General features: G+C 47.6%; 1 protein-coding gene across 1 annotated transcript; it reads left to right on the top strand.

The window, feature by feature from the left end:
• Positions 1–38,791: 38,791 nt before the first annotated feature.
• LOC142574151 (uncharacterized) lies at positions 38,792–49,222 on the top strand. The gene is made up of 2 exons (XM_075683305.1): positions 38,792–39,268; positions 48,566–49,222. The coding sequence occupies exons 1-2, from the start codon at positions 38,812–38,814 to the stop codon at positions 49,060–49,062; spliced, it is 954 nt and encodes a 317-aa protein (XP_075539420.1). The 5' UTR covers positions 38,792–38,811; the 3' UTR covers positions 49,063–49,222.
• Positions 49,223–72,089: the final 22,867 nt, after the last annotated feature.

The following is a 72,089-nucleotide window of genomic DNA, read 5'->3' as shown; positions in this document are numbered from 1 at the left end:
CTAAGTTACACAATTTCGCAAGAAAAATTATTGATTGGTTTATATATATGAACTTGGCTGTTTGCTGATATCCCAAAGCAACATTGGGATGTAAGGAACGGCGCATGCAGTGAAGGGGTCGGGAATACGTTTCACCAGCTGTGACAATATAATATAAGTGTATATGCTTGTGATCTACGGGCACACACACACTCTGGGTGGGTAGGTGCCTAAACGTCTACCTGAATCTACCTATATGGAATGACCCACCACACAGGGCATTAAACCTATGTTCTCGCGTTCAAAAGCTCAATAGCATATAAACTGATCGAATGTAATTAAATCTATACGCACGGTTTCGGGCTTTAAAAAAAATGTACCTGCGTGCATTCCGCAGAGCTGCCGGCTGGCTAAAAAGGTGTGGAAAGAACGCAAGCGCTCGGTAATCCCGGCGTTTGCGGGAAGGCAACGTTGTAAAAAAGAGGCTGCCGATGCGTAGATCACCACAAGTTGTGCATCATTGTTCATTGCTTTCTTTTGTACTCAGAAGAAAATAATGCGGCGTGTTCTTGAGTAGCGTATATATGACTGGTCACGTATAGTCCTGGGCCGACGAACGAAATGGGCGGCGACTTTTTTCCTCTTCTTTGTAAATTTCCGCCAGAAAAGCGCCAAACGTGCGACGTTCTCAATTTTTTTTTTGAATTTCAGCTACGAACTAACCATCACTTACTTGGCAGCAGAATAATCAACACACCCGCCGTGATTGCTTAGCGGGTATAGCGTTGCTCGCCGAAGCCCGAGTGCGCTGGATCAGATCCCGGCCGCCGCTGCAGCATGTCGGTAAGGCAATGATGTAGAAACGCGCAAGAACCGCGCATTACGATGCACGTTAAAGAACCCCAGGCGGTCAAAATTAATCAGAGGTTCTCCACTACGGCATGCCTCGTAATCGTACCGTGGTTTTGGCGCATAAGACCCCAAATTTTAATTGAAAAAGAACTAATGATCGCAACCACACGGCTCCTTTTTGTAGGAAATTCTGGGAAACGAGAGGGGACCGCATGGTCAACTGCAAAGAAATCGCCGATTACTATCAGCTGGGATGGGCCCGGTAACCACCAGCTCATTCCGAGCTAACCAAGAAACAGGCAGTGGCCTGGCGCCTCGTACAAACAAACATGTATCCTAACCCGGTGGCCTCAATCATACTATATACAGGGCAATGCAATGATCAATGTAAATTATGTAAATGTAGGGTGGATCTGCCACATACACTACGGGCATTCTCGAAAGCGGCTCCTTTCGAGGACCGTAGTATTCAAAACCCGCAGCAGTGGCAGACGCTGCTGCTCAGCTCAGATCAGTGAGATCAGGTATGGGCCGTCCAGCTATCCCAAGCAGCCGCTGAGACCCAGGGGACCTCGGCCGTGTGCTAGGCGGAGGGAGGCTACGTCCTCCCCCCCCCCTCCCCTTGTTTGCTGGCGTCAAAATTCTCTCTCAATATGTGGACGAAGGGGCAAGCCTATCCTCTGATTGTTCTCTGTCGCTCTCCTGACCTCCAGCCTTCTTCAACACGCCTGAGCTGCTCCTCGCCGTTCACGGTATGCTCGCGTGAATACGTAGAATTCAGCTCGAGCGCGCTGGCACGCGCACGTGAAGCCTTGCTGAACGCGCTCTTTTCGCTAGCATTGGAGATTTTCTCATTTTTTCTCAATTTTGGGGGGCCTTTCCTGGAGCACGCGGATTAGTCGCGAAGCGTTTCAGAAAGGACGCGCGCGCTTCCTGAAATCGGGGAAAGTTCCCCCTCGCTTCGAACAAAAAAAAAGGAAGAAAAAAAAACGACAAAAAGAAAAAAGAAGAAGCGCCCGGATCTACACTGCAGCAAACACTATAGTGCGGTGTACCGCGTTGAAACTCCACTCGTAGCTCAATCTACGACGGTGCGCTGCTAAAGAACGTGCGTAGCGTACGACTGCAACGCCAGTTTGAAACAGAAAGTGGCCGGGGACAGCACCATGAACCAAGTAGTTACCGCCTTGCATTGATGGCAAACAAATTTATCGGAAAACCCTTGCGTTACACTCGAGCTGCAATTCAAAAACATTTCGTTGCTGACGAAGTCTTCCTGCAGCATCGGCCCTCTCTTGCTGGCGGTGGCAGCGCGTGTCTGACCTAACGAACAGCCCGGTAACACTGGGGCGATGCGAGACCCACAAGACGCTGACGCCAACGACTGACCGACTATTCAGCGAAATTAATGTGTCGCTGAGACCCTTTTATCATAACGGGCCCACAACGACTCAAGCAATGGGCACGGGTTGCCGTAGTGCGACGGGCTTTCGTGTCGACGTAACTAACAAAATCAGCTTGCCGACCACGATCGTTCGACGGAACCCCATGCGATCGGCCGTCGAATAGATTACACGATGGCCGCTGTCCCTTCGCTCGTATATACAATTATTTGCGCTGAAAAACCGGGAACATGGATTCGAAGTTGAAATGCAGTAGCTTCAGTCCTTTCAAGCTGTGAAGAGGGACGTATGAGCCAATGTTGATCCTATTTAGTGAAAGTTGGGTTTAGACCTGTTTGCGTCAAGTTCGTGCACCCGCTACCAGTGGACCCGAAGTTAAATATAAGCAGTTAAGACAAAGTGAACTGCTCTTATAGCTCAGTTGTGTGCCTATAACGATTTCATATCAACTACTATCAACTTCGCACGGCGCGTACGCAACAAGCGGCAAGCGGCGACACAGCGCTGTTCCAGTATAGGTACGTCTCTATTCCCAATAGCTGCCAGTGGAATTAGCTACGTATATAGGTGGGTCTGTACGCGTTCTTATGCCGACACATTTCCTAATTCCAGAGATGTACTATTTACCATCGCGTCACAAGCGAAACAAGAGACAGTTTGTTCGGTACAGCAGCATAGTCAACGGCCTCGCTCAGCTACACCAGCGGTTTCATCGATGGTATCAGCGTTTTCGCGACAGAACTATACCGCCTATGAATGAGTGTTTATTCCGAGCACCAGTTTTCTCTAATAATACTTCATGAAACACGCAAGCTATAAGTATGATGAAAATAGTAATGGCAGCCTGTAATATATGTGTCATGATGACACTCGCCGTCGTTTAAGTGGCTAAGCAGGCTAAGCATTAAGCAGGTGCAAAGCTGATTTTGTAATTTGTGAAGCTATGCTTTGGTGAAGTGGCAAACTAAATGCTATAAAGCTGTTCTACTTCTATAACGTGCTATACGGCATAGCGATGTGCCTGCTCAGCAATTCAGCTTGGCATTCAAACCTCCGCCACGCAACCTACGTTACGTTCGCTACTGCAGACCGCAACGTCTCCGGGACCAACGCACTTCACTATTGCACTATATCTAGAATTGGCCGACTGTACGAGGCGAGAAGCTGACAGGGCAGACGCGCGAAACCTGGGGAAACGAGGCATAGAATGGCTTGAATAAAATAATTATGCGTTTGAAGGCTTCTGTTTGTTGCGCTCGAGTTATTTTGGTTATGGTCGGTTGTTTCACGGCGTAATTCCCCAGAGTACGTAGCGAAAGCCAGCGGCTAATTTGTGGGGGTGGTACAGATGGGACTACATTTCTACGAGTGTGGTCCTGTGTCTTAGTTATTCAGCAAGACAGCACCAGCCGCGGTCAGCAAATCCAGTGAACATTAGCATTGCTTTGCTTAACAAAAATTACGCACTTATCTGCTCAATTATAAATTACAGCGAAGCATTTCACAATTCGAGCTGAGCCAGAAGGATCAAGGGAAAAGAGGATCTGGATTTTCTATGTAACGATCAGGGTAAGGAAAGCGTAGCCGAAATAATAACTGTGGGGCATGTTTTGTTTTTTTTTTTCTCGTTAGAATGCATACATTGGGCTTCCACCTCTGACTAGTGCTCTTTTCTTAGGTGCGCATTTCCCTCTATCTTTTAATTCAATCATTACAATTAAAAACAAAACACTATTAAGTTCCCATTACGTTTTCACTGAATTCATTGTCTATTAACTTCGTGCGGTTTTTACTCATCATTTGCAGACACTTTCGCATGTTATTCATCCGATGCATAGCTAAAGAACTACTTGTCTTGCTGCCGAATCATTCGTAACCTCTTTTGCTCCTATTTTTCAGTGTTCACCGTCATATAATAGGTGAAGCTCGCTGATTTGAATGTTATTTTTATCCCTACATTTTTCGTCAAAACCGCTACGACTTTGCGCCACGAGCGTATCGGCTGCGTCTTCATCTGATACCGCAGGGAAACCATTGAAGCTGATAAATCACCTAAGATTTCGCTATGGGGTTGCCGATCAAGGCAGTAATTAGGGCATGTCGGCATCTCGTCAACATGTCCAGTGAAACAGTGCAATGCATCTCGTCACTGTCCAGTGCTGTGCAATTCGTGCACCAACAGAGGGGACATCCACGGCACAGCGCTATCTAGCAACAGCGTCTCATTTGCGGCAAATCGCCAAACTTAGCCGTTCGACACGTTACGCCGAACACCACGTGTCGAGCCGAAGGCGCAACCCACTCTAATATCAAGAGATCCTACTCAACGGCCATCATTATCTCTTTGGCTGGACACGTGTTGTGTGACGTAACGCGCAGCACGTATGTGTCTTCTTTACACACACGCGCACATGCACGCAGACGGGCAAGCAGGGACACGCACACACGGTGTAACTTTCAGTGTCGAACTTTCAGAGTCACTGAACACGTGTTCAGATCGTAACGACCGCGAGAGAAATCATGAAGGACCGGAGAACCATCGTTCGTTCGTATTGCTATAAACAATAATTTCATGCGCGAATATTTTAACTGTCTCTTTTAAATATTTACCCGTTAATAAAGAAGGGGGTGGCTTTCATATTCATGCGTAATCACGCATCGATATATGTGTTGCGCTCCAGTGATTAAACTATTCAGAACCAACCCTGCTCTGCCTTGAGCAAGAGCGCGGAAGAATGACGAGCGATTGTGATTGTAAGAAGGGGACAAGACGCTATATTCTGCAGCCCATTAGGGAGCCCGGCGAAGCGTCGTGGGGGAGGGGAGAGGGGGGAGAAAAATGGCCAGACAGCGGCGATCACAGCTTGCTTGCGCGTTGTACGCCACAAGAAGTGGTGTGTGCCTCCTCTCCTTTAGACGTCCTTTTCCCTCTCAGTCTCTCTTTTCAGTCCGCCTACAGGGCTACTCTCGTCTTGCAGTCGGCGCAGTGGTCCTCCTCAGAGGCCGTCGTGATAGGTGTCTCTAGAAGATTAATAATTATATCCAATTTATAACAAGCATCGCAATGACGAGAAGTTCGCGGTTTCTTAAAGTGACTAGCGAGAAATTTCGGGAAACCTTGAATGCGCCACAAGACCTGCGTCGGTTGATTCAACTCAAGTCGGTGCTCAAGTCGGCAATCGCCATGTGTCCTGACGTGGAGGAAACCCCGCGGGATACCGGTACCAAGTTGTCGTCTCCCTTTAGCGACGTGTGCACTTCTGGCGGCAAGGCGACACTCAGAGTGCGGAAAAAGAGAAAAAATTTTCGGTTCATCGTGCCGGGCAGAGCTGACGAGTAAGTATAATGATCACCAACTTATGAACCGTGTTACCGCAGGAGCTCCGATCTAAATAGACGGGAACGAAGAGATCGTATTTCTTTCTCCCCTTTTTTCTTTTTTTGTCGTCATCAACTGTACCAATCTTGATGCGTCTTGTTGCATTTAAAAGTAAATATTAAGCTTCTGGGATTGTAAGGAGCATTTCTTTATCGAACAGTCCAGCTTAGAATCCTAACTCTGCAGTAAAATTGGTATTACATTTCTGTAACGAGCACTTGCTGAGGGGTCCAAAGCTGGCAAAACTAATCTATTATGTGTGCCATTATGAGATATGCCGCTGATTAGAGATGAAGGCATTTGTAAAATCCTTGCATGTTTCCTAACAGCTTTACGTAAGCTGTGCAATCATGTTCATCCACTTTATAATCTCTAAGATGTGTTTTTGGTGCAGAGTTAAGGATTTGTAAATATCGCCTTTGTTTTTCCTTTTTTTTTTGTCACCGATATTCAGTGAAATCTGTAAACCTCTCGAGGTCGTAAATAAAAAAAAATTATTCTTGCACTCGGAAAAATTCAGCTTACTTTTTCAAATGTGCAATTTTTTTTTCAAATCAGCTGAGCGGTTGTCTAGTAAGAGCATTTCTGCCCGCTACATGTATTTGTGTAAAGAAAGCAGAATTGGCACCCAGGTAAAGCTTTTTCGTACGTGTCACTGTTAAAGGAGTGCAGCCACCGTGGTTGTTTAGTGGCTATAGACAGCTTTTTTTTTCCGTAGGCGCCGCCATATCGTGAACGCAGTGGCGCCGCCTATCAGCAGCGCCATACTGGCTTGGGTGAAAGCGGTCTTTTGCATGGCAGGTATACGCTCGGCGCTAGGTTCTGGCGTTTGTTTTCGCGGTCGTGCGGTCTGTTTAGTATGACGTGCGTCTTCTACGTGGTAAACGGTTCTGTGAGATGTGCTGAAGTGGTTTAAGGCGTCATGGCCGGAATTTCTGCTGGCGTTGAGGTGGACGGAACACGCAGCGCGGTGTGCGCGTGCATATTATCCTACAATCAGCGTCGGAGATCAATTGCGTATTTATGAATGTTCCAATCACTGATGTGACCTTATTGCACTAGTATCCTCTATTTCTAAGCTGCGGTTTAGGAGCTATGAAACATACGCGACGATCGTAACAGCATGGGTACCGTTCTGCTACGATAGATAGGAGCTGTGATGTTATACTTTGACAAGCGTTCAAACTGTTCGCTGCAGGTTACGTTGCGTAACTACTTGGTTCGATGGATGAGGTTTCCGCGCCAGAATAAAATAGTTTTTGCAAGTAATAGCAGCATACCTCACAGTCTGAATTAAGCTTGTCCAGCAAAGGGACTGTTTACGAACTGCGCGAGCGTCCTAAGCAGTGGTAGGTGCTGGACAACAGATATCATCGTTCTATATACCGCGTGGTCCAAGCATACGGCATCAGCGGTTATATATTCATAAACGTTGTGCGGCGTGACTATGCGACGTCGTATTGCGGCGTTTTCTCTTGCTTTTTCGAGAAAGAGGACGATAATCGAATTTCTTTTTTCGGTTGTGTTCGTTCTGTTCTCTACGACGCACTCAAACGTATAACGGAAATTTTGTGCTGAAAAATAGGCATCGCATTCTTTTTAAGCGATCCCTCTCATATATTATGGCTGTATACAGGCCAAAAAGCCAATGCCGAAGTGCACAGCTTACATATGTATCTAGCTGGTTCACCAACCGCAGTGATCGCTGTGTTGAGCAGCGCCATCGGCCTCATGCAGGAAGGCTAGCGTAGGCATATGGTAATTTGAAGCCTACTAGACTTGAAATGGGCGAGAACGATGCCGGTGCATCACAAATATTTGATAGCGCCTGTCCCTTAGATGTTTCATGGTTGCCTTAGGTTGGCCGTGCGCGAGCATGCGCTCTTATGCTTTATGTTTTACTCCCTACGCCAAGCGATCAGATAGTGATCGATAGATTTTTGCGCCCCCAAGAGATATTTCCGCCTACTGTACTTATCGATGCACCGAAAGGCTGCCCAGACGACCTTATATGAACGGACATGACGTAAATTTCACAAAGTACGATCTAAAACATCTCAATCGTTCCGCAGCATGCGACAGCAATACTTTGAAGCAGCGCCACGCCGGATCGCCCAAGCCAGAGAGGAGGAAAGGCTCTCCGCGCGCCCTATCCTCCTCGCCCGATGAAGAGGTCTATAGTGTTGGGCTGCTAAGCACGGAGGTCGTGGGATCGAATCCCGGCCACGGCGGTCGCATTTCGATGGGGGCGGAAAACCCCTGTACTTAGATTTAGATGCACGTTAAAGAACCCCAGGTCGTTCAAATTATTCAGGAGCCTCCCACTACGGCGCGCCTATAATCGAATCGTGATTTCGGCACGTAAAATCCAATAATTTTTTAAAAGAGTACTGACACGAAAATTTTGAGCCCAACAATTTTATGTTTCTTTAAGTAGCTGTCGACTTCATAATATTACGGCACGAATCCACAATTACTTGAGAAGAACAACGAAAAAGAAAAAAAATGCAGATCCCACGCACTGTGGGAATCGATGTAAGCGAAGCTTTCTGCGCTGCTTGTGTTGATAGACGATAACTAGCGGCGACGTTGACAGCGAATGTTTAATTTCTTCAACGTTTGGTCTAACACGATAGTGGTGAGTTGATGCAAAACGTTACCTTGCGCACACCACTGTTGTTTGTCTGCGTATGGCACAGAACACACAGGGAGAGGTGTCTGTTTGAGGCGTTGTTGTGCGCCATATTTTATAACCTCCGGGATAGTTGCGTGTTGTCATTTCATCACATGGTACATAGCATCGTGGCAGAAGTATTAAACTTGAATTGCGTTATGGCGTCGTACGTGCCAGAACCCCAATCGGATTATGAGGCACGCCGCAAAGGCGGACTCCGGATTAATTTTGACACCGTGATGTTCTTTAACGTGCCTGAAAGTATAAGTGCACGCGCGTTTTCTATTTCGCCCTCGTCGAAATAGCGCTGCCGCGATTGGGATAAAATTTACGACCTCTAGCAATGTCATAGCCGCAAAGCTACCGCGGCGGGCAAGGAAGTGTTGACATTACGGTCGACCGCTGCCGTCTTGTCACCTGGACCGTGCGGTGCGCTTCAATTAATGCGGCTCTGCTTCTGCGCGCCCGGCGTAACTTGTCCTCGTCACATATTTGGGTGATGTATATTTTCCAGAAATAGCAGCAACGTACTGTACAGTATCTTGAACTTAAGCTTATCCAGAATCCCCGCAGCTGCTGTGGCATATTGGTAGGGTTTCCCTGTCTTCTCACGTCACCTCCCCCCCCCTTCACCCTTGTATGGGAACAGCCTCTTCTCCTCCCTCCTCTCTATAGTTCTGTCTACGTCCCCTCTGGACTGGCACGTCAGTAGAAAGGGAAGTGCTGCAGTTCCTGTAATGCTTCTTAGAGGAGTCACGGATAACTACAGCTGTCAAGAGGCTAATGCGGTGACGCCCAGGGAGCTCCAGAGGTCTTGTCCACATTCGACGCGGCGGGGTGAAAACGAGTTCATCGCGCCGTCGTTTCTCTCTGACTCACTCCTGTCATGTATGCACACGCTGTGACACCCCCCCCCCCCACCCCCAACCCCGACGCGGCGTGCTTGACAGCAGCAGCCATAGCAGAGCAGCAGCAGCAGACAGAAAGTAGAAGGCATAGGCAAAGAAAGCTTCGCTTTAGGAAAAATACTGTACCTTATAGTACGACCCGTTATAAACGCGGCATCGGACATGAGCAGAGGAGAATTATCACGTTTGCTAAAGCGTATGTGGCGGTGTGTGGCGGTTGAAGGGCATACAATGACCACGTCGCCGAAAGATGCCAATGTGGCCCTTCCTTCGAAACGCAGGGCGATACGCTCTCCCTCCTGTCGTCAATCCAGTGCCGAATGGACTCGGCTAAAGCGCCGTCATACTACTACTACTACTACAAAAGCACCAACTGTTGAAGCGGCTTTACACTCTGCTTCTGGGAGCATGGCAGCAGTCCCTGGAACATTGCATGGTCATAGTGAAAAAATTGTTCCACGATATCTTTTATGGTCGAGACACTGCCCTCCACTATGGGTAAAACATAGTAGAGCTTGGTGGTTAGGAAGGAAGCATGTTGCACAAATTAAATATGAAAGCGCCGAACAAACAGGCTGTCGTGCGGAAGCCTTGTTAACGAAAACTAAATTGCACCGTCATAGTGTGTGTGTGTGTGTGTGTGCGCGTGCGTCAGTGGTGTCGTACCACGAGACCGCCACAACAAATTTCGGTGACGTGACAGGTAGGCCTTTTCTCACGCACGAAGCCCTGCGGCTCTTCGCGCGCGTCTTGAACGTGTCACATTAAAAGATAACGAAATTAATTAATTGATGCGTTATCAACCTCTACCAATCTCTATTACAACGTTGTCATTCACTAACTGTCACTATGAATCATTTTTCATTCTTGAATCTGTGTTTAATCTGTCTTCATATGGCGGGATGACGCTTCGGCGGAGACTCCAGCTGTAAGGACTAGTGACAAAAACATGAGCTTAGAAAGGCTTTAGCCTTAAAAACACAAGTGTAACCACCAGTTTTGCCGTAGCAACACCGTCCGGAGTAGCCGCGTTGCCTCGCAGTGTTTTCCATCCAAGTCTAGTTATGATAACCACCGCAAGGGTGACTCGCGCCGAGCCGGCTTGGCGCGTGTGTAGAAAGATTTTTGGAATCGCTCAGTTGCCCACGTCACGCAAAGGCGCCGCGATGGTTTCAAGCATTCGGGTTACGCGTCATTTCAGGGGAACGGCAATGGCGGTTCTTTTTTCCAGTCCGCAATAAAAAACAAAAATTTCGTTTTTAAGAACATGCCGTGGCGCGTCTTCTCGTATCTAAAATGCGAAATTTTCTACAGAGACTACTCCATCGCTACAGCATGTGAAACTAAGCTTTTTGCGTGGTCCAAAGTTTCGTTGTAGTTGGCCTGGAAGAGGAAGATTTAGCTCAAGAGCTCCCCAGAAGGGGAAATTGTTTAATTTGGCATTCCCTGTACAGAAATTCAGTGCGTTAGCAGCGTTTTAAAGGAAATGCGGAAATGCACCGACTGCACGACCGAATTTTTTTACTTAGGACACCAATATGCTTTGCATCAAAAATGTTCGAAATCCGAAAAAAAAAAACAAAAGGTCCACAAGTTTACAACTCTGTGACGCCGTCAGAAAAAGTATATCGCAATTCCCTAAGCTGACCTATTGAGACATCAAGAGCGGAGGAAGATTGTGTAATACAATATAAAGCGCCTTGAAATATGCCGCTAAGTAAGTAGAACTCTGTAAAACCATCACTATATTACGCAATTTTACGTGAGTCATAAGCTCGTAAACCAATTTGCCTGCATCGAATGTTCGGACTGATGCAGTTTACATATATGCTACGTGTTCCTGACCCCGTAGCTTAGGGCCTATCGTGTTGACGTTGCGTTATTGAGTTTACGGTCGTGGGTTCGACTCGGGCCTCGACGGCAGTATTTCGATGGGGGCTTAACGCGGGAATACTGGAGTACTTTGATTTATGTGCGCGTCGTATCATGCATGGTAAATTGTAGCGGACTCCGAGACTGCCGCGCGTCATAATGATATATAACACGCAAAATCCCAGAATTGAAAATTTGAAATTTAGAGCTGCAATGAGTATTTTAGGAGCAGAGAAACCGATGTGCGAACTTGGTACTAAATAAAAAACTATCAAGGTTTTGCGATTTTTGTAAAATGCACGACGCCCCGAATGACAGTTTTCTTGAGCAGAACCTGTAGGGCTTGCAATTCTTTCTGAAAACCAACACATTTTATTCATATACGTGAAGCCGTTATCTATCTAGTGACACAATTTTTCCGTCTCGCACGTGTTGGACAAAAGAAAACAAAAACGAAGTTGGCCACGAGTTAAAGCGTCCTCTTAATACGGTAAATCTGCATATCTTTTTCTGCCCTCCAGGTGCGATTCCTCCAAGTATCCTGCTCGGACCTACTGCTGCAGAAAAGTCCATCATATGCCAAACTTTACTGAGCGCATCCACAATATCCAGCAGTTTGACTGTTTAGAGTTAATCAAATTAGGTACCAAGAAGTTGGAACACATTTTAGATGCTCCGGTTGGCAGCGACATGCGTCGTGAGATTCACTTAAGGTTGATGCTGCACAAAGCCATCGCCATGAATCCTGGAGTGGAGGCAACAGTGCGTGGGCCCCGTCCCCAACGGCCATCCTACATCATCCACGACGGCGATTCTAGGCGGAGTGCGTTCACGAAAGTGACAAGGAAAAGGACAAAGAAGTTGCTATCTGACCTGCCGGACAGGGCGAGATAGCGAGCACGTGCACATATCCCCAAAGGTATGGGCGGCGGAGGGTGCCTGTGTGCCCATGGTTATCAACTGATTTTGTTCTGCAGAAGTAAAAACTAAATAAAGATTTTATCCAAATGAAAAGTACTTCTAATTTATGGCACAATGACACTTCTCAAGTATATCTACATGCGGAAACAGCTGGCTGGCTCCGCGTCCATGCAGAAATGGTCACTTTCAAGCTCTAGCTAAACTGACTCCGGACTGTAATAAGGGAATACAAGCTTTTAGACGAAAGTCAATGCCAGCATAGATGACGCTATTCTACTGAAGATGACAATGTGAACGTGCAATCGTGAGCAATATGAATAGAATACTGAATTCGTTCGCAAGCAATGACTACTCATGGTGTATGGATTTGAACTTGATATGTTAATATGTTGCAATAGAGCGACAAGTTCGGCGAACTGATAAAACTGCAGACCGCAACAACAATGTAAACAGAGACAACAAAAGGTGAGGGCAGGACTTGTTCTATGGCCTCCTTTGTCTTTGTGTGTTGTCTCTTTGCGTGGTTGTTAGCATATGTTAATATATAACAGCAATGTTCGCCTTGAACAGGAACTTTCATTGAGCATTTTATTGTGAGGCATGTATGATTAGCCACTCATACCTCTTGAAAGAAATGTTGAGCATCATCATCACAATTATTAATTTGCTATAGCTAGGGAGGGTTAAGGGAATGAAGGCTGTGCAACACCGGACACAACGACAAAGGCAAAAAAAAAAAGGACATGAGCAGGATAGCTAAACGAGCACGGACGATAGCATAAGAAGAATCACAAAGATGGTGAAATCAAGGATGCTCTCACAAAGAGCCATCGACATAATGAAACGGGCAAATAAAAAAGAAAATACAGTAGGTTTTGTTATTTCTTGTGTTGGTCTACACTTTATTTCGAGTCCAATAGCACTGCAATAAGCAAATACAAAAGATGTTGTAGAATAGAAAACGAGGTGCTTTATTTTCATAACGCCTTGACCCGAAAGTACAAAACACAGAAAGGCGCAAAAGACACGTCTATCTCTGCTACTCGTGTTGGGCTATCCAGTTCAACTTTAAAAGAGCTTTCCCTTGTAAAATTAATGCTTACCAACTGGCCTCATTTATTCTTTCGCAAACAACACGCAGGATGCTACACAACAGCTATAGAATAAAATAGGCCATAATCATGACTTTGAATTTTTCGCCAATGACGTCATTGAATATTCAAAATAGTTTCCGTGTTGCTCGAAGGAACACTCCTCTTACGCGTTCCTTCGAACTTTTGAAAACTGAAGAACTTTAATGACTTTATATACTTGTTGAAATATATTTTATATCGGTTTCACAGGCGGGGCCGAAATATCACGGAATCTGCGAGCGCATGCCAAACCGTATTCTTGCGCCATCTGCACGAACCTGATGTCGAGACATGACATAGCGCATGCTCGTCCTCGCATAGTTGTGTGCCCACCATTACGCCCGTCGCTACCAATCTTGCTGTGGAAATCGCGACGATTGCAAGATGTTACTATAGGCGACCAGTGTCCGTTTTAGGCGGTTGTGACGTCCCGCAGCGCACCGCGCGCTGCGGTAACTGACGCATTGCGTGGAGCAATAGAGTGTTTTATTTTGGTGTTTTTACGCTCAGCTCAGCAGCTGAGCGGAAGCGCGAATGCGCATGTGCCCTCCACTTAGCCGCAAACGGACTAGCGGAGCGACAAACACGGTCCGCTTACAAGCTGCCTGAGTAGAGCGGTAAGCGTCGCTGCCGTCTTTCGCTAGCGAGGGTGGTCGATGCGCGCGCCCTCTGTCGCGCATGCATCGAGGCACCTCGCTTGCATCGCAAATTCAATATGGCTGCCTCCGGTGAGATGTTCTATACACCGTTTTTTTCGTAGGCGCCGCCATATTGTGAACGCAGAGGCGCCGCCAATGAGCAGCGCCTTAATTGCTTGGGTATGGTATGAAGAACTTTATTTAGGTCCTGAGGGATCAGTCTGGGACTGATGCGGGCCGCTCCCACGTCGGTACAGAGAGGCCGAGCCCCTCTGCCATCACACGGGCCCTCTGGACAGCCCTGAGTTGGTCCGCCAGCACTTCACTGTGCAGCATTCGCTGCCACCACTGTTCACCTCGAGAACCATCACCGGCCAACGCCAAGCAGCGCCACAGCATGTGTTGTAAATCGAGCAAACCCCCACACTTACTACAATAGACGGAAACCCCGCAGTCTGGATTAATTTTATTCATGATGACCGGGTTAGGGTACGTCCGTGTCTGCAGAAGCGGTGTTTTTCACGGCAGGTATACGCTCGTCGGTAGGTTCTAGCGTTTGTTTTCGCGGTCGTGTGGTCTGTTTAGTATGACGTGCGTCTTCTACGTGGCAAACGGTTCTGTGAGACGTGCTGAAGTGGTTTAAGGCGTCATGGCCGGAGTTTCTGCTGGCGTTGAGGTGGACGGAACACGCAGCGCGATGTGTGCGCGCATATTTGAGACTAAAATCAGCCTCGGAGATCAACTGTGTATTTCTGAATGTTCCAGTCACTAATGTGACCTTATTGCAGTATTATCCTCTATTTCTAAGCTGCGATTTAGGAGCCATGAAACATACGCGACGATCGTAACAGCGTGGGTACCGTTCTGCGACGATAGGAGCTCTGATGTTACAATTTGACAGGCGTTCAAACTGTTCGCTGCGTGACTACTTGGTTCGATGGATGAGGTTTCCGCGCCAGAATAAAATAGTTTTGGCAAGCAATAGCAGCATACCTTACAATGTGAATTAAGCTTGTCCAGCAAAGGGACTGCTTACGAATTGCGCGAGCGTCCTAAGCAACGGTAGGTGCTGGATTACAGATATCTTTGTTCTATATACCGCATGGTCCAAGCATACGGCATCAGCGGTTATATATCTATAAACGTTGTGCGGTGTTGCGTTTCGCCTGCGACACGTGGTTTTGCCGGCGCGACTGCGGCGGGGCGGCAGACATTTTGGCCCGATCGTCGTCGCCGCAACACTCATCGCCAGGTGTTTCCAGGCGCGACTGCGGCGATGCGACCGCAAAGGATCACCCTCGCATTCCAGTCATTGTGCCCGAAACAGGCGATGCCAAAGCAGGGATCGTCCCCTCATTACAGCCATTGTGCCCGACCGGCAGCGCTACGACAGGGTGCTACGATATTGTGCTCGACATGGTGCTACGGCAGCGCTACGACAGTGTGCGTCACCATTAGCCCATTGTACATTCACGTGCTCGTCTTTTGAGGGGTTCCTTCTTGCCCTCAACTGCGAGAGTATAAAAACAGCTGCCCCCGGACGCCAAAAAGGAGGGCTCCGATTTCTTCTGTTGAGTGAAGTGCTCTCCCGTCTCTCTACTTCGGTCAAACCTGACCGCCAACTCTTTGCGATGTTAAAATAAACAAGTTGTTTCGTTGTTACCAGTCGACTCATGCTTTGCCGGGACCTTCGGATGCTTCCAGTTGTACCCCAGGCCGCCAGGCCAACGCTACCCTTGGGGCTTGCGACCCAGGTACAACCACGGGCGTCAGCGCCGAGTTCCCAACAGATCGTACCAGCGGTGCGATCCAAACATCTGGTGGCAGCGGTGGGATCGCGACAACGGAGGCCAGCAGCGAAGAGATGCAGTTGACTGTATGCTGAGCAGCTCAACGACGATCCGGGAGCAGTGCAACGAGCCCTGTGTGACGACTGGTTGCCTGCAGCGGAACGACTGCGCGGAATTCCTGCCTGCGAGGTTTGGTGAGTGCGGGACTTTCTTCTTCTGAGCTTTGCCAGGCTTTTGTTAGTGTCAGAAACAGAGCTGGTAATTGTGGTTGTCGTTGCTGCCGGGTTAGTTTGCGGCAAGACAATAGTAAGCAGTAGAGAAAGCAGCATTCAGAGCAGCCATGGATTTGAAGTCGTTGCGCAAACCGAAATTGTTGGAGCTTGCAAGAGAGTTGGGTCTGGATGTCTCAGACAAACTCAGAAAACCAGAACTGCTAAAGGCTATTCTTGAGTTAGAGGCTGAGGATGACGAGCTGTCGGAATGCCTTGAGACTATTGAAGAGAGGGAGACTGCAAAAGAAAAAGAAGAGCGTGAACGTAAAGAACAGAAAGAGCGAGAGCAACAAGAGCGTGACCGTCAACACGCTTTGGAAATGAAGCGTCTTGAGGTAGAGATGGAACGCGCTCGTAATGGAAGTCAGGCACACGGTGCAGGAGAACGAGTATTGTTCAAAATGACTGACCTGATGCGGCCGTTTAAGCTTGGAGAGGACATTGGTTTGTTCCTGGTTAACTTTGAGCGAACGTGCGAGAAGCAGGGGTTCTCTCGGGAAACGTGGCCACAGCGCTTGCTCACTTTGTTACCCGGCGAGGCGGCCGACGTAGTCGCTCGCTTGGATAGAGAGGAAGCAGAGGATTTCGACAAAGTAAAATCGAGTCTGCTAAAAAAGTACCGGCTGTCTGCGGAGGCGTTCCGTCGGAAGTTTCGGGAAAATGAGAAAGGCAAAAGTGAGTCATATACAGAGTTTGCGTATAGGCTTATGTCGAACATGCAGGAGTGGCTCAAAGAAGAGAAAGCGTTTGGTGACCACGATAAAGTTCTGCAGTGTTTCGGGCTAGAACAGTTTTATAGTCGGTTACCGGAGAACGTGCGATACTGGGTCTTGGATAGGCCAGACGTTTGTACGGTGGCTAAAGCCGCTGAGCTAGCCGAGGAGTTTGTGACGCGTCGGGCTCGCGGAGCTAAGGACGGTCAAAAGGGTGAATTTGGCTCGAAGTTTGAGAGGCCGAAGTTCACACCCATGAGAGCAAAGGGGAACACGCGTAGTGCGGATGCGAGTGGAAGCAGTGCGACCGAACCTAAGGAGACGGCGGCAGCCGAAGCCGAACGCAGAAAGCGGTTCGAGATGAGGCAAGCGCGCGTTTGTTATACGTGCCAGAAGCCGGGTCACTTTTCGGCGCAGTGTCCGGAAACAACACCAAAAGTTGTGTTTTTTTCAATAGGCAGCACTGACGAGAACATGAAGCTTCTCGAGCCTTACATGCGAGACCTCTTCGTGAACGGGAAAGAGTGCCGAGTGCTTCGCGATTCCGCAGCTACGATGGATGTAGTTCACCCGTCTTACGTAGAACCCCATATGTTCACGGGCGAGTGCGCATGGATCAAGCAAGCCGTGGAAGCTCATAGCGTGTGTCTGCCGGTAGCAAAAGTGCTTATTGAAGGACCTTTCGGAGCGCTTGAGACGGAGGCCGCAGTGTCATCTATGCTGCCACCCCAGTACCCGTACCTATTTTCAAACAGGTCCGATCACCTCCTGCGCGAGAAGGGGCTTTTGTTTGGTGAAGCTAGTGTTCAGGCCTTAACCAGATCGAAGGTTCGGGAGCTCGCTGCAAAGGCGGTAGTTGCGGGGCCGACGTTATCAAACAACGAAAAAGGGTCAGAGGCGCAGCAAGCTGATATTCAGAGCACGCCCGAACTGAATAAAATTGAGTCTGTAGCGTTGAAGGCGCCAGATACTGGAGAGGAAAATCCCGATTCGGGAAAGTTAGAAGAGCTATCTACTGATTTGCTCATCGCGCCTACGTCAGACGGACTTGATAGGTTGCTAAAAGTCAGCCGGTCGGCTTTGATAGCCGAGCAAAAAAAAGATGGCAGCCTGGAAAACGTGCGCTGCAATGTCAAAGAAGGTATCGCCAGGAAAAGTGCGCGTTTTGTGGAAAGAGGTGGAGTCCTGTACCGGAAGTATCTAGACCGAAGAGGAGTGGAGTTCGATCAGCTGATCGTGCCTCAATGCTATCGTCAGGATCTGTTGCGCTTGTCGCATGGGGGTTCGTGGTCCGGACACCTAGGAGTTAAGAAAACTAAGGACCGTCTCTTGCAAGAGTACTATTGGCCAGGGTGTTTTCGGGACGCAGACCATTTCGTGAGGACATGTGACACTTGTCAGCGGGTGGGCAAACCAGGGGACAAATCGAGGGCGCCGTTGAAATTGGTACCTATCATTACGGAGCCTTTTAGACGGCTCGTTATTGATACTGTGGGACCTCTGCCGGTAACAGCCACGGGGTACAGACACATTTTGACTGTGATCTGCCCAGCGACAAAGTTCCCTGAAGCAGTGCCGCTTAAAGAACTCAGCTCAGTTGAGATAGTTAATGCACTACTGTCCATATTTGCGCGAGTTGGTTTTCCTGCGGAAATCCAATCAGATCAGGGCACAGTGTTTACTAGCGCTTTGACGACAACTTTTCTCGAAAGGTGTGGGGTAAAGCTGTTACACAGCTCAGTGTACCACCCACAGTCGAATTCCGTTGAGAAGCTCCACTCCGTCATGAAGCGCGTGTTGAGAGCCTTGTGTTTTGAACATCAAACTGACTGGGAGCTGTGTCTGCCTGGGGTGATGTTTGCTTTAAGGACCGCGCCGCATGCGGCTACGGGGTTTTCGCCAGCTGAACTGGTGTACGGTCGCTCGCTTCGATCTCCGCTTCGCATGCTTCGAGAATCGTGGGAAGGTAGGGGCGACGACCCAGTCGTGGTGGAGTACGTGCTTAAGCTCCTCGAACGCTTAAGAAGGGCACAGGAGTTGTCAGGTGAAGCAATGACAAAGGCCCAGCAGAGGGCCAAGGTTTATTATGATCGGACAGCCAGGGCCCGTCGTTTTGAGGTTTGCGATGAGGTCATGATATTGCGCACATCGCTAAACAACAAACTAGACGTGCAGTGGGAGGGCCCAGCACGAATTGTTCAGAAACTGTCGGACGTTAACTACGTGGTAAGTCTGCCAGGAAAGCGGAAAGCACAGCAAGTTTACCACTGTAATCTGCTCAAACCTTATAGACAAAGGGAAGCAGTGGTGTGCATGATGGTAAACGTTCCTGAAGAGCTTCCGGTCGAGCTTCCGGGACTAGGCTCAGTGACGAACAGGGAAGACACCGGTCAAGTCATTAGTGACCTTATCAGTAAAGCACCGCTGTCGCCTGAGCAGAAAACCGAACTACACCAGCTATTACAAGAGTTTCAAGGTCTGTTCTCTGAGAGGCCTGGTAGGACTTCTGTACTTACTCATGATATAGAACTTACCTCCACAGAGCCAGTACGATCCAAGGCGTATCGGGTGTCACCCCGCCAGAGCGATATTATGGAGGCTGAGGTAAAGAAAATGCTACAGCTCGGTGTTATTGAGGCAGGTGAGAGTGATTATACCTCCCCTTTGATTTTAGTTGAGGTACCGGGCAAGGAACCTCGTCCTTGCGTCGACTACCGCAGGCTTAATTCCATCACTAAGGATCAAATTTATCCGATCCCTAACATCGAGGAGCGCCTTGAGAAAGTTAGTAGCGCTCAGTTTATTTCCACCCTAGATCTTGTCAGGGGTTATTGGCAGGTTCCACTTACAGAAGAGGCTAGTAGGTATGCGGCGTTCATTTCACCAATGGGAACATTCCGTCCTAAAGTGTTGAGTTCTGGTTTGAAGAACGCGCCATACTGTTTTTCAAGCCTCATGGATAAAGTGTTGCGGGGACAGCAAGAATTCGCTTTACCGTATCTAGACGACGTAGCGATATTCTCCGCATCCTGGTCTGAGCATATGGCACACTTGCGGGCAGTGCTAACCCGCCTGCGCGAAGCGGGCTTGACAGTCAAGGCTCCTAAGTGCCAGTTAGCACAGGCCGAGGTTGTCTACCTCAGTCACGTGATTGGTCAGGGTCGTCGCCGCCCCTCTGAAATAAAAGTGGCCGCTGTGCGAGACTTTCCGCAACCGCGCACCAAGACCGATATTCGGTCGTTCTTGGGTGTCGCCGGCTACTATCAGAGGTACATCCCTAGGTACTCTGATATCGCGGCTCCCCTGACGGATGCTCTAAGAAAAACAGAGCCTCAAACAGTCGTCTGGGACGAGACAAAGGAAAGAGCTTTTAGCGCCCTAAAGAGTGCCCTAACAAACCAGCCTGTGCTACGATCGCCAGACTATACAAAAGGGTTCATTGTTCAGTGCGATGCTAGTGAGCGAGGCATGGGCGTTGTACTGTGCCAACGGGAAAATGGAGAAGTAGAACACCCCGTCCTGTATGCTAGTCGTAAGCTGACCAGTCGTGAGCAGGCGTATAGCGCCACCGAGAAAGAGTGTGCGTGTCTCGTGTGGGCCGTTCAGAAATTGTCATGCTATCTAGCCGGCTCAAGGTTTATCATTGAGACGGATCACTGCCCTCTCCAATGGCTGCAGACCATCTCTCCCAAAAATGGCCGCCTCCTGCGCTGGAGCCTCGCTTTACAACAATATTCCTTTGAGGTGCGTTACAAAAAGGGGAGTCTCAACGGTAACGCCGATGGCTTAAGTCGAAGCCCCTAACGTAGGAATCAGCCTCAAAATTGTTTGTTACTGATGTTTTTCTTCCTGAGGCAGGATTTTTTTTAACATATTGCTTTTGTTTAGTGTTTCAAAGTGATGATATGCTTTCTAGTGCAATTTTTCAATTTGTGGACGCGTTCTGAGTGATGCTAGACTACTGTGAGGAACTAGGCAGTGGTATAAAAAGGGGAAAGAGCCTGGCAGGGCTTAGTGAGGGTTGTGCCGTGCTTGCTGACTGAGCGGTTGAGTTTCAGCGTAGTTCTAACGCTTGCCGGGAACGAGAACAAAAATGTGAACTCTCCCGAAGTCACTTTGCAGTGTCCCGTGCGAACCTGAACAAGAGAACGAGGCCTTCTCTGTGCGCTGCGCTCAAGAAACGTCGAGGGACGCCCGACTTCGGTTATGAGCATCATCGAGCGACATCCCTCCGGACAGCGGATGCAGTCCCCTGTCCATCGGGATCTCCTTCCCCCGGCGGGGCGGTCTGTTGCGTTTCGCCTGCGACACGTGGTTTTGCCGGCGCGACTGCGGCGGGGCGGCAGACATTTTGGCCCGATCGTCGTCGCCGCAACACTCATCGCCAGGTGTTTCCAGGCGCGACTGCGGCGATGCGACCGCAAAGGATCACCCTCGCATTCCAGTCATTGTGCCCGAAACAGGCGATGCCAAAGCAGGGATCGTCCCCTCATTACAGCCATTGTGCCCGACCGGCAGCGCTACGACAGGGTGCTACGATATTGTGCTCGACATGGTGCTACGGCAGCGCTACGACAGTGTGCGTCACCATTAGCCCATTGTACATTCACGTGCTCGTCTTTTGAGGGGTTCCTTCTTGCCCTCAACTGCGAGAGTATAAAAACAGCTGCCCCCGGACGCCAAAAAGGAGGGCTCCGATTTCTTCTGTTGAGTGAAGTGCTCTCCCGTCTCTCTACTTCGGTCAAACCTGACCGCCAACTCTTTGCGATGTTAAAATAAACAAGTTGTTTCGTTGTTACCAGTCGACTCATGCTTTGCCGGGACCTTCGGATGCTTCCAGTTGTACCCCAGGCCGCCAGGCCAACGCTACCCTTGGGGCTTGCGACCCAGGTACAACCACGGGCGTCAGCGCCGAGTTCCCAACAGATCGTACCAGCGGTGCGATCCAAACAGCGGCGTGACTATGCGAGGCCGCATTGCGGAGTTAGCCCATTTTCTCTAGCTTTTTCGAGAAAGAGGATGATAACCGATTTTTTTTTTTTTTTGGTGGGGGGGGGGGGGGGGTCGGTGTTCGTTGATTTCTTTACGACGCATTCACACGTATTACGGAAATTTTGTCCCCAGAATAGCCATCGCATTCTTTTGATGCGACCCCTCTTCATATATTATGGCTGTATACAGGCCAAAAAGGCAATGCCCAAGCGCACATCTTACATATATGTATCGTGCTGGTTCACCAACCGCAGTGATCGCTGTGTCGAGCAGCGCGATCGGCCTCATGCAGGAAAGCTAGCGTAGACATATAGTAACTTCAAGCCTACTAGACTTGAAGTGCGCGAGAACGATACATAGCGCCTGCCGCTTAGATGTTTCGTGGTTGCCTTAGGTTGGCCGTGCACGACCATGCGCTCTTATGTTTTACTCCCTACGCCAAGCGATCACAGTGAGCTGATTTATCATTTAATGCTGGTAATACAGAGACACCTGGTTTCTTTGTTGAATTAAAACTGATATAAGCAATATAGTTCACAACATATACAAACACCGCGACTAATAATGTGCGTACACCGCGTCTCATAAAGCGCGTCACATTTTTGCGCCCCCGAGACATATTTCCGCCTACTGTAGTTACCTATACACTAAAAGGCTTCCCTGACGACCTTATATGAAAGGACATGGCGTAAATTTCACGAAGTACGATCTAAAACATCTCGAAATCGTTCCGCAGCACGCGACAGCAATACTTTCAAGCAGCGCCGCGCCGGGTCGCCCAAGCCAGAGAGGAGGAAAGGTTACAAAAACGGGGGTGTTAACTTCTCCGAGGCGGATGCACACGATCATTCATCAATGGGCGCGCACTCTGGACTGACCTCATGAGCCGGACGGCCGATGGCGCCGCCGACGAAGCAGATGACCACCCGCGCTTCGAGCTGGGCTAAGTCGCGTCAGCTGTGTGCGTCAGCCCCTCGTCAGAGTGAATTCCCGAGCTGTTTGTGATAGTCCATCATGCCGAAGATATTATTGCGCGCTTACGATGCACCATCTGTGCCGCGTGCGTTTATTTTGAGCCGTGATCGGGCGAAGAAACATTGCAGCGCTCATCGCTGACGCTTCGCCTGAAGACAGGATCCCGCGGCGACACACCGCTACAAACACGCATCCTGCGTGTTTGCTCAACGTTGTTTTATATTGTTCTCGAGTGAAGTTACGACGACGAAAGTTTGCCAATGTCTGGTGCCTACTGTTAGCGGCGGGTGTGTTCGTGTACTGTGTCGCTGCGTTTTTCGTCGGACGGGGTGAAGTGATGGAGCAAAACCATTCTCAGAGGAAATGAGAAAAGCGCACGCGTATGAAACAAACCTACGGGTGTCTCAACAGAAAATATTTGCAAAAGAAGCCTCCAACGCAGAGGTTTGTTCCCGTCAACTTAGCGTGAACGATCGTTGTCAGCAGTGACATAGTCTAGCGTCTAGCGGCGCTGTTCGAGCGTTGTGTAGCACCGTCGATTGATTGCTGTCCACCAGTGCTCACTGCACGCGCGAGCTGTAGAATGCGTGCTGTGGCACAGTCACGCCTAAGGTGTGCTGCCAGCGCTCGATATCGTTTCCACAAACCAGCTCCGCGCTGCTTTTCGATTCTCGTGATATGTTGCCATTAAAAATTCCTAAGACAGTGTTACGAGAAGAGTAAAAAGAAAAGAAAAAGAAAAAAGCATGCGAGAAGGTAGACACAGCAGCTTGTGAACCCTCTCCAAATACCTCTACCCATGTCTGTTTGTAAATGTGCGTGTTTATGTTTTTCTTGCATTTGTCCAATTTTTTATTCCCCACATTTCTTTATATTTGAGATTTTCTTAGTTTTCACGTTTGTGTGTGAATATGTGCCTGCTTCCACTCGTGTTTGCGCTTACTCGTATTCCTGTCCTTTTATTTTATATTAGCATTTGTTTTTGCTAGTTTTCTTTCAGCAAAGTCTTTTTACACATTTTCATTAACCCATCTCATTCAAAGCACCAACTCCTGTAAACTGCAGGGCTGGCCTCTTCCATCTAATTAAAACCTTTCTCACTGGTTTACCTAGTCTTCTCTATCTGCCTACTCTCTGTGTTTTCTGTCCTTGCTTCTTGCGTTGTTGCCGCAGAGTGATTAGTCAACTTGAACAAAACAAATTTTGATCACCTATAAAACAGAAAGGTTTACAGATACATTTTCTTAAAAGCGTCATGTGGGTTGCAGAGAAACGTTGCCTCTTACCTCTGTTCAATTTTATGCATCAGTGCATGCGGCCGCTTGCCAGAAGTGCACATGAAAGGGTGCCATATTGCGAAACAGCACCTTGCTATGATGTTGCATTTTTCAGACTTCCAGTCTTAGTAACCACACGGTTTCTCTGCCCATCGCATATGCTGGAACAGATTTTCAACACGAATAGCACTGTGCAGTGGAGTGTCATTTTCTGTCTGATGATTTCATGGTTAGACATTTTTCAGTGAATGGAGCCCAGTAAAGCATTGCACTGTGAGTTTTTGCAACTTTCACCATTTATTAATTCACCAATGTCATTGTCTGAATCTGGCCGTCGCTATGCCGACGGCTTGTGAATTCAAAAATTGCCTCTATAACACACATTCAACTTTACTGAGCATTTTTAGTACACAGAATGCTAGCAGAGCTATTCAAGGTGAACAATTGTGCTTACATTCGTGTTACTTGCACAGTCAAATAAACAATTAAAACAATGGCTACGACATAACTGCGATTTGAAGTGCAGACTGCAAACCGCCTTTCAAGCGTGCCATCGACTACTGTTATTTCATCACAGGGCCCGTCATGCTCGATGGTGGCTGCCCAATAGAGTATTTTGGCCCTTCTGATCACATTGGCATTATTCATATCAACAGGCTGGAAAGATCAGTAAGTGCAGCGCAACCACATGGAAGCAGGCCACCTGACAGGGGCATGTAACTCTTCATTGAACTTAGTTGTTGAAGTGTCTTGATGAAATTAACAATGACTGTGCGGTGGAGCAAACCGAGCCAACGGTGTGTTTTTGATATTGCTTGGCTGCGTGTATTGTCCTTTAGGGGCATGTAAACCTTGACGATGGCTCCAACGCGGCCGCTATTGTTTTCCTTTCGGCATGCAGGCTGCCAAGACTGGCGGTCAATTTTGCCTTGGCTCCTGCTACTTCACCATAGGGCCCGTTAACTCGAGAATGGCTGCCCTAGTGAGCACTTTGGACCTCACTAAGCGAATGATGTTCATAATCGTTCTCTTATTCGCATTACTTGCCTTAGCCAGAAAACCAAAATAAGCAATGCAACCACATGAATGCGCTTCGGCGTGCTGGCTGCTAAGAGTGGCTGTCAATTTCGCATTGGCTACGGCTTTTTCGTGTCAAGCTGACAGTGGCTGCCCGAATGAGCCATTATGGGTCCTGCGTAATTATTCAGGGCTAATAACATCATTTGAATTCAGATTTTCCAACATCTAAACACATTTCCATGCCAGTACATAAATTGAGCATCATCTGTGCAGGACGTTGCTTTTTCAGAATTGAGCTTCCATTAAAAGGAATATGTCACCACATGAACTGCTTATTTATCTGAGATGTCACGAGAGAATGGTTGGCTGCTGCGAACCCACCAGCAAAATTTTGGTAGCCCTAATAAGGGCTGTTCTTTCGTTAATAAGAAGCTGTTATGCTTCGTCGAGTAGCTCAATGCCAGACAGCTCGCAGTCAAAGTAGCTTTCTCCAGTGTCATCTTCACCCAGTTGGATGATGATAGGTTGGATGTGGTCCCTCCCAGTCGTGTCGAGCCTGAACTTTGCCTCCCGGTCCATCACGTAGTGAATGTTCTTTCTCGTCTTCCGCCGTTACGTGCTTAATTTTTTCCTCAAGACATCTTCGCCCATGGACAACTTGAAGTCTCTGTTGTGCGGGGCACCGCGGCGCTACGCGCACATACGATCGCGCACGCAGTCGGTCCTACTGGCCAGGTATGTCCCACTCGGCGCATCGTTACGTGACCTCTTGTTACCTTTGTCAGCGCCGGAAAGAGCCGCTACTCCCGCCTGCTGGCCATCTTCAGCCTCTAGACGTACCATATAAGCCGTTTGCTCTGTCTGTCCCAGGAAACAGATGTGTCGCCTTCGCTACAGACTATGCGACGCGATTCGCGATCACCTGCGCACTTCCGAGCAGCTGCGCGACTGACTTTGCGGACTTCTTACTCCATGACGTCATTCTGCAGCATGGTGCACCTTGGCAACCCCTAATCGACCGAAGCAGACAGTTTCACTTCAAGGTTATCGAGCACATTCTACAGTCGCGCTCGACGCAACACAATTTTACCACGGCCTACCACATACAGATGAATGGCTTGACGGATTGACTGAACCGAACAATGACCGACGTGCTGTTAGCGCATGTGTCCGCTAACCACAAGGATTGAGTTACTGCATTGCCGTTTGTGACATACGCGTATAACACGTCAAGAAATGAGGCCGCGGGTTATTAGCCCTCCTTTCTCTTATTCGGCCGAAGTCCTACGTTCCCATAGACACGGTAGTGCTTTTGTCCGCGCGCCCCCCTACCGAGTATGCTCGAGAGGCTGTTGCCCACGCTGATCATGCACGTCAAGTTGCACGCGCTCGATTCAGCGAGTCGCAAATCAACTAGCAAACGCGATACAAAAGGCATCACAGGACTACCCACGTTGTCCCTGGGTCCCTAGGTCCGCCGTGTCGGGCTTTCTGAAACGGTGCTGTTCCCGTACACCGGCCTATATCGAGTGTGCCAGCAAGTGACCCACGTAGCGTACGCAATCGCTCCGTCGTCTTCGTCCCAATCGGTTGCATCGCGGACTCACATCGCGCGTGGCCCGTCTGAAGCCATATCTTGTCCCAGAAACTGAATAACCTTGTGTGTGCTGTGAGCCTTTTCCGTGCAGTTGCATTTTGACTGCACCGAGTCGGTGCTTTCGCCGCCGCAGGGTAATGTTATGAGCCAAATGTCCTGCGGACGAGGAAGACGTTACACAGAAGACTAGAAAGAGGACGAGTTGTGCACCGTTTGTCAGCTTTGTTTCTGCGGTGCCATTCGCAACAAATGTGTAAATAATGTACATAAAGCCTTTTTGACATCTCCCCTTAACAATATTCTTGAAAAAATAGCTGAAGTATGATTTGTATGCGATGTATGGTGTACTCGAAGGGTCATGTAAGTGTTTTATATGGTAAATGCTGTAAATATCTGGTATTGTAGTATACATTCGGATTTTTTTTTTCGTTTCTGCTGTTCAATGTTACAGTAGACGAGACGTAGTGCATACGATACACGAGTGCTCGGACTGCAGGGTGCTCACGATAAATACGGTTTTGCCATTCGTGCCCTGTGCGCGTCTGTGGCATTTCGAGAGCTGATAGTATAGGTGGCCCAGGATTTTGTGATAGACAATATGGGCTCATGCACCCAAAGGATGAAGACGTTAGCTTGTTCCCGCACTCTGCGGAGAGTGTGCAAATTCAGCGTGGCCGAGCGTCGCACAGACACCATGATGCCTGGATACCTGTCGTGCCTGACTTCTTGTTGACTGTTAAAGGTTTTGAGCGCATCTAGCCTGCGTTGCGGGGAAGCAAATTTTGTTTTTACAGCGAAGCTGTTAAAACAAAAGAAAAGTTTTGGTGGTCGGCACTTTTTGTGTCCGTCCGCGAACAGAAATTATATCAGCAATGGCTCATACCACCTAAGCAAGCAAAAATGCAATGGCTAATCTCCCTCGTAGGGCAGCGGCTTCAAGGATTCAGAAAAGTGAAACGAACAGTGCATAAATTCATGGGTAGCACGCATACAACGTGGAGAGCACCATACATTTCAATAAAGAACAAGCTCAAAACAAGTATCTGTCTTCATCAGAAATTGCGCATACCCCTCTTAGCAAGCAAAAAGTACAATATGGCTCTTACCGCATGGAGGCAGAGGCTACAAGCAGCCAGCAAAGCGAAGCGAACAGCGCGTACATTCATTGGAATCAGCCATACAACGCACAGAACACCGTACGTTTCAATAAAGAACAAGTTCAAAACAAGCATCGGAACCATCAATGAAGCATTGGGTACCCCCATCAAGAGTTGTAGTAGTAGTTTTGCAACAGCTTCTCTCTCAGTGCTAAAAGATGACAGTGAAGTGTATGGTAGCCTTATCTGCCTTTTGAACGTCGCTATAGGAAATAAATTAAAACTTCAGCGTACTAGAAGTCACAGCTGAAGCGATGTGAACAAACATTAGGAAGAAGTCGGAAGGAGCATTCTTTTGTAACTTGTTTGGGCAGTAACTAGCGCTGTTAAGAACGGCCCAGCTGAGGTGCAAATTTTGCCAGCCAGTTGCGACAGCGGCGTCAACTTTCCTGGAACGCCACCGCAAACCTCTAGCCCCGGCGTCACTAAGTCGACTGTGTGTGAAAAACAATACGCGCGTCCTCGACTCTCCGTCGCTGGAGCCAAGGTGAGTGCGACAAAGCAGGCTTTGTGCCTGAACCCGCCACCGCCATCCTGGTGTGCTGTGAACGAGGGAGTCCCCGAGGGAACGTAGTTCGAGGCTCCTTCCCACGCGCCGTTCAAGAGGCAAGACAATGGGCACCTGGCGGCGCGCTGTGGGGGTCAGCTCGGAGAATAAAAGGCGCCTTTCCTGAAGTAAGCCCCGAGTTCTACGAAGTCCGTCTGACGTCGGCTCCGGACCGTGAACCTGTGCGAAAGTGTGTGTGTGTAAGCCGTCCCGCAGAGAGGCGGCTTACTTACGATGACTGGACGAACGTTTCCCTCACCTTGGGATCGAGGGGGGACCGAGTGTTTATAAAGCGTTTGTGTGGCTGCTCAGAGTACTTTCTCTCGCACTCATGATCGACTGACGTACTCTCTCTCGCAGTCATGCTAGACTGATGAACTGCAACGTCCTTATGTAGATACTGTAAATAAACCCATAATACTCGTTCTCGATGAGGAGTAGTCCTTCCCTTCATCAACGTTCTCAGCGTGGATAAGTTGGACGACGGCACGGGCCAGCTACCTTCTAATTCATGCCCGACTCCAATCTTGACAACTGATTGCGAGCGATGGGGTTGAGCCCCCCAATCCTAACAGCGCATGTAATGCGTTCATGTGCATAGGGTTGGGGGCCAACGACCCCATTTTGTTAAGTTTTGACTGGTTAAGCGGATGATCTCGTTTTGCTCTCGGAACGATGCCGAATGCTCTCGTCTGAGTGCCCTGATAACGCCTCTAGCTTTTGGCTCAAGGTCACTCGAAGGTCGCCGACAACGGGAGCTCAAATAATTTCATGCTCAGAAAAGCGCATGGAGCAAAGAGCGCAATTCAGCCTGCTAAGGAGAAATACCTGAAGGGAATTTTACCTGACTGACACAAATCACCCTCTCCAGGTGGCTAATTAAAACGATTCACGAAAAAAACTTCCTAACTATTCTCTTTAGGACAAATGTTTCAATTTCGAAACTGAGGCGAAGTAGTAATCAGTCGGTTATTTCGTAGAGAAATTTGAAGAATATTGCCACTTTCAAGATATCCGTCTCCAATACTTGCTAAAAATTTAAACTCATCCTGAACTGTTTCATGCATGGATTCGGGAATCTATAACCTGGAACGCCCATGAATTTCATTGCAGATTTTAAGGCCTGATATCCCAAAATTCTCGAAAGACATAAGATTGGCGAGCTGTCGCAATATAGGAGTAATGAGATCGCTGGGAGAGGGAGGTCTTCGTCCTGCTGTAGGCATAAATAGGTTGATAATTATGATGCTATTAGTGATGGATGATTATGATCTCAATAGTGGTGCTAGATTTAGGATTTACACTAAACAAGCATCACTTCTCTTTTGATCGACTTCAATTCCGCAATTTCAAAATGTGCCCTAATGTTAATAGCAAGATGGTGTATATCAGTAAAATCAAAGGAATTCATCAGACAATAGGGTCGTTCGATCCTGCTATGACATTCTAACTGGCTGCATTGATAAAAAAATGTTTCAACGATAGTTGCGCGCACGGTTTGTTAATAAATTGTCATGAATATGACATATGCACAAAAACAAAAGCAACAAAACAACCAATACAGTGGGAGGCTGGTAGATGCGTTACACTAAATAGGTTGAGCCCCGCATGGGATTCTTCGCTTTCTTTGTTTTGTTGATTGTTGGCTCCTTTGAAATGAAGCTATGGTCATTCTGAATGTATTTTTTGTATGCTTAGAATTATTAAAAAAAAGAAAACCACAGATGCTACAGTTAACCTGACACATAATCTAGCTTAGTGCATACTCGAACAATAAACTGTAGCTTCTCAGTACGATGTTCTACATAGGTTCTGTATAAGCTTCTACACTTTTGAAACAAACACCGAATACCAATACGGAGTAGTGTGTGTGCTTTGTTCGTTTTGGTTGCGTCTGTGGGTGCGTGTACACTTTGTTCCATGGCGAGAGCTGCTTGCTTCAAAGTGTATACGGTGCCACTGATTGGCTGTGCACTAATATTCTGCAGTTACTTCAATATGAGTATTCATCTGGCTGGTATACTAAAATTATTTGTAAGTGGCTTTGCATAAGTACTCAGATACGCGGAAGCTTCATGGCTTTTGTTGATTACTGTTCACACAAATGAATCTTGTGCTAGAGTGCCCGACTGAGGTCTGTACAATCAAGCTATTGTCATATGTATAATAAAGCGCCACTGTTATTTTTCAGTTCAGCCTTCAAGATTGAGCTTGAAAGCAACAGTTCAATAACTTAATGCCGATGCCACTTTGAGTAATTTTTCAGCACTATTACAGTTTGATATGTAAGCTCGTTCTCGTTTACAGTCATAAAAAGTTCGCTGTTTTTATTTTGTTTTCATGTGGCTTATTGAGCCATCAGCTTTTGTCGCTTTAAAACAAAACAATTTTTTTATTTTTGCACGAAACAAACTGTAACATGGCTCGTCCTTGGAGCATCATTTACCAGAGTGTTAGAGCTGCCACCTGCTTTTTGTCATGCGCGGCTTCATGGAATATCTGGTTCTCTGGTTTATAAAAAACAAGCGTTAAGATGAAATCAGATTAACGTATTTTCAGGTTAAAACAGTTTTGTTATTTTGCCAGTCAGCGATGGTACGCTTCATTCCATATCTGACTTTCCATAACAGTTTCCTTTGACAAAAAAAAAAAAACATTCGATTGTATGTGAATTTTCAAAACGGGCACATCTCTTCAATGTGGACTTGACAGTAGCTGCACACTGTGACACAATGCACATTGCACACCCAGCTAGATGCTATTGTGTGTCGCGAAATTGTGCATGAATACACACAGTCACCAATTAAAGAAAAACTGTTTACTAACGGGGTCGGAAGCGTTAATTTCGCTATCAGTGCCTATTAAAGACAAAGCTGTGCGTATTTACGTACTTCGCTTACCTTGTTTTGAAAAGGCGTGCCCTTTTTTCCTGCTCTTCATTACGCATAGGTGTGAACAATAGCATGCGCAAGCTTATCTATAGCCTGGAAAACAGGTTTTTAAGCTGTCATAACAACTGGACGACAAGTGGTGTTGCTTGTTTTCTAAACCTAGTATGCATGAGAACTACTGTTATCCCGATTTTCCTACTTATCCGTCGAAGTATCTTTTGATGTAAAATGAACAAGAAAATCGTTTTCTTCTGTAATGTCCTTACTTACAATTTTTTTCATTGAGCCACTGAGAGAGAAAAGGCTGACCATATTAAGCAGCAGCGCAAAAAACTGAGGAAAGTCAGAAGAACGGAGACACGTACTACCGGTACTCGTTAGCTTTGTCTTTTGCGCTACAGTTATATATTTTCTGCTTTTACCGCATGGTCTAATTTTTCGCTTGAGAAAAAGTGCAGGTTTAGAGGATATTTATGATTTTTAAAAGTTTCAGTGACACACGATAGAAAATTCAAACACGACCGAAGTTCACAAGAAGACGGAGGCTAGAAGTGATAAACAGTGGCCGAACTAGAAATGCCGGCTGCAGCCAACGTTTCGACATAGTAAATTCTCTTCGTCAGTGCGGCAACTGCTCTCACGACGAAAAATGCCCTTGCCGAAACGTTGGCCTCAGCAAAATTCGTGGTTCGCTCACTATTCATCGCGGTAAAAAATTGTCTCTACCCGTCAAATTTCTGTACAGTGGAACAAAAAGAAAAGCGGAATAGCAGAAAAATATGAACAGAAAGCAGAACTTTTTCTGCCACACAAAACGGGCAGTTATATTTACACGTACATGTTCTGTACCATAAAAGCGAATTTATTGCAAAAATAACAGCCAATTTTAAAACAGAAATCGGAACTTTTTCTGCAATACAAACCGAATGACTCTCTTTATAATCAATATTTCTTTTACAGTAAACAGAAGAATACTAAGTAAAAGAAAAGTTGAAAGCAGAGTTTTACAGAAGTTTTCTGGCAAGGCAGCTACCAGAAAATTTTTCTTAAGGAAATATTTTTACAGTGCCGCTTGAAATGATTCACATGGCGACAATCATATGCAATTTACCTAGTTATTAGCCTAATACGTTTCAAAGGCCTGCGACTTGGCTTGCGCCGCTGCTTTGTGCACCTGCAGGGGCGCACCAGAGAAAAAAGACGAGAAATGCACTTAAGAGGAAACTTTAGCTCGGGGGCTCCTATAGAAAGAGATGTAAAAGAAAAATTCGTTTTTCTCGGCAACCACTGCACCAAATTTGACTAGGTTTGTTGAATTTAAAAGAAAAAAAACTTAAAATCTAGTGTCTCTTGGTTTCGAATTTCTGATTTTGATCGTCAATTTTTATTAACACTTTGCAAAAGTTGAACATTTTCCGAAAACGAAGCTATCAAGTTTATAACTCCGTAAGTCTGAAAGGGAAGATGATATCACAATTCTGTGAATTGCATCTAATGGTACATCAAAAGTGGACAAAATTGATATGTCACACATGAATTAAAAAAAAAAATTAGTAATATGGAAGCACAGCTTTTGCAGAACCCTTGTACATAATGTAACAAATTCACGTAAGATATAAATTGACACATGGATGTTGTCCGCTTTGAAAGATCTAAAAGATGCCGTTGACAGAACCGCGATATCTCTACTTGATGCAGAGCTATTAATTTATAAACTTCGTGCGTCTATATTTCTTGAACTTGCGAATTCTTTAAAATTCTTTTAACAAAGATGAGGCCCTAAATCAAAATTCCGCTTCCAACAGCCACTCGAATTTAAGATCTTCCCTCAAATGCAACACATTTCATTAATATCAGTCAACGGGTTATCTAAGAAAAGCGTTTTTGCGAGCTAAATATTCCTCGTAAGCACACTTTTGCCACGGCTCGCATGCACGCTGTTCTTCATGAGTCCTCACTATAGGCGGCCTTCCCATAGCACTGTCCCTACACAAACCAGTTGCCAGGCGGGTTCCTTTATTTTTTTTTTTAACATACGCAAGTGTAGTTACGTCACTCCCTGTTTTGTATGCTACAGTTGCCACTTTCTGGCAACTGCAGCTTGTGCAACATTGAACTTTACCGGGAGACGGTTGGGGCGGACGCTACGTATATGCGAAGGCGAGCTTTCTGATTTTGTTTCCCCCGCACAGCCGGCGCCGACGCTGGTGGCGGGAGCAGCTTATTTTAGCAGAAAGGGGGGGAGTGAGGCCAGGCCGCAGGGAGAGCGAGGTCGTGGCCCATGGGGCCGCAAATTTCGCCACCCACTGGCGCGGATGCGCGCAGGCGAGCGCCATCTGCTGGTGCTGCAAGGAACCCATTGGTGCAGAGGCGGCGCGCCTCCGGAGTTTGCCCACGAAAACGGTAGACTCACTGGGGTTGTAGAGCTGTACAGCTTGGCTGCAAAAAGTATTTGAAAACCAATAGCTATCGTTACAGTGGAAGGGAGCAGAGGCATTTTCTCACTTCACGCAGCGTTTCAGCATAGTAAGGTATTGTATCAATATCAAATACAATTTCAAATACATTTTGTGTGACTCATATCATTACACTGTAGTAGAGATGCGGATTTAGACATAACTTTTTTTTAACCAACGCCAAGCACCACAACCGGTGAAACCAGCGAAATAGCAGACCTGCCTTTCCCCACCCTTTCCCCCACAACTATGAGCGATAGTTCGTAAATATGCAGTGCCGCACTTGACATGCGTAACGGAAGTGAACGTGTACCGATTTGTTAGTAATAATGCGCATTTCCACTTTTAGGCGCGCAAACACAATAATACAGCGCCATTAGCGGCAAAAGTAAACGCGTTCTATCTAAAATAATTTACGTCTGGCACCTTAACTTTCACATTCATGCTAAATCTAGTTAACAGTCAAAAAGGCAACAATGGCACAACGAAATGTTTCTTTTTCTTAATTTTTGAGTGATCGTGTTTTTTCTAAGCGCGTGCTGTCACTTGCTTACAGTATGGATGCATAATAATTGTCATTTATTGCCTTTACAAGGCCGTGTGCTGTGTAAGATGAGCAATTTGCCAAGTCACAAAGCCTTTTTAAGACAAAAGAACGAAGTTTAGGCAAATCCATGTGCTTTCCATTATTCCCATGATGGCTGAACGGCCCCGATTCCAGCTCCTGTAGACACTATCGCCAGAGTTACCTTTTGATATTAAGTGCGACACTCTATGCGGCGTTGAAAACGCGTGGCGCCAATTGTCTGTGACTGTCGACGCTGATAGAGTGACGGTAGTGAATGTTCGCTACATAGACGGCAGCGAAATACTGGCGTAATCTTGTGTCACAGAGGAAAGCGAGCTAATGTTCCAAGTAGATGAAAATAGCTTACTCGCGGATGGCACAGGTTTTGTAAGACTCCGCACTTAATTGTACGCACAGAGAAGTTGCCTCCTTGCACTGCGCATTCACGATGTATCTAGCTGCAGTTTGTCTAGGTTTGTTGATGAAAGGTGACTCGTACATTGGCGTTTAGCTTCAGGCAAGCGTATATGCGCAGTGAGTAAGTGCGAAGTCAAGCAAATCGTGGAATCAGGTCATTTCAGTCTGCTCATGCAGAAGACGACGCGCAGTCAGCTGTGACTGGCTATAGTCCGTTGATCCAAGTGCAGCATACGACGTCATAGCCTGTGGCCGTCACCACACTCGTCTGCACGAACCTGCATGAAGTAGAGGTAAAAAAGATAGCCTTATTTCAGGAAACTCTATCATCTAAAGGATGCCATTGCAAAAGCGAATAGGGAGCACGGCGCCAAGCGTAACACCTTCCGCTCACGAAACTACCACGTAACGCTATGGCAGCGCCCGCAGTGGGCATACCGCACTGTTGGCACAAGTAGACGTTGGCGTCAAAAAAATGTGACGCCAATGCTATTATTTGTGACCACGTGCGCACCATGAACGGAGATGTTGTATCCCTGTGACGTGAGCCACTTAAGCTTCGGGTGAAGCTTTTCTAGCCAGGGGAGGTATTCTGTAAGAGTCCAACTGGTGGACATGTTTATTTCGTCTGCTGCTGTGGCTGTGGCGCCTGGATACTGTAGACGCGCAGCCAAGCCCTGCCAATCAGAATTCCAACAGCAGACGAAATGGACATGTCGACTAGCCGGACTCTTAGAGAAGATCTCCCCATGATAGAAGTATTGAAATACTCTGCTTTAACCAGCTAAACTGACTATCTAAACTAATAACAACCAGAACTCTAGCTGTACTAACCTACTTGACTAAAGCATATCGCTAACTAAACTAAGTCACTTAACTGATTTCGCTAATGAGTAACTTAACTAAGAAGATTAAAAACCAAACGAAATAATAACCAGTCATCTCGCTACCTAAATAACAAACTAAGCTAACGTAACTAACCCATTTTCCTAAACTGGCGATTTGCAAACTTAGTTCTAACTGACGCAACTAATCTAACTGAACTAACTCATTGTCTAATAACTGAGAACTAGAGAAGCTAGATATAACTAAAGAATTAATGAACGTAACTAGAGACTAGTGTAAATAGAAACAGTTACCTGACCGGAACTTTCTGCACGAAAAGTGAGATTTGAAGAAAGTGGGGGGAGGTAACATCCATCTCGCAGTGTTGCGGTGCATAATTTAGACACGAGATCATCGCACGCTGAATTAGTTTGCCTAATGTTCCCGTTGCATGTTCGACAAACAAGTAATGACTAACTAACTATACTTACTTTACTGGCCAATTCACGTAGCTAATGACTAACATACCTAAGCTAACTGCCTTTAACTAACTGAGAAATAATGACTAATAAGCTATCTAAACTACTTATTCAATAACTAAATTCACCAAAACCATTTGAGGTAACTAAATAACATGATTTATTAAACTACATGACCTATAACTAGTTAGCTAACTAATGTAATAACTGACCGAATTGCTATAACAGAACTAAGGCACTAACTTAATAAATAACCTAACTATACTAACAAGAACAATTAAATATAAATAAACTTAATAATTCAGTAATAAGTAACTAAGTACACCAACTTAACTCACTAATTTAACTGACTAATAATAAGTTAACTAAGCCTATTATAACTAACACAAAATATGTAATGACTAACTATGGTATCTAATTCAATGACGAAACCAACTCCCCATACTATGTTAACTAAGTAGCCTAGCGTACTAAACTAACCTAGCCGAACTACGAGTAAATTAATAACTAGCTAACTTGACTAATACGAAGCTAACTAGTTTGCCAGCTATAACAATTAACTAAGTACTAATTGAATGATATAAGATAAAATAACTAATGAATAGTTAACCATGTCATCAACGAATCAAACCAAGTTAACTAAGTGACGTAATAAACGAGACCTAATGAAACGTGCGAGATAGCGAAAACAACTATAGTACTAAACAACTATATACTCGTAAATATATATAATTCCCTAAGCATATTGGCCAAATATACATGGCTATATTAAGTATATCAGAACTTAACTGAAGAAATAATAAACGTCACTAACTAGAGACTAGACCCACTATGGTGCGCTGCATAATTTAAGAACTAACGCTTCGCATGCTGAATTAGTCTGCCTAAAGTTCTCGTTGCATGGCTAGTCTACAAAGAAACGGAAATTTAAATGTGCGAAACATGCCTTTCCTAGTGAAAGTTTCGCTCGATCGCGCCACGCGGCCGTCCCAGCACGGCAGATTATTGGCCTCCTATTTACGCCAGCGCCTCTGGCGCCAACTTCTGTCCCAAATTTCGTTGAAGTTCCTTCCGGTCAGCGACTAGAAGAAAGTGGTAACGCTCAAAGGCCGAACTACACGTACGCGTCCCAGCGCGCGAACGCTCGCGCCCACGCGCCTGACACAAGCGCAGATGGTAGAGGACTGATCGTACGCGTCGAGGCGCGGCGCGAGCCCAGATACCTAATGTTTATACACGCTAAGAAATAACGTCGTCCAACAACGTTGCACCCATTGCTCCCGATTAGCGCGACTTCTTGTGATAGCTACGCTATCACTCGCGTTGATAGCCAGGAATTATTGAAATGAGCTTTCGCTTTCCCTAAACTCAGCTGAAACGTTTATAAGCGCATAGCACGTCCATTTTGTTAGATAGTTCTGCGATTCCTGCGCCCGTATATGCCTAACGAGACGCGTCCGCATAGCAACAACAGGATTATGGCATCTAGAGGAGTAGGTGTGCCGACCGACCCCTCTGGAGCGTAGTTCGCCGCTTCTCCGCATCATGTGGCGCATGTTGTCTGGTATACTTGTGGCAGACGGCGGGCAACAAATAAAGCACGCAGAATGAGAAACTGTCATCTCTAGCCGCCAGTTTGCGCAATGAGGAAACACAGGTTTCTGTTATTGCATGTTTGCAAGTTGCTAAGATATGTTCAAGCTTATATGACGAAAAGGTAAATGGCATGGCTAGCGGAAGCTCATCTCCGATGGCGAATAAGCGGAGTCCGTACCAAGTAGGGGCCGTGTTTCTGCTTTAGAAAAGGTCGACAAGCGCACTTATTTCCTCCCCCTGAAGTATAAATCACGAGGGACTAAAGCAGCATTGTTCTCAGTGCAGACAAGAGCAGCAGCGGAGATCACTTGGGTAAAGGACGCCCTTATATAGGAACGAACAGTTCCTCAAGCAGGATTTCGCCCATGTTGTGGACTAAAAAATGTTTACGAAGGATGCAATAATATGCTACTTGCGCTCGTCTCAATAATATGATTGCCGAAAGACTAAGAGAGAACATTCTTTGGGACGGGGATCACACAATGTGAGCATGACCGCAAACACTCGGAGAGATGAGACCAACAAGCTGTGAATGAGCCCTACTCAAATTACGATATCAAAATTTCTATGCCGGCACTTACGGAGCCTGTCATCACGTACGCGTTGCATCATGCTCGGACACTGGATCTAGAAGTGGAAGGTTCGGCTGCTGCTGCATTTTCTCTTTGAACGAAATCAGTTTTTGACGTCACGCTCAATAAAGCTTTCTTGCGTTTACGTTCCCGTACTTTAAACTAAAAGTCTTCAAGGCACGCACAATAAAACGTCCCGCAAAGGTGCATGCGTTTAATGTAGAAAGAAGACAGGAAAGAAGAAAGAAAGAAAATGTTTATTCCCGCATAGTGTAATAAAATATGGAAAGTATTCAAGACAGTAATGATACTATATGATAAGACGACAAACGCTATGCTATAACTATCTCCTCCAGACAAATATCGGTGGTCCGGCTGCCTCACAAAAATAGTAAACGTGTATACCAAGGCTGAAATGTGAACCAAGTAGACGCGCGTTTTGTAGGTTCAATCCGCCATTACTCGCGAGGCGCCGCACACGCATGGGGCTCAATCTAGTCCGACGTAGCGCGAGCGGGCGCACACGTAACGTCACGTTGGCGAAAACAACAGCGTCTATAATAGCTCGACCGATGGTTCGACGCACTGGCGCAGCCAACGTAACCGGACGCGGCTAACGCACTCTCACGCGCCCTGCCTCGAGCGACGCTCGCCCGCGCGCCAATAGCGTCGACTATAAACGCGCCTTATTAGCGTCAAGACGAGGTTGCGTTTTTCTGAAGCATACACATAACGCCCGCCACAACATCAGCGGCGTCGCAAGCTTAGTCTATAGCCGCGAAACGACGTTAACTTCAGCAGACGCCGCGAACGCCGCCCGCGTTCAGTTTGGCAGACGCGGAGCACCGGGTGGCGTTCCCGCATGCGCGCATGCGTCTACGTCTGCTCGCCTCCCAGCAGTCTGCTAGATGCTCGCGGAAGAGACGCACGCTTCTGCAAATCTGGATGCTCTGCGGGCTGCGCTATCGCGCTTCCGTGCGTCGTTCTTTAGCAGCAAGACTTGCAGTTACATGAACCTTTGTCAGTTTTACATGATGAACTACGACAGAAAGAGAAGGGTTGCGCGTCGGCGTTGTCCCTGTGAAGTCGGAGATTATTCGCGTACTTGTCCGACTGTCGGACGGGTGGGAGCAAGAGAAGCCATGACCGTCATCGGAAAGCAATACAGGGCATCATCTTGCCATCACCGTCGCAGCCGCGGCAGGAAGCGCAAAGCAACCTTGGACAAGATGTCCAGTTTAGATGAAGGGAGAAATTATTCTCCCAGCACAACGCCTGCGCCTCATAGGCAACCTGTGAAGTCGATCGTCCTCAAACAGGAGCATTCACCTTGTAGACGTTTTGAAGACGCCGCGAAGCCCAGAGGTGAGTTGATGCGATTTTAAAGCAATCTTGATTTTGGACCACCTAATCGTTCTTGCGAGCACGTGCTCGTTTCGCGAGTCAGTGCAGGGTTGTCGGAAGGCTTTCAGTTCTGTTGTCCTCTCTGCGCAGTAAATTTGACCCCGCTCTTTCCGCCAGTTTTAGGCACTTTGTACGCCACCGATAGTGCATGATGTGCCAAAGGGATTAGAGGCTTCTTGGCAAATCCGAGATTATAGAGGTCGGCGCTCTGCCCACGTGCAGTGAAAAGAGCCACGCATGTCCCATTACAGCCGCTTTACCGCGCTCGAGTGAGATTTCAGAGAGAGAGAGAGAGAGAGCGGAAGCACGGCATCACAATACAGGCAATATGACGAGTAGGGCAGAGAGGCTTGGCATAACTCTATAGTAACAACCATGCGAAGACAACCGGCCAGTAAATCAAAGGAAAGCATAGGAGAAAAAACTGTTTGTTTAGTGAAAAGGAACGTTTTCTTAAAAGCCCTATATGCTTAATTACGCGAAATGCGCGCAAGAACCCGCGGTGATCCTCATGCTACACTAGAACAACAGTAGGTCGCAGGTTGAATAAAACTTATGTGCCGTGTGTACCCACTGGGGTTCATAAGTGCCGTATCGAGCGACCAGACATCGTAGCGCGTACTGTATCCTCTCAATTATTAGGTCACGCCTTGTATACTCACAGATACGTTTCGTGAAGCATACGTACAGCCGAAGCGCCGCATCACCATCGTCGCGCGTCTGCTTCGGCTGCTGCGATGGATGACGGAGCACCTTTTTTGCAGCACACGACGTCGTCTGCACACGTCGAGCAGACGTGCGCGACGAGCAGTGTCTGCTATTTCAAGCAGGGATTAAATTTTAATTTTGTAACTCGCGCAACAATAAGGAGTCGTTGTCGCTCAATTCCTCCTCGTCGCTGTCTCCTGCGCGAGTTTTCCGATAATGCCACCCCACGTTGAGGAAGAAGAACGAAGGCGCATCACTCTCTCTTTGTTGATGGCGTGCCTCAGAAAGAAATATGCCGCCAGATGGGGCGATAGCAATCCGCAGTGGCCCGTGTAGTAGAGGCATTCATTGATGACCATGGCAGGATAGCTGACCCTCCTCGCAGCGGGCGGCCGAGAGTCACTACACCAGATGGAGGCCAACTAATTATTGCCTCGGCTTTTGTGGATTCGTCCTTGAACGCCCAGGGAATAACAGAGGAGGTACGTATTAATGCTTCACACGACACACTACGAAAGCGCCTCAAAGAAGCAGCGCTCTGAAATTGTGTGGCGGCACGAAAGCCGTGCCTATCCGACAACCAACGCCAGCAAAGATTAAATTTTTCTCGGATGTACGAGCACTCGAGTGCTGAAGAATGGGGCGACGTCATCTTTACAGATGAGTTTAAGTTTTCTACAAGGCGGGAGCAGCAGCAGTGTGTTTGGAGGCCTCCAAAACTACAGACGTGAAGGAAGTTGAGGTCTTGAACATAAATAACGCGTTTCAGCTATGGATACGAGACATAACAGATATCGACATTGCTTACTCCCGTAGCAGCATTGTCGCGTTTTTGAATTATGCGATTCTTCTCAAATGTACTGATCTTTCACTAAAGTGCACATCCACAACAGTTTTAAAGTATTTCATTTTTTGGTCGTACGCGCCAGCTCCTATTAAGAAAGCTTATTCTTTGTGTAAACAAAAAAGCACTCGTCGTAGGTAGAGCTTGTTTTATACTGGCAGTTCTCGTTTCTGTAGGTACCGTGCAGAGTACACGCAACAAGTGCTGTCGAGTGGCCGTTGCAGCGTCGCCGTCTGAGGGGCGGGGGGAGGGGGGGTTATGAGCAAGGGCGGGCTTGGTCCACTCGTTACAATTGATCGAAACTTCAATGCCCCGTCATACTGCGAAATTATCAAGGAAGCCTTGGTGCAATACGCGCTGGACGGCCCATTTCCTGACGGCTACTACTGGCTGCAACAGGACCGCAGCCAAGTGCACACTGCACGCCTTATGGAGGCTACTGTAGACTCGTGCGGTGTGCTGCGGCTACCGTGGCTTCCGAGTGGCGCTGACCTCCACCCGATTGAGAATTGAGGGCCATTATCAATAAGTGCCTCGCAGCCTGCAAGCTCCGCATCGCCACCGCCGATGCTCTTTGGAGCGAAATTCATCAAGCATGGGACCCTTTGAGAGAAGAGCCTGCAATTGTGAAATCGCTGTACGCGTCGATGCCGCGGCGGATCGCCGAAGTCATTGCTTCAGAAGGCTAGTTCACTGAACATTAAGAGCCATGTGAGAAAGTTGCCAACCTATGTTATTTATTTGAGCAAGGGGCCTCAATTTCAACACAACAATTTTTGCCTATTTTTATTGTGTGATTTTTTTTACGTGTGTGGATGCATTGGTACGGCCTCATCTTCAAGATCGGACCTGGGCGTACAATGTCTCACCATTGCCTTAAATACATTTTATGGAGGCTATGGTTTCACATTTTATGCCCGACACCACCATGCATACATAGTCTACGCGACGTCTGCATTCTGCCAGCGTAACGTGATTACAGCATACATTTTCGGCAGCGGTGGTGATTTTTGTGAATGCAGGGTACGCGAAAAGAAACACAGTACCCTGTGCTAAGAGAAAACGGTAACAAAAAATTAGGCACAAATCTCTACGGGTCACTACCATGAACTTCTACGCAACAAAAGTGCAACACGGAACAGTTACGTTCATAGTAAATATAATCTCACTGTGCATTAGTGGAGTTAAAATAAAAGTTGTATCTTAATGCTCGACTGCCAAAGCCTCTTGGAAGTTAACATTCGTGCAGACGATGTCGTTCGCTGTAAAAAAGATGCTCCGTCATCCATCGCAGCAGCCGGAGCAGACGCGCGGCGATGGTGACGCGGCACTCCTGGCGGCCGCGAGTGTCAGAAGCGAACATAGGAGAGGCCCTGACGTCGCCCTTTGCGAAGCTCAAGTGAAGCCGGAAGTTGGCGTTGCTCGTGGCGTTGCTGCACCTATCGGACCAGCTCTCCTCTCTTGTTTACGCTTCTCACGAAACCACGCTGAGCTGCGCGGAACGGGCTGCTCGGACGCGGGCGCTCCCCAGCAATACTAAGCAATTGCGATGTCTGATTGCATTGCCGTTGCCGAAGTCATGTTGAAAGAAGTTCATCATGAACTTCGAAAATTGAGCCGTGAGGTCGAATCGGCTGCTTTTGCCGGCGTCTATGAAAATAAGCATGCCTTATAAGGCCAGCCAACTGAACTGTCCTCATCAACCACAGGTAAAGGCCGCTGCCCAGTTCTTGTGTGTTATTAAAAAAAGGTTGCCTATCACTGCCTTCTACTTGCTTTTCTCTGCTTGGGCACTGGAGACGCGTACGACACACCGACCCATTTTCGATCCATTCGGAGTTTATGAGCACAAACTCACTCTCGCCTGCGGAATCGTTGTGCTTTATTGACCGAAATTCGGGTGGCCGCGCATCACTACGATAGCGCGCCGGCGAGGAGGCAGAATGTCATTTCTGACTCCGCGTTTAGATTCATTGACTGCGGCCAGGGGTGCCTTCTTACCACGGTAAGTGAAGCACCACGGAACCTAAGTTTTGCGATAGCCGGCGCACGGTGCAGAACAGTACGCGCGTAACACCGGCCTACATGCGACCATGGAACAGCCGTTTGATGTGTTCCCAGGCGTACGTTCTGTGGAGCCTTGCCGACTCTTGCAGCACATCCGCTAACCTTCACTTTCCTGCGCTTCTCACGCGCGCAGATAACAAACGCCTGTGGTAGGGAGGATTCGTTCCTTCAGTCAAAGCAGCCGCTTCTTTCCCATCTTCCAGGATGAAGCGTCGGCTGGCAGGCGCACGGTGGCGAGGTCAGCAAAATGCACATATTCTGCGTAACGCTCTAGCAGAACGTATATTGTGGTACACCTGTGCGGGTGTGCATGAACCTCGAACGTGCTCTGCTTAAAAGACTTCGTGCTGTCGCGAGTACTGCGAGGAACAAGCAACAGTTAAGCAACATGTGTTTTATTATGCACAAAAGCAAGTTGTTACTGAACACGAACTATGCATTCGTAACGTAAGTTCTACGTGCCGCAAGTTCACCATATGTGCTGTCAAAAGCAACGATGACTGACCTGCAAGGCGTTCATTGTACAGATTCTGAAACGCATCAGTTTCGGCCTGCGATGGCAGGTTAGCACGATTCCGTTAAAGAGGGCAAAATTTCCCGCGGATATTACTTCGTCGGTTGCCAGTGCCATGGCGCGGTACATTGCGTACAGCGTTGCATGCGCGTTCATTTCGCAAATTTTAGTTCCTCCTGTGCCACCTGGCCGCAGCAACATCCGGTAGAGCATGGTCCAGATAACGCAGCGCGACAAAACACGGCGACCAACGCAAACCTGCCCGCACGGCGCCTTTGCCACGGCACGAAACCCACGGAGCAACACGTGTGAGCGCACAGAACTATAACAAAGCCGCCATTGTGGCCCGAAAGGCGTGGCGAGTATAGCAAAGAAATAAAAAACCAGCAAAAGAAGGAGAACCTACTACTTCATTTCCTTCAGACTTTTCTCCTAGCGCGCGGAGGGGGTAGGACCTCACCTCACGGCGAAGCAGCGTGGGCGCCGTTTTTAAATGCAAAGCATTTCTTGGCCAACATTTGCCACTTTGTCAATATCTATCTAGCCGCCTACGTCTTGGGGCTCTCATGGCCGTTTCGTTAATTTGGTATGTACCAAAATTGGCATTGTATGACTAGAGTGTATGGAGAACATAAATAATCGGTCATAAGATGACTGTCATGACATGCGTCTCACGTAGGTCATGAAACAGCCGCCTACGTCTTGGTGAGTAACAAATTCGCATAGTATGACAAGAGTGTATGACGAATATAGATGATCATTCATGACATGTGGCATGCGTGTCATGTAGGTCATGAAACAGCCACCTACGTCTTGGTGCTCCCATGGTAGTTTCGCTAACTTGATAGGCTCTTCGTACACTGCTTCGCATAACATCGATTCCTACAAGCCATGGGATCTGCCGAATTTTTTCTTCGTGCATTGCATCATAGATCGGCGTCGTGGGCGCTACCAACGCGCGGATGAGCAAGAGCCATGTAGACGCCGGGTGCTTTGGAGCGCGTTGGCCACGTCCGGTTACGTTGGCTGCGCCAGTGTATCGAACTATAGACGCTGTTCTCGCCAACGTGACGTAGCGTGTGTGCACGCTGTGTTGGGCTATCTTTAGGCCTTAAAGGGAAGCTGAAGAGTCTGTCGAATTCAATAAGACGCTCATATACGGATGCGGGAACCTTATAAACCATGTAGGTAAAATTTGGGGTTTTTTCAATTAGGAGCGACGTAATCGTCGGTTAAAATTGCGCTGTAGCTCCGCCCCCCGTCGAATGCCGCGCGCTGCTGCTGACGCTGACGATGCGAGCGGAGACCGGAAACCGCGGTGTTGTGACGTTAACTCTAGTGTTTTGTTCCTTCGCAGCCTGCGCGACCGTGCCTGATCGTGCTTGTTTCTGCGTGCGTGCCATCGTAATCTCCTTCGATCGACCCTGCATTCCTTTGTTGGTGCGTTTGCGTGTATGTAGAGTGGTAGTATACGGCCAGCCCTGCAATTCGGCCTGCGCAGTTGCTGTATATGGCCACAGAATGAGAGAGGACTACTTGCCACTAGCAGGCTTTCTAAACGCAGCGCGAGAAGATCGGAGCAACGAAAACAAAGACGGCACGAGTGCGGACTGACTGATGATAACTAGTGTTGGAAGGCCTTATGAATACACGAACTCGCCCAAACCTGGATTTTGATTTACTGCGAGCTCCTTCATGTTAGCACGCTGAACGGAAGGTGCATGTTTATCTCCCGCCCTTGACGCAGGTTTCGTCGCAGAGCGCCGCGAATTTTCTATTTGCACGTGTGTTGTAAAACAGCCTGCATGAAGCTACGATAACGCAGTGCAAATGTAGAGTTTGCATGTGCTGGAAAGCCGGCGCACGCCAGGACGCTACGCTCCCCCCTTCTCTCGAGCACAGCGAGAAACCGACCGTCTCACGTAGCCGACGGAATTCGCCGCCTTTACGACTTCGGTTACGAGTAGTGTGCGGATGGCGCACAGATGAAGGTCACTACACGTACTGCATGAACCGGGAAGCTTTTCACGCGTTTAAACCGTCTTTGTAGATTGCCGACAGCTTTGGACAGCGCACAAATGCCGACGATCGCATCCCCGCTTACGTTCCACGAGGAGGCATGCAGGAACACAACACTACAGTTGTTTGACCGGAAACGAGCTCACTAGATCGGCGAAAGATCGGCGAGATCACTAGATCGCTTTCAAAAAATATACTCACCAAAGAGCATTTCCAACAAGAGGAGATCTCAAGACTTTCGTTCGCGTCGAAATCACTGCTCGCACCAGCATCGTTTGCTTCTTCGAGAGGCCGGCTCTTCGCAATCGGCTCGTACATGTAGGGAGTAACGCCGAACTCCTAAGGAAAACGCAGTCTCTCTAAATTTTCCATTAGCTCTTAATTTTCCATTACAGCACCAAACTACCTGGCACCGCGCTTCATGTGTAGCGGCAGGGGTCGGTCACTAGAGTTGACGTCACGAGGCGCCCGACCAATCACAGACGGAAACGAGACGCGCGAGCTGGGCGTGTCCGCTGCTGCACTTTTCGTCGAAATAAAATATATTTGCGCTTTCTTCGCTCAATTTCGATACAATATTCGAATTGGGAGGGTTGAAAACCATTATGTACACATGTTCACTCATTTTTTCTGGTAAACCTTTCAGCTTCCCTTTAAGCTCACGGTCATCAAAGCTATCTAACAAATTGTTTAAGAAATTGGGAGCCCCTTATGCTACGAAGTGAACGAGATATATCAGAAAGCGCGCAAGTGGAGTATCGCTGGCGTGATATCACCGGCGAAGGCAACCTCTTTTGCACCGACATCAAAGGAAATGATACTCCCTAGTACCACTCGGTTCCGTCTCACCGCAGTTGGCGGCTTTAGTTCTAAAGCTGCAGTTCTAAATAAAGGGACCAATGGACTAGACGGTTGGGATAGCAAAATGTTCGATGCAGAGCACGAGAGTGAACTGCGAAATAACCGGGGATATATGCAGAGGAACTATGCCGGAAGAAATGAAAATGACTACAATTCCACTCTGTGAAGATGCAATGACAGCGAAAGCACTTTGCTTTTCGTTTGAGAGCTTTGACTGTCGTCAGCTTTCGCTGCCATTCAATCTTCACAGAGTGGAATGCTTGTAATTTGTTTGAATGGACGATTTTGTAAAGACAATGGTTGGTGTTCGATGGAGACTCCTTATTTTGTCAGGGTATTCACGATTGCTTTATGATCACTGTGATATACACTCAGTGGTTCTTGGCTAGAATCAAATCAATGCATGTCCGGTGATGCGTGGTAGGTATCATGGAGTTAGAGTAACCTTGCAAGCCGAACTGTTCCAACATGTATTGCATGAACCATTTCTTCTCTGACTTAGAAATGTCCACAATGAAATCTCCGTTGATGATCACAGGTGTGGCATCATCAATTCTAACGCGCTGGAAATATTTCAAAAACAACTGTTCTTACCCGTGTGCCTGGGACCTGTCTGGGTCCCACATGTGACAAGAATAGTTCAAGAATGCGTTACAGCTTCCCGAGCCTACAGGGGTATGTGCCATTGAACTTGAACCCTTTCTGCACACTCACCTGGATCTGCCCACATGATGATGCAAGGGCGCGTTACAGGTTTCCGAGCCCACAAGGGTATGTGCCGTTGAGCTTGGACCCTTGCTGCACTATCACTGGGTTTGTCCCACATGGTGATATTATTCTGGTGCCGGACGCCTAAAAACAACGGAAAGTTAGTCACGTACAGCTTTCGCTCTAAAAAGAGGCAATGCGCACGTTGAGATCTCGCGCGGTTTGCCTTCGACTACCGCCTACAACTACCGCCAGATGATGATGATGATGATGATCTTTGTTGGTATCACCTTTGAAACGGGGCAGGGACAACAGGTCCGCTAGCCCTCTTTAATTAGCCGAGTTTTACATCTATCGGTGCCTACTCTTCTGCCTATCTGATTTCGTCAAGATTGAGATCATTACTTCAAACCTCTTTCTTTATATTGTACCATTACGTACACTTGCAATGACTACGGTTCTGCAGTGACTCCTAGGGCACTGCTAGCCTTTGGATAACACGGTAATTTCAAGGCAGAGGGGTGCGGACAACACAACACTAGAGAATTGTAGTGCGTCCGGTATTCCGGCAAGAGCGGGTAGTTTGCCGGTTGAGCGGGGGTGTAAACGTGAGCGGCCGGATTGGTGGCGCCAGCTGGTGTTGCAAAGCTCAACCCCACATAGAGTCAATTACTATTTTGTGCTTAGCTGCTGGTGTAAATAGAGAATTTCAGTGCGTCCGGTATTCCAGCAAGCGCGGGCGGTTTGCTGGATGAGCGGGGCCGTAAACGTGAGCGGCAAGATTGGTGGCGCCAGCTGGTGGGGCAGAGCTCAACCACATAAACACAGAGCCAGTTACTATATATTATTCTTCGCTCCTGGTGTAAATTTTCAACAGCGGGGTATAATCGTGTTCACCATTACGCCGCTGCCGAAAATTTGTAGCAGCAGCGAAGCAGAATATAGTAGGTTACTGAAATTTTAGCTCTGTGTTTGTCTGGTTGAGCTCTACGCCACCAGGCTGCTGCACCGGTACGGCCGCTCACGTTTACGCCCCCGACCATCCGGTAATCCGCCCAAACAACACCCGTTTGCCGGAATAGCGGACACGCTTAAGGTCTCTAATTTTAGACAGCGGTGTAATCGTCTTCACAACTACGTCGCTGCCGAAAATGTGCACCAGCAAGAAAGCAGGATATAGCAGGTTCCTGAAACTTTGGTAATATTTGTGTATGGTTGATCTAAGCCACCAGGTGGCTACACCGCTCCGGCCACTCATTTTTACGCCTCTGCACGTCCGGCAATTCGCCCAAACCGCCTCCGACGGCCGGAGCAAAATCTGTGAACCCGTGCAATCTCGAAGGCGATGGCGACGTTTCTCTGGTAATGCTTTACGCCAGCAGGTGGCGCCGTCGATGCGGCCGTTCTCATTTACGCCTCCTGTAACCGAGTAATCGGCAAACGCATTTGCATGTACCGGAACACCGGACACCCTATCCTATCTAATGCAGCCATGAATGAATGCAGCCAACGTCGCCTCATATTTTTCCTATTGCAGCGTACAGCGTCCGTGACCGGTTTCTTCGAGGGCAGAGCCTTTCTCTCCTGTTTCCCAACCAGCCAATGCACATCTGCAGTCAGCCTTGCGTAAAAAAGGAGGCGCCCAGCCCACCTTCCAGAGCGCAGCCCATGAAAATCTGCAGCCAGCCTTGCGTAAAAAAGGAGGTGCACAGCCCACCTTCCAGCGCACAGCCATCGAACATCTCCAGCCAGCCTTGCGTTAAAACGGAGGCACCCAGCCCACTTGACAACGAACAGCCAACGAACATCTGCAGTCAGCCTTGCATAAAAAAGGAAGCGCCCAGCCCATCTTCCAGTGCACAGACTTCCCGCCTAGCATGGCAGCTACGGCTGCCAAGAGAGATGCTGAGCCTGCCTTCCGCAGGCGTGGTGTTGGAGGGATGCAAGGAGGACATCACTGCAAGGCCCCTGCGGCCACACTTCCCACATCTCTTCACATTCGGCGCCTTCACGCACGACATCCTGCTCTATTAACAGTGTGTCGGCAGTGGTGGTACCTTTTGTATAGTGCGCGTATTATAGGGCAGGTACGTGCATTTCATTTTAGCGAAGACCGCTTTTTTCGAACAACGCTTCAAACACTGTACGTAATAATAAATGACGCCTACAGTGAGGCGTTTGCTGTTTATCGATACGAGCCGTTCCATCTTATGCGGTTGTAATCGTTGGCTGCAGGATCGGCACTGCGATGGCTTATATTGGTTAAAGGAGCACTGGCACGATTTCGAAGTCGAGTTAACGTGTGAGATGTATTTATGTGGCCACACACACATCGTCTGCAACATATGAACGGCGAATATATCTCAGAATATTCTTACAATCAATTTCAAAGTACGTGCGCGCAGCCAATCGCAACACGCAGCACCTCGCGACACCGACATCGAGAAAGGAATGTAAGAAACCGAGAAAACGCTACGCCACGAGTTTGCGCTGCCGTCGGGGCGGGTCCTGCGAGCAAGTCTCTCGCGACTGCGATCGTCCCGGTCTTCTTTTTTTTTCTCCTCGTCATGACGCTTACCTCTTTCGCCACTGACGGCGGAACAAAAATCGGCTAAAATTTGTTTCTGACCCAAAATAACTCTTAATGTTACCTCGAAAGTGTGCATGTTATAAAACGTTGCGCGATATACTGAATTGTTGGCCTGATTTTGATTTGCAAGCGGTCAGCGCAGCCGCCGCTGCAATCGTTTCTGCGAAGCGGCTCGCCTGGCTAACGTGTTTTCTCATCGCTACCAACGGCGTCGGGAAGACTAACCGTAGACTAACTGTCGAGCGACATAAATGTGCAGACGTTGATTGTGTTGACGAATATAGATGCTTTGTTACCAGCGGTGGACGGGTCGCAAGAGCCGTCGGCCTCGGATCCGACGGCCAGCAAGCTAGGCCTATGTACCGTTTCCCAGCGATCGCCAACTCGCTTGGCTTGCTCGTTGGCTATACCGTTGGCGTCGATAAGCGGCAGAAGTGGTCCGACTTCGTGCGCGCCGCTGGACGCGTAGAATGGACCCCACTGAAGAGCAGCCAGTTTTGCTCGTTTCATTTCGAGCGTGCCTAGTATAATAGCAACCGGCCGAGCTTAGAACAGTCCGATGACTTTCCACCAAGACTACATGCCCCCAAGCCTAATGCTGTGTCGACTTTTACCTCGCCTTGTGTCCTGCTCTAGAATATGCTTCATTCCCAAACTGAGTTCGACGAATGGCTCGTACTAGTACCGGTTCGTACACATATAGCTGTCGCTAGCCGAACGTTCCGAGTCGCTGCTTTGTGGTGGATCAAATCAAATGTGGTTGGCGACGTATAATTTGGCGTCGACTACCGCAAGCAGGAAATAGTCGCCGCCGGAGGACGCAAACGAGGACGACGATGATGGTGACGACACAGCAAAGCACGTGTAGCAGACGAACTGGCAACACGAAGCTCGCGATGGCTCGCGGGCCGGCATGCGTGCGTCACAGTTTTGTGTGATCACGTGTCGAGCTGTGTTTACATTCCTTCTTTGGCCCATCTCGTTGCTCTCTCAAACCGAAACTTGAAATAGTCACTGCAAACAAGGCTCCAAATAATTACGTGTTGTACTCTGAAGCCAATGATGTTTCGTGTCCTGATTACTGGGTCATTAGCTACTTATTGCAGCAGAAAAAGTACGATCGAAAATTGTTGTGTCAGTACTCCTTTAAGCTTCAACTACAGTGAAACGTTGGCCATTTGTATGTAGGTAACAGGAAGAAAAGTGCAGAAGTGCATGAAGAAAACCAAAGCATTGTAAAGGCGTTGCTGATTTCAGCATTCACCAGGATACGGCCACCGTGGTCGAGAATAGAATCTGTGACCTCACCAGAGGAGCATCGTAGTCACTAACACCAAGAATCCAGTTTTAAATTGAAAGATTTTTAACAAAGTTGTGCACATTCCACGCATTTAGGGAAACGGTATTATGCGAAGCATTGTGCAGGCTGTCGAGCGTTGTTCGGGGCTTCGCAAAACGCTACCAGATAGACCAACATGCTTTTGTAATTGACTAGCTGTATGTGTGGGAGCCGGGATCACAGGTGTGTGACGCCGACAGCACGCTGACGACCACGTTGAAGACGATCGTATGGTGGCAATGACTTTATTTTTACAACGGCCGTTCAACGCGAGCTTACCACATGCCGATTGTTGGGCTCTACATAGGTACAGTGGACGAGCATGAGCGTGAGAAACGCGAATTGTAATTTCGATCAGCGACTTTGTGGTGTACATTCGTAACCACTTATGGGCCATACCATGTGGTGTGTGTCAAAACGACGATGACATTTCTGCTGCAGAGAAGAAATGTCCATATATATAGTTAGCGAGTGCGATCATGAAGTCGGCACAACGTTGCACACTTTCTATGTAGCGCAAACGGCTACGACAAAATTACTTAGAGAAGCTGGCAGGTCCCGGAGATTGTGCACTCAAACACGACACGTCACAGTGCGAGAAGTCACAAGGAAAGAAGGCGAGAAAGAGAGACGAGGAATGCGCGCCGAGTGTTTTTGAAAGAGCGAGCTGCCCTTGTAACGAGAGAATTATGCATTCGACGTGTCAGGCCAGTACCACCTAGACTAGGAGAAGGCCTCGGCACTTCTCCCGTTACGTCACCACACTCAGCCCGTCCGCCTCCGCTTGAGGTGCCATCGAAAGAAATAAAACAGCACAACACTGCAGCATGTTCGACGTTATACCTCCGGAATTTGTTTGCATCCAGTATAAATTTAGCACTGGCGTGACTTAAGGAACTAAAACAAGTTCTTTCCAAGTCAACTTCGGCATTTCGAGCAAAGCGGACAATGGCCCCCATTAAACAATACGCACTGCAGAATTTGGGTCTAGAAAGAGTATGCGCCGGAAAAACATTTTTCTTTTTCAGTATGTCACAGGCAGCTGTACATTTCATATCACGCATTTTATTTGGCATTGGTTTCCACTATCACAGAATGACATTCGAACACGCAACACTCACATCAATAAAATACCACATAGATCAACTTCACTAGCTTAATAAGAAAAATCTGCTGAACTTCACAATGCTGAATAATTAAAGAAAATTCCAGAGAAGTCAAGACAACATAACACACAGCTCATATATTGTATGTATTGTATCATACACATTCTTGAAAACAGCACACATCATTTTCACTTGAGGGTAATGAACTTTCTCTATTTCCCATTATTCTTTTCTTTGTTTACCTTCTCGTTCTTTAAGGCTGCGTAATTCTTCAGCAGAGCGTTTACTGCTGTATTAAGGATGTTCTTTAACATTGACTCTTGACTGTGACCAGTTGCACAAGTGTCAAAGTCTTCACTGTCACAGAGCAAATACTTCATCACACTTAGAAGTGCAGCTCTCTGATTACTCTCTGCATGAAACATATTTTCATATTCTTTGCCTGTAATATGTTCTAGCACATTATTGGTGCACAGCACCACAGGAACGACACATGGCTGTGGAAATTTCAAGCCGCCTCTGCTCATATTATCAATCAGCACTTGCTCACTGCGTTCAAGCTCTCTCTCAGTGATTGCGAATAAATCACAGCAGTCATTGCAAGGCTGGTGCTTCAAAGTAGCATAGACACAGTAGCCAGCGGTGTAAACCAATTCCGGCATGTCTTCCTAGGGCTTCTTTAGGTCGCAGCTTTTTAGCTTTATGTTATATTTGTCAATCAGCATTTCAGCACACGTCTCTTTGCAAGTATGAGTGGATGCTGGTACATCTGGCAAGACCAGTGTGCTCTGGAGGCGGATCTTTGTCTCAGCTTCAAATACCTGTGTTATCGACACATTGTAATGGGACCCACACAGCTTCCGGTACTTTCCAAAGTGAGCTTCGAGGAGATCGGTAAAACCATAAAACCAAGCTCCTCCAAACAATATCTTGACTCCTCGATCAAGGCGTATGCGGAAAGCCTGAGCGCTGAGTGGGTCTCCTTTGTCAACGCACCTCTATACACACACCTACTTTTCCAGTCGTCGAGCCAGGTAACAAGTGTGTCGAGGAACTGCAGCTGCCCACCACTGATTCCACGTACTGGCTCTTGCCACACATGTCTCTCTGTTTCTCTTATGGGAAGTCTTGACGTTGACGATGCTCCACCATCGCGCAAATAGGTCAATGAATTCTGCAGTACCCTCTGCAAGAGTCAGATGCAGGGTTTCGCCTCTTATCCTCAGAGCAGGTGAAACAAAAAAGTTAAATATATGCAGAGCAAGTTTCACGTTCTGCCTCTCAATATTTGTGGGACTTAATGCTTTATACGTCAGCCCAAAAGCCCCTTTCACAGTATTAGTTTGTTCAGCCTCATGAAGCTTTCTGAGCGATGTGAATGAAGCACCCTTTATTTTCTTACTTTCTGTGGTTCCACAGGGAAAAGGTGGGTAATATAGACATTGGTCAGGATTTTTTTGGTTTAGCCAATTGTTTCTAATACATTTCAGCAAATGCACAAAGTCAACAATATGAAAGAGTGGCTGCTGCGGATTAGCTGGATGGGGGTACAGAATTTCGAGCTTCTGGGCGTCACTGAACATAGCCATTACTTTCGGGTTAATGAAATTATTGTCTGTGATAACTGCAACGATATGAAGGTTCGCTTAAAGTCTCAAGACTAGTTTTTTTACAGTTTCATGCAGTTCCTGCGCAGTAATTTTTGACACTGGAAGGATGCGTCCGACATCTTTGAACGGTGGCAGGAGAGGCTGCACAATATATACAGGCACTGTCTCAGCAGGTTCAGAACAGTTCGCAGGAGCCCCTGTTATGCTGCCACCCTTGTATTCAAAGAACTGCTGTATGTGTATTTCATCTACCATTAATGTTGCATTTCTTTCATGAGCTTTCAGCAGACTTGCACTCCTTCTAACATATTTTAAAAAGCCCTTATTATTTCGCTCCTTTAAAGGACTAACATGATGTGCACCAGAGACAGGCTTGATTGGTTCAGTATGAGGCAACACTAACTTTCCACTGCTCTTCAAAAACTTGTAGCCGTGCGGTGAAATAGTGTACCAAATGCTACACAACACCAAAAGTTCCTCAGAGTACCGAACAGCATTATTAGTCTTCATGAGGAGATGGCGCTGCTCTTTGATGAACATCACAGCACCCACCTTTTCGTCCTCCAGAAGGTCTCCACTTGAAATGTCATCAAGAAGTGAGATCACCATATTCAGTGCAGCCTTTCCTTTGTCCACTTGTTGTGGTTCTCCTTTAGTGCAGTGGTCCTCGACATTAGCCAAGAGCTGAACAAGCACGCGGAAATCGTGGATATAATCCGGGATCTCAAAACACTTGTCAGATGTAAGACGAGCACCTCTCCAAAACACACGCACAGACATATCTGACGACACAGTCACTGACACCAAAATCTCGGCAGCATCTGCTGTCACTTTGATGTGAGCAAAGATCATGCAGCTTTCGCAAGATACCGCTGTCCAAAACCTTTTCCCTCCTAGCTTGTGCAGGCGTGAACTGTTGTCTTAGAGGTTAACTTCGTTTTCTCGTTCCGCGTTCTTTTGTGCTAAAGCTGACTGCTTTAAGGCCCTTTGAAGCTGTTAGTTTTCCACACGTGTTCACTTTGCATCAGGGTCTTCTCTCGACTGGCGAGAATCCCAAATATATTGCGGGTAGTCGGGAAAGATCGTCGGAATGGTATCAGGCGGAAGCCGGGTGAGCTTCATTTGAACCTCGGTGGTCCGTCCGTCGCAGTCCGTGTATATTGATGTACATACGTAGGTGCTCGAGTTTGAAATGCCGTTCACAAACCCGTGAAACAACCAGCGCCGTCATATTATGAAGACACCTTGACACTTGCAAAACTGTGACATACGCTAAGTGCGAGATTTGTGAAAAGCGCATTTTACTGACCCATGAGCCATTCAACGAATGAATATACACACACCATCGCAGACGCACGCGAGCCCACGAGGTTTACACGTGTCAATAAATGGTCACTTGAAAACGTATTTATATAACGATGGAATATCGCGGTTTGCACTAATACACTTTCATTGTACATTGTTTATATAAATCATCACTGCACGAATTGAAAAGTGAGACTACACTTACCAGCGGATCTTTCAGTTTTCTAACGTCGACATCGTCTCGTCGCACTGCCCGCTGCCATTTTTTCCTTCGTTCGGTATCACTTGGGAACCCAAACAACCTGACCTTTGGCCCGTTGTCGCAGTTTCCTCTACAGTTTGGCAGACAACATCGGCCCATGACATCGAACAAGCCGCACGTATACACAGAGGAATAAAGGCAAAATGCGAACCACGTGCAGCGACGTTCTCCTGTGGTGTCTCGACGGCGCAGAATATGCGGGTCACGTGCGTCGCGTAGCACCTAGCGTCATCTGGTGCTCAAGGGCGACACCACGCGCAGTGGAACGGCTAGGGCAGAGTGGGTTGACGTCAGAGGATAGGGGCGGGCGAGTGCGGAGGCCTTCTCCTAGTCTAGGTGGTTCTGGTCAGGCCATCGGCGGTGCCCAATTCCACGCCCCATAGGGCTGCGCCCTCTGGATTTAAATCGCGGATCTTAGACTGTGCTTTTGGCGGAAGCAATTCCAGGAGCCGGAAAGGTCATAGGCGTCAGCATTTCAACACCGTCTATAAAGAAAGAGAGGCTATCGCGGCTTAGCGTTTAAAGCTTTAGGCTGCTGTGCTTAACGGCAGAGGTTTGGGTTAAGCATCGGTGGCACATTCTTTTTATTGAAGCAAGTCGAGACAGGCATCCCTCTGTATACAACCTGCCTACCTACTACCACAAAGCGCGAAGTACGAGGTAACGAATGCTTCCCATTAAAATGTGCCGCTTACCCATGAAGGGTGATAGCATTGACCACGAAAGCAATGCTTAGCGCTGCGCTAGAACTACTGCGTTCTGACTTTGAGCTGGTGCGGTATGCTGGCGTGACACAGCAGGCAAGGCAACTCCTCCTGAGCAGACGGAACAGCATCGTCCCAAAGCCCCATTCGTCGCGCAAAGTACATTTTCTGCTTGCCGATATTGTCGTCGACTAGAAAATCTACATCGCGTGACAGGACAAAGCCCTCGTCGCACGAATCGGTCCAAGACCTATGTTCGTCGCCGGAAAACAAACACCGAGTTTGTCGCAAGCCAATCAGAGCACAGGAGCTTTGCCTTGTTGGCTGATCAAGTAATATTCTTTAAAAAAGCCGGAACGGAAGGCGTCATATCAAGCCGCAAGAATTGGACGGCGACAAGTAGCTAAGTGACATATTGAAATGTACATCGGTTGGCAACGCATCGTGAGGATCATGTGCTAACTTTACAAACAACAACCCTCAGAACCAGCTTCTACATGATGTTGCGAAGCAGTACATGTACACCAAAAAGATGCTTGCGTGGTCAAGAGGGTTCCTCGCACCAGAAGAGCGCACCAAGCTGCTCAAGAAGCCACACAGTCGAGCAGACGTTGTATTGTGAAAAAATGACAAATATGTCGTAGACGAAGATGTTCTGCAGCACACGCTGTATAGAAAACGAATTCTCAAAGTTCGTCGTGAAGGCGGTACACCTTCTTGGAAATCGCCTCCTTCATGTACTGGAACGCAACAAGCAAGCACTGACTACCTCCAAAGGGGCACGGCCCTTACGCCATCACTTATAAAATCGTTAGGAGAAATTCAAGATTATAGCAAGCAATCTGCAGCATCACAAATTACGGAACACACATTAGTGGAATCGTGTCATTTTCGAATAAAAACGACGGAGGGCACTGGCGACGATGCTTGCAGAAGATCGATCCATACACCTAACGGTTTTGGTCGGAAGTTCCCAGAAAGCGGTCGTGACGTGGTCATCCCTCTTAAGTTGGATGGAGAATGCCTATCCCTGTGTGATTATGTCCCTGGTCCAAGAGAAGATGTATCCCTATCACCATCATGCCAAGATCAGAGTAACCAAACACCTGCATTGCCCTTCTATACGACATACGTATGCCACCCTGACACACAACTTCACATTCGCTACTGGCAAAGGAAGAATAGTAAGCCGCAGAATTACCGTATAAAACAATTTTTTTTTTAATGACAGTATCGCCCCAAGGCCGAAGCATTGCGTTCGAAGTCTTCGGACGATGTAATAGCTATAGGCGGACGTGACATACGTGAATGTGCCAAAATTTGTTGCATAACCTTTAACACACAGTGTAGGGAATGACATTGCACAGGCTATGCTGAGCTGTCCGTAAACAGCGGCGCCAGTGAAATTACATCAGTCTTAATGTCAGCGCTGAGATTGTGTCGCAATTTGTATCAGTCTGCTAAGACTGAAGATAAAAGGCGAGCGGTGTGAAAGTACTGTTTCATGACATTTGTTTGCGAGCTGCCATTCTGAAAAATAATCTGAGTAATAGTTTATTCCTGAACCTAAGACTGGTCTTAGCAGATTTAGCGGTTGAATACTATAGCACTCCCTAGCATATATGGAATTAGTAAACAAATAGCATATGTATAGATAAATGCTCTTCAGGAAACGTAGCAATAGGAAGTGGACGTGGAAAAGTCCTAATGGAAAAACAAGAAATGAAATGGATTTCATATTCTGTGCCCACCACAGCATAGTGCAGGATGAACAAGTTTTAGGTAGGGTAAAGTGCAGTGATCATAGGTTAGTGTGTTTCAGGATTTCCCTCAATATGAAAAGAAAAAAAGAAAAAATCGTCAAGAACAAACAGGCCAACCGAGACCTAGTTAGCGTCAAAGAAGAAAACTCAGGCTGGTGCTTGCAAGCAAATATGCAGCTTTAGAACAGATAGATCAAGATGACATAGAGATTATAAATGAAACCTTCACTGCGCTGGTTTCAGCAGCAGCAATTGAAGTGCGAGGTAAGGCATCAAAACAACCAGTAGGTAAGCTCTGATGATGGTGATGATGATGATGATGATGTGTCGTGTTTTATGGCGGAAGGACCAGTTATGGCCAAAGAGTGCCATGGCACGTGGTAATGTTAACGATGTATTGCAGATGGTATGGACAATTATTCCGAGGGACTCCGGAATAATTTGGACCACCTTGGGTTGTTTAACGCGCACTTAAATTTAAGTACCACGGGTGCTTTCGCCTTTCATCCCTATCGAAATGCAGCCACTGTGGTCCGGATTTGATCCTGCCACCTCGTTCTTAGCAGCAACACAGCACCATAGCCACTAAACAGCCACCGCCGATCGCGAAGTGTTTGTAACGCAAAGCAAACATGCTTGCGACGTCGAACTCAAAGTAAGTTTACAAATCAATATTTTATGCCATTTAAGGGAGCAAATACGGTCGTAGAAGTTTTTGAACTGTCGTTTGTAGCTTCATTATTTGGAGCGCATCTTGCACCTCACAATTGTAGAGCTTTTGCCGAATTTGCAGGTTAGTGCTTTTTTCTCCGCTCACAAAATGCCTCGATCATATTTAGTTATTGTGGTTCGGGCTCCAGTGTGAGTGGTCATCACCGTTTTAACATAATAGAGAGCAATCAGCTGAGACTAAACAACGCAAAGAGTGAACAAATGTACGCTAGCGTGCGCGAGAGAAGTCCTAATTTGCCAATACTCGACGTGTGCAGCGGTGCCCTCTAACCTTAGTTCTGTTGTTCTAAGCACGAAAAAACATCGGTATGAATGAGCCCGGTTCCAGCAGTGGCGTCTTGATGGTGCAGAAAGAAGCTGCACATTGGCTTATTAATGCACAACAAAAAGCACAGTGGGTACAAAGTTCCAGCGCAGAGCGCTTGCGAAGCTATATTTGACACGTCACAATCACTGCGCGTTTGTTTTGGCGCGAGACGAGCTAAACAACTATCTAAACCAATTTACAACAGCGGGAACCAGTTGACGCGTTTTTATGAACTTCTAGCTTTATTGTGCGTTTTTAGAGATGTTGCCTGCTGGTTCCATGTGTTTGTTTTTGTTTTTTTGCATTTTCGTCTTAGTTCGTTTAACAGAAATTTGCAAGAGCGACACCAAACGCGCTGATCCACTTCAGCCGCTGGGTTGCTTCCCACGGTTTCGAAGGGAAGTGGTACAATTTGATGCCGACATCCCCTTCACGGCTGTGGCAATCCTTAACGCAGTGCTATCTGCGTTCGTTCTTTTTGTTCATACTTCTCACGGAGGAGCTGCCGAGAGGCCGCGGTGAATCCATTGCAAAATTAGAAAAAGAGGCTTTCAGGCGGGCCTGAGCGCAGTACGGCCAATAGTGAAATAGCGGAGAGGGCAACTCGCATGTTCTCACCGCCGCTTCAAGGTGGCGCGACATGTACAGCCAAACAAGGGTACCTTCATGCCAGCACCACAGTTCAAGGTGTAGACAATCCCGCAGGCGCCGCCATATTGAATCCCACGAGCTCAGACTCAGCTATGCCCTTGCGTTCATAAATAGTGTTACTCGCGGTGCGCTTCCAAGTGTTTTGTCTTGATGAGGATTTTTTTTATCTGTATCGCATCTACACATCTTTATAACCATTAACCGTCAGCAATACGAGGGTCAAAGACGTAAATGTATGGGGCCGGGTACATGTCCCAAGTTGCCTAATCCAATCACATTTCATATTCATGTGTTTGAAAGACGCACCATTTTTTTTGCGCTTCGTTGCTTGGTATATCAGGATTCCGACCTCCTGTATGTGGAAGTTCTTTTTTTCTTTTTCGCTGTTGTATTTTGGTTTACACGTCACGCCTCCTTTACCGTAGCCAGCCACTCGCGCACGGCGGTTAGTCTCACTTGCATTCCTCGTACTCCTTGTGTTCGTTGAAATTATTTGAGGATATCTACGCGCAATGTTCCCTTTTTGCTCACAAAACTGTGTGCTGACACGATTAAGCTGGTGTAAAAATAACTGTGATGTAAAAGTAAGGTTTTTTAGTACTGTAAAGAAAAATGAAACGTAACTGCTCAGTGTCAATCTTGCGTAGTACACACAAGAAACCAAAAGATGCACAAAATAAACATATCTAGCTTTTCTGGACACGTAACAACTAGCGTCCCAAGTGGCCCCGTCATAAAGCTCGCTCGTTTTCAATGGAACGACCGGGTTTTTCGTGAATAACGAAAGCTGCAGGTCGATTATTCAAAAAGGCAGGTGACAGACATGTTCTGGAAGACAATCCACACGAGCCAAATGCAGTGATCACTCTCTGGCAAGCAAGAATTTTGTTCCCAGGTTGGCTAAAGATTCAGCAATGGAATCCTATGGAAACAACGAAAATTTGTACTCGATTTTCGAGACAAAAACGCTAGCTGTGATAAAACTACGGCGTCTATCGAAAGAGACGATGCAGCGTATGTAGTCAGGAGACTCAGCTTTCGCTTGATGCCTATCTCGACTCTCTACACATGACGTAACACTGTTGCCAAAAGCGATTTTTGACACACAGTCGTGCAAGTTCACGTAGTATATATAAAAACCCGAGCGTGTCAATAGCGCTAACGTTGGAAGCCGTAGCCGATTCGTTTAATCGCTCGTACCTATCGTTCCAAGTCATGCTGTGGCCGAATCTTATAACGGTTCGGAATACGAACCGTTCGTTTCACCGCTTGCGTCACTAGATGTGCCACTCCCAAGCCGGTGGTGGAAGAAGGGGAGGACGCGACCAATAGATGAAAGGATGCCACCTCTGAAGTGTACGTCATTATATGACGAGCTAATTGAGGAATTACAAAATGTTTCTGCTTGCTAAATAAATATAAATTAAATATTATACGTCAAGTTCTGAAATTTAGACTGTTGTGCTGGGCGCTTACTCAATGCAGAAGTAATTTATTAATGTCATTCTTTTTTCATTCTCAACCGACAGGCGGTATCGCAAGCGTAAATGAGTTGGCAGAGCGCAGCGCCATGTCGTCTGCTACAAGGAGCTCGCACGATGCACGCAACAGGAACGCACTGCCAGCACTTCTTAACTAGCGAGCACGACAAAACCGTGAACTGGTTCTTAGGGGCACCTTTACTAGCCGATTATATCAATTTTCCTTCTTTTTACGCCCTTCTTCACCAGTTCGGACATGACTCGCTCGCCGCCGCGCTGCCGACATCCCTGCGATCTGCCCCACGGCGCGTCGCGTCATAGAAACTATTGAACTTGAAATCGAACATTACGATATACGGGCCCTGCATTTCCTGCGCGAAGTAAAATCGAAGAGGGTGGTGGTGACGGTGCGCGCTGTGCCGTGAAATTGAGGAACAAAGTGTGGCACTCCCGAACTAGAGAAAAAACCGCAGCCAAAGAAGAGATCACCACAATATCTTCCCATCCTGACTGTATAGTTTTATCAGCCGAACGAAGGAAGCGCTGAACCAGCCTAGGTTAAATCCGTCTGATCGCTGAACGGCGATCTGCGAGATATTCACGCTCGCGATAGCACTGGGAATTCCATCTCACCACGCAAAGATCTCCTTGGCACTGGCTTTGAAGCGGAGGTCACGGGAAAGCTAACCCAGCCCTTCTACTGGCGAACACAGTAATTGCGAGAGCAACTTTGTGGACAGTGTCGGCAGCAGAGATCTAGGCCATCCCGATGAATGCTTCGCGTCCGACCGACCTGTGGGATCTGCAGGCCGGTGGCGATGAATCGCAGCGCGCAATACTCCTTCCTTTGAGTGCAATGACCACTGGTACACTTGCACACGAGTCTCCTCCATTTGATAGCGTAGCCTGCAAAAGGTCTAGTTAGAAAGCTGGCAAGGGCGGTGCAACTCGTTATCCGTCATTTCTTCGAACGCGTATCGCACTTCCAGCCGGGCTCGACACCGAAAAAGCAACGCCAAGCAGACGGCGAAGGCAAGTAACAGCCTCCAAAGCAACCAACGCACGCGCGCGCGACGCCCGCGTGTCTCCGGGGTCGCGCGACCGGCGCGCGCGGCCAGGGTCGCAAGCCAACAGCCAAGCTACAGGAACGGAACCCAAAGTGGGACTACGCCTTCGCCCGTTCCTACGAACGGTTCGCTTTGATGATGATTGACAGATGCTTGACGTATTCATAAATTGCGACACCGCCCTGCTTCCTCTGACAACCTGTGACGTAACCAAAATTTTGGCCAATCAGGTGAGGCCAAACGGACGGTTCCCCTACCGAACCGTTATAAAATTCGGCCCCTGCGTGTTTCAATTCTTTTAACGCTACGTAGGACTGAGTTCCACAGTCTTCCACCAGATGGCCGAAACACAAAACTCAAGATTTGGCTTCAGTTTTGGTTTTTTTTCAGGAGGACTCTTCAAATGTTATATTTTCCATTTTTACTTCCCAAAACATAGGAATGGGTCGGTTATTTGTGAAGTCATCGGTTTTATTATCAGATTTTATTCCTATGACTGCATAACAACAAGCATGGGCATATCTTTGTATTGCGTTAAAGAATACTATCGTGCCTGGTAGCACGGACATACTCAGGAATTCTGGACATTGCACCTTCACCATCCTGTGGAACATCACGGCAATGCACATACCTAACTGAATGAGCAAAATTTTAAACGATTTTATTTATATATATAATTGCCGATTATTAACAAATTTCAACTGTCAGCGCCAAGAGGGTAGTCTTTTGTAACAAATCAAATGCATTTATGGAACTTAGTCGGAACATTGGTAGTGCGTTAAAGCAGTGTTTTGGTTGGGGATGGGCGATTATGTCGCACGACAGGAGCAGATGGTCTTGCACCCTCTCAGCAGAGGACATATTCACTTGAAGATGCACGATATTTAAACCGTAAAGCGATTTATTACAGCTGGAGTTTTGAACGGTGATAGCAGAGCGAGTGTCATTCAGCCTGTTTGCACACGGTTTTTTTCTTTGTGAGGAAACAGGGAAAGAGAGGGAGTGTATATGAGTGTGCACACCTTGAGCGTGGGTGCGTGAGTACCTGTTCTTGCGTGTGCGCGCGTGTTTGTGTCTAGGTATTTGAATATGCTTGCGCACAAGTACGTGTATGCGTGTGCGAGCATGTGCGTTTTTTAGCGCGTGCAGTTGCTTGGTGTGCGTGCGTGTGTGCTGGCGTGGGCACGTGTAAAATGTGAATGCGGGCGAGCATGTGTCGTATCTCTGTGTGCACGTTCGTGTGGGTGTGGGCGTCCATTGTTTGTGCGTGTGTGCATGCGTGGGTGCGTGTAGATGTGAATGCGGGCGAGCATCTGTCGTACCTCTGTGTGTGTACGTTTGTGTGAGAGTGTGCGGACGTGCGTGCGCCTGAGCGTGTGTGTGTGTGCGTGTGTGAGTGTGCGTGCGTGTGTGTGTGTGTGTGTGTGTGTGTGTGTGTGTGTGTGTGTGTGTGTGTGTGTTTGTGTGTGTGTGTGTGTGTGTGTGTGTGTGTAAGCGAGATAGTCAACATTTGCCCGCTTAAGCCTACTCTTGCGGATGAATGGGATATGGAGTTTATTTAAACCCATATTTAAATCTACAAGACAAGAACGAATGACATTGTATTTATAGCACTATCTCTTTCAAAAAGCGAAATCAATGCAAAAAGAAGAAAATGCAGTTCCCTTCCACTCTGTGAAGACGTATGATTTGCGAAGCTGTGTATGTGTAGTTTTAGCTCGAGTGTAGGTTTAGCTGTATAGCTTTAGCTCGAGTGCACTTATCTAAATACATGTAAAAGGATAATTCGTTTTCCTCGGCAACCACTGCACCTAATTTGACGACGTATGTTGCAATTAAGAGAAAAATTTAATATCTAGTGACTGTTGGTTCCGAACTTTTGAGTTAGGTCGTCAATCTTTTATTAAAAATCGGCAAAATAGCAAATTTTCAAAAAGAAAACGAAACTATCAAGTTTACAACTCTGTAACTCAACAACGACTAATGATATTATAATTCTGTGAATTGCGTCTAATAGTATATCTAAAGCGGACAAAATTGATATGTTACACCTGAATATAAAAAAAATTTGCAATATGGAAATACAGCTTTTGCAGAACCCTTGTAACTAACGTAACAAGTTCACGTAAGATGTAAAATCACACATCGAATTTGTCCACTTTGAATGATCTAGTGAATGCCGTTTACAGAACCGTGCTATCTGTTCTTGACGCAGAGCTATGAATTTGTAAAGTTCGTGCTTCTATTTTTTTTTTCAAACGGTCTAATATTTGAAAATTTTTTACACGAAATTCAAGCCCTAAATCAAAATTCCGCTTCCAACAGTTACTAGAACTTTCTCTCCCAAATGCAACAAAGGAGGAGGAGGAGACAAAGGAGAGGAAAGACAGGAGGTTAGCCAGTGTAAGTACCGGCTGGCTAGCCTGTGCTGGGGAAAGGGGTAAAGGGAATAAAAGGAGAAAGAAGAAGAGGAAAAAAAATGGGAAAAAAAGAGAAAATTCACACAGTAACGCGAAACTACGCGCTACAACGTTCAAAGGCGGTCGCACAATTCGCAGTTCCTTAAAAACTTCAACAAAGCCCTTAAGGCCTTGAGTGCCGAAGCCCGTCTGGACCACTGTCCTAGAGCTTTTTCCTCTGTAAAGGGGCGATTGTCCAGTTTTGCGAGAGCGGTCACGAGCACTTTTCTTCGCACTGCGTAACGGGGACAGTCACATAGGAGGTGTTGAATCGTCTCCTCGCAGCCGCAGGTGTGACAAGTAGGGCTGTCGGCCATGCCAATGCGGAATGAATAGCAGTTCGTGAATGCCACGCCGAGCCACAGGCGGCACAGAAGTGTTGCTTCCGCTCGTGGCAACCCTGGTGGTAGGCGGAGTTGCAGACGTGGATCCAATTTGTGGAGACGTGCGTTCGTGAAATCACTGGTGTTCCACAGATTCTGCGTAAGGTCGCGGGCGAGGGAGCGAAGACTTGTGGCTGCATCTGTTCTTGACAGCGGTATGGGTATAATCTGGGCACCATCATGAGCCGACCGGGCAGCGTCATCCGCACTGTCATTTCCTGAAATTCCACAGTGTCCCGGTATCCACTGGTAGATGACGTTGTGTCCCTTGTTGATTGCGTGATGGTGGAGCAGTCGGATGTCTGCGACTAGTTGCTCATTTGGTCCATGGTTGAAAGGAGACATCAGACACTGAAGAGCTGCCTTTGAGTCACATAAGATGGACCATGAATGTGATGATTTGTGAACTATAAACTCCAGAGCAGCACGGATAGCTGCGAGTTCTGCAGCCGTCGATGACGTAATGTGAGATGTCTTGAACTTGAGGGTGACGCACTCTGCGGGAATCACCACTGCTCCAGCTGAAATATTAGAGGATACAGAACCGTCTGTGTAAACATGGATGCGTCCTCTGTGCTGTTCATGTAGCACTGAAAGCACGGTTTGTTTGAGGGCGAAAGTGGACATCTCCGTTTTCCTTTTGATACCGGGAATAGCAAGAAGAGCCTGGAGTGGATGGAGGCACCACAGCGGTTGAGGTGGTCGTGCTGCAGGCGTGAAGTTTGACGGTAAAGTTCCGTGGTTGGCGGCAATAATCTTGCTAAACGCTGAACGAGGTCGAGCGGCAGGAAGGGAGGCGAGATGATGCGATGGAAGGCGGGCGAAGAGCCTGATATGCATCCTTAAAGTGTCGACTTGAAGATACGTGTTGATGGGGTGGTCATGCGCGATGGCTATTGTTGCTGCCGTGGACGCACATCTGGGAAGACCAAGGCAAATTCGCAGAGCTTGCGCTTGTACAGATTGGAGGACACGGAGGTTGGTCTTGCCGGTCCCACCCAGTACAGGTAAGCTATAGCGCAGGAGACCGAGGAACAGTGCGTTATAGAGTTGGAACATCGCACTCACAGACGCACCCCATGACTTTCCCGCAAGAAATCTGAGCACGTGGGTTATCATGACTAATTTCCTTTTTAGGTAGGAGATTTGAGGACTCCAGGAAAGGTCTCGATCTATTATCACTCCTAGAAACCGGTGCGTATTCTCGTAGGCAATTGGCTGTCCATTAATTCTGATAACGTACGGTTTCATTGCTTTACGCGTGAAAGCGACTATAAAGCACTTCTCGCAGGACAGACCTCGTGCTCGAAGATAACCTGATGTTAGTGTGGCCGCTTTTTGAAGTCTGGCGCGGACCTGAGGACGCGTCGCTCCTGATGACCAAAGGCATATATCGACTGCATAGATCGACACATGGACGGATTCCGGAAGGGTATGGACCAGGTCGATGAGCACCAGGTTAAATAGAGTGGGGCTCAAAACTCCGCCTTGTGGTACGCCTCGGTAGGTGTTGCGTTGTGATGACGCACCGTCCTCTGTTTGCACAAAGAATGACCTGTCCTTCAAGAAGCTGAATATCCACCGAAAAACAAGGCCCCCTAGGCCGACCTCACCCAAGGCGTCCAGGATGGCTTGATGGGTTACGTTGTCATATGCGCCTTTGACATCCAGGAACATCGCCGCTGACAGTCTCCTGAGGCTTTCTTCGTGCTGAACAGACGAGACAAGATCTATAACGTTGTCTATAGAAGAGCGTCCGCGTCGAAAGCCTGCCATAGCGTCAGGATATAACCTGTAGTGTTCTAGATACCACTCTAGACGCGTCAGCACCATCCTCTCCATCACCTTTCCTAGACAACTGGCCAGAGCAATGGGACGATAAGACGCCATATCTAGGGGTGATTTACCTGGCTTGAGCAAAGGCACAAGGCGGCTGGACTTCCATGCAGCTGGAACTTCTCCTTCACGCCATGAATTATTGTACACGTCTAGAAGTGCATGCCGGGCTGTGTGACCGAGGTTTCCAAGAGCTGCGTATGTCACCCCGTCAGGCCCAGGTGACGAGGAACGTCTGCACGCTGCCAACGCCGCCTGCAACTCCTCGATGTAAAACAGATTGTCCATACGAGAACCCCGCGAGATTGGAACATCACGGGGATCACGTATAGCGAACGATGGCGGTAAACCAGCAACTTTGAAACAGAAGTCCTCCGCTACTTCGATCTCTCTGCGACCTTGGTAGAGAGCCAGGCATTTGAAGGGGTGGCGTTGTTGCGGTGATGTTCGAAGACCACGTACTGTTCTCCATATATGTGACAGGGGTTTATGCGGATCAAGGGTATCACAGAAGGTCTTCCATCTTAGAGACTGTAGGGAGTTGATCCGACGCTGGATCTTCTTCTGTATGCGTCTCGCCTCCCTTAGGTCGTAGATGGACTTGGTGCGCCTGTACCTTCTTTCCGCGCGACGGCGGATTGCTCGAAGCCGCTCCAATTCTGCTTCGAATTCAGAAAATTTAGGAATAGGCCTGAAAGATCTTGTGGCTTCTTGAGCAGCAGCGTTAATTAGCTTCTCGATGTTGCCAGGCAGACAGTCCTGGATCTCTTGGCAATTCTTCTCCATGAGCAATGTGTATTTAGGCCAGTCGATGTGATGAAGAACTGTAGTAGAGTGTGACTTGCGTATGCCGTCGATTTTAACATATGTTGGAACGTGGTCACTACCATGCGTTTCGTTGTCCGTGAACCATTTCACACTGGCACTGAGGCATCTTGAAACAAATGTCAAGTCCAGGCAGCTGCTGTATGTCAATCCCCGCAGAAAAGTGGGACTTCCATCATTTAGGCAGCAGAGCTCATGGTCCGACGCGAAGGATAGTACACGTCTGCCTCGACAGTCCATCTTTAAGCTTCCCCATAGCGGATGATGCGCATTGAAGTCGCCGGTAATAACCCATGGTCCAGGTGTCGCTGTTAAAATTGCACCTAGTCGTGCGTTGTCAAATCGACTATTAGGTGAAATGTAGGCACCTATGAGCGTGACTGCGACGTTCTTGCATTTTATAGTCAAACACACATACTGATTGACGTCATCAGGTGCCACTGGGTGTAAAACATATGTGAAATCGCATCTGATATAAACAATGACTTTGCTGCGGTCGGTACAGGTGGCAGACATGAAAGCTTCATATCCTGATAGGCGGATGGCGCTCTCAACGTTTGGTTCACAAATGACGATTATTGGAAATTCGTTCTTAAAAACAAACGGACGTAAGTCCGAAATACGCGATTTAATGCCTCTGACATTCCATTGGAAGATAGACGCTTCCTTGACCTCTTTAAGGAACGAATGTAGAGGAGCAGCCATGGTGCTTCTCAAGACCGGACAGTACCGGATACAGGGCATCCAGTATTTGAAGTGCGCCTCGAGCCGCCGGAGTGTGTATGGCGGTCAGTAGTCCTCGTAGCGCGTTCATAAGGGCCCTTATCATGGTGACAACTTGTTTGTCGTTGTCTTGGTTGCTGCCAGAAGGTGAAGCATGATTCGGCGAGCGTGCTACATCTTGTCGCTCCGCTGGTGGATCTAGCCGTGGCAATGGCGGCCACTCCTCGCTTGAGGCAATGATATGGGAGACATTCTGCTGAGGAATCTCATTGCTGCTATTGCTAGTTGTATGCAGAAGTTGCTGGACTGTCAGTGGACGCGGTGCATCCTTAGCAATAGCAGTGGGTTTCCTAGATCTCCGGCGACCTGAACGTCGACGTCGCACCTTAGCGGCAGCCTCCCTGTGCGAGGAACCATCCCTGACCATTTGCCTCAAGACTTTCGCCTCATTTTTCACATGTGGGCAATTCTTCGAAGTTGCATCGTGAGAGCCCTGACAATTTGCGCACTTTTCGTTTTCTGCACGACAGGCGTCGGAGCTGTGCGACCCAGAGCACCGTGAGCATACGGCAGCGTTTGTGCAAACCGCACTAACGTGCCCTATCCTTTGACACTTCCTTCACTGAAGCGGCTTTGGCACAAAAGGCCGTACAATGTGTCCGAAGTGACCGACCTTGACGTGGGACGGTAGGCTGTCTCCTTTGAAAGTTAACTTGACACACTGCGAGTTTCCCAGGCGACGGGCTTGCAATATGGCAATTCCCTCTGTCGCCGGCTTGATGAGTATATGCAGGTCAGCATCGCGTATGGAATTATCTGCGTCATACACAACGCCGGCCGTAGAGTCATGATGGTCTTATTTATAGCAGCGTACGTTGATGCTATCCAGCACCTTAACGTTGTTCAGAATGTCTAGCGCGCTGCGGTTTGTGACATCTATAGCGAGGATGTTCTTACGGCCGTTGATCCTTATATCTTTGATCTGACCCAGAACAAGTGCCTCGAGCGATACAGATGTGGCTTGGCGGTTGATCCGGTTCAGATTGTCGCTAGCAGCCACAGGCACATATAAAATGGTGAGGTCTGATGGCTTTCGCGTCGGGATCACAGTTGCCTTACTTGTGGAAGGAGACGTCCTCACGAGCCTTCTCTTTGCTTTGTGCTTCGCTACGGGCACGAAGTCGCTGTCATCCGAGGTTTCATCACTGGTCCCTGAGTAGATCACAGTGTCCTCGCTGTAGGTGTCACTCGGGCGACTAGACCGCTTTCTCGGTGCGGTCGCTGTTGACGTAGAGGGACCAGGAACCTCTCCAGGCGACTCCACGTCCATCGCCGTAGTTAAAGGAGTGGCGTCTCCCACAAAGTAGCTTTAAATTCTCAGAGACAAAAAGGGGTTATCTCAGAAAAACGTTCTTGCGTTTTACGTGTATTTGAAGAGGCCGCCTCGGATTTGGGCCCGAGCTAAAGCTTCCTCTTAATGCTGAACTGCACTTGCGCCGCGGGTCGGCCCGGCATTCCACTATCTTCGGGATCGGCCCACGTATGGGGAGTGCTTAACGTCTGCGTCACCTGCGCCGCGGGTCGGTTATCTTCGGGATATATCTTCGGGATATATCTTCGGGATATATCTTCGGGATATTGTTCTACACGCGGACACGATAGTGGGGAAAGTAGACCTTAAGAGCAAGCTTTAGCTCGAGTGCTCGTACATAAATACATGCAAAAGGAGAATTCGTTTTTCTCGGCAACCACGGCACCAAATTTGACGAGGTTTGTTGCACCTCGTTTCGAACTTTTTATTTAGGTTATCACTTGTTCATTAAAAATTGGCAAAATTCGCAAATTTCCGGAAAACTAAACCATCAAACTTACAACTCCGTCTTTCGGCAATGAAAAATGATATCACAATTCTGTGCATTGCATCTAACAGCACATCTAAAACGGAAAAAAATTGATATATTACACATGAATCTCAAAAAGTTTAAGTAAATGTAAATAAGGCTTTTGCAGAAACCTTGTACACAACGTAATGAATTCACGTAAGATAGAAATCGACATAGAGGATTTGTCCGCTTGGACTTATCCAATGGATCCTGTTTACACAGCCGCTATATCAGTTCCTGCTGCTGAGTTAATAATTTGTAAACTTCGTTCTATTTTTTTCGCACTTTCGTATTCCTGAATAATCTTTTGCCAAAATTCAGCCCCCAAATAGAAATTAAGCTTCCAATAGTCACTAGAATTTTCCTTTCTCTCTCGAATCCAACAAATTTCATTAAAATCGGACAAGGGGTTATCTCAGAAAATCGTTTCTGTGTTTTGCATCTGATTGAACAGGCCGTGTCGGAGTTGGTCCCGAGCTAAAACTTCCTCTTAACGGCATCGATGTATATAAAAAAAAAAAAAAAAACCCGCCTCAGCCGTCAATATCGCCGCCCCAGATTTCGTCACGGTGGCACCATCACCATCGGCAAGACTCCTTGAGCAGCTACCAAGGTGTTCCCTTTCGTTATCTTCCTTCCCTCGGCGGCAGCGCATTGTCTTGATGCCAGCGACGCGCTAAATCTGATCGTTCATTTGCGTCATGCATCGCCTCTGCGACCAAGCAAGCTTTCGGCGGCACACCGTCATTGCTATATTGACACTCAAACTTTAAACTGCTTGCCTTCGAAAAAACAGCGTGGATTACAATCGAAAGCGGACTGGCCACAAGAAACATGGTCACGGGGCCATACTATTGATGACAGCCTCACAAAAGGCTATATGTGGTCAAGGGTGCGATCGGAGATGTTTGGTTCGATACGCGTTCTGTTCGGTTGCTGCAACATCACAGTGTGGCAGTATGCAAAATTTGTGAAAACGGGGCGGAGAGAGCAGCCAATCAGGAAGCGGTGACCTCCCCGGAAGTTTACTTCCATCGTTTGTCGTCTGCTTGCAGGCAGTATAATACAAAACGAAATGTTCTCGTATTCCAAATGATTGAAATCTTTATCTAAAAAATGTATTCTTTCTTCGCAAGCCCAAACACGCTTTCAAATAGTAGTACGTGTGACTACTGCAATTTATAGCTATTCGTTTCTTTGCGTCATCCCTAGGTGGTGTTGCACACAGCGAGAAGGAAAATGAAAATGAAACGAAGGGAAGAGTGGCGCACTTTTCAAGAGGCAGCGACAACATTCCAGTGGCTCGCTGCCACCTCTGATGGGGTCGATTTCGCTGTACAAACAACAAATTATTTGTTTCGAGAAACGAAAACGACGCCGGAATTCACTTTCTGCCATTTCTTCAAACGTGTTTCGCACCGCCATCCGCTCTCCTCCTTCCTCTAGAAACGCCAGCGCAACGACCTAAATCCCAACAGCAGCGCCATTTTCTCTAATTAAACTATGTATTGGATCCAAACGTGCCATGTCGCAGCCACCGGTTGGATCCAATCCAATCCACCAGACGCGCCATGCGAAGCCGTATGATCGCTCCAAACTTCCTAACTCCCGTCGGGTTCGGCGCCTAGCAGACGAAATGCTCGGAGGGACGATGATTGACAGGAGCGTGTTGTCATTTTGACGTCACCTAAAACGTGGCCGCGCCCCGCGGCTGGCGACGTCGGCGCGGAGTAGGCCAATCGTGCTCGCCGGTAACCGAACGAACGCGCCGAACAACCATCTCCGATCGCACCCCAGGTTTGCAAGGATTGACTGACAGGCTAGTTGCTTCATTATCACAGAAAGGACAGCGCTTCAAGTTGTTAGCGCAGTGTGTGTGTGTGGTTCCTCCTTTGTGTCCCGTCTTGAAGCGCTGTTCTTTCTGTGACTTTACAGATGTCCTTTTATTGTGTCAGTTATGCCTTTCAAGAGCGTTTACTTGGAAAATTTTTGTTTGCATGGCTCTTACAGAAGCATGTTTAATCGAAATTTCTTC

The sequence above is a fragment of the Dermacentor variabilis genome, chromosome 3 (genome assembly GCF_050947875.1).
Source record: "Dermacentor variabilis isolate Ectoservices chromosome 3, ASM5094787v1, whole genome shotgun sequence".
NCBI classification, from domain to species: Eukaryota; Metazoa; Arthropoda; class Arachnida; order Ixodida; family Ixodidae; genus Dermacentor; species Dermacentor variabilis.
This window is presented reverse-complemented; position numbering and strand designations above follow the sequence as displayed.

What these genes read in the sequence shown, in the direction of transcription:
- LOC142574151 (XM_075683305.1), top strand. Translation starts at nt 38,812, where the DNA reads ATGCTCGCGGAAGAGACGCACGCTTCTGCAAATCTGGATGCTCTGCGG. An exon ending in AGACGCCGCGAAGCCCAGAG is followed by an intron (nt 39,269 to 48,565) that starts GTGAGTTGATGC and finishes TTCCTATTGCAG; the next exon opens with CGTACAGCGTCCGTGACCGG.